Here is a 72,089-nt window from a genome sequence, read left to right as displayed (position 1 = left end):
TTCTGTGATCGGATAGCTCCGATCGTGAAAAGTCCAGGTGTAAACGAATGCCCTACGAGACAGGTTTAAATCCGATCGCTCAAACCGCCGCTTTCCAGACGAAACTGAACAAGTCTAAACGGATCTGGTTGTTGAAACCACATTTGTAAAATTCTCCTCCCAACAATGCTAAAATAACGGTGTGAGGGCGTGTTATGGGCCAAATGACATATCGCCAGATATGACAGCGCTACTGAAGCACGCATCGCCGAGTAGGCTATCTCTTCTGCAAGCCGACGCTCAAACTACCGCAAATAAACCCGTTTTCTGAAGTCGTGAATACGAGCTCAAGAATGTGAGGGCGCTCATGTGCAATGTTTACCGAGGAAACTCGTATTTACGAGAGCACGTGAAGGCACAGAAGGTCGCAGACGCTCAACACACAATCATCTTCATTAAAAGTAAAAAAAACCTAAGGCTGTGTTCACACTTGACGTCTTTTTTGACAAGAAAAAGTTAACAAGAGCGCTCTTTTAGTAAAAAATCTGGCTGCGACAAGCCGCAACAAGAGTGCTGTGAGGTGCAGAGATATCAAATGTCTCGATGAGAAACCCGCGTAATTTAAAAAAAAACTACTGTTAATGTGAGATGAAATGTAGTTTTAAGAGTTTTTCAGGCGATAATGTACTTGTTTAAAGCTCAAATGCCTATTTGAATATTTTATCTGCCGTTTTCGGAGTTGTGAGATCCAGTCGATCCGCGGGACCTCAGATTGTGCTACCAGCATCATATTCATCTGATTTGAGGCTTTATTAATATCCATACCTACCCCTACCCTGAACCTACCCTTAAAACTATGTAAATATTTTAAATAAATAAATATTAAATATGGATGTAAAATGCTACCTATCAGATTGTGCTACAAGAATCATATTAATGTGATTTGCTTTATTAATATCCATTAATATCCACACCTACCCCTATCCCTACCCTAAACCTACCCTTAAAATGTAAATAAAAAAAATAAAAAAAATAAAAAATAAAAAATCAGCGCGTGCACTTCAGATGATCAATGCAATCAGTCACAATTCTCATCACAAGAAAGTGTGTCAAAATGACCACTCAAACTGTAAATGTTTAGCTCATCCAAGAATTTTAACCCATAAGAACCCGGACCAATGTATCCTTATAGGAAAATTATGGGGCATATAAAACAGGCTTAATGGACCACTTGTAACATGTTTCTGCAGTTGTTTTTGAAATACAACCCCTCCTTGTGAAAGATCTGTAATGTTACACATATGTGACATTGGGCGTTTATGATACATTTTTTATGTTACATATATGTCACAATGGGCATTTATTTCTCAGTTTAAAAAAAAACATTTAATAATTTTTTTGCTAAATAGCAGTTTTTTTCTGTTTCTTTTCTTTTCCACAACATTTATCAAAACTATGCATATTATTAAAAAAATATTAACAAAACATATCAAGCCATAGACGGATCTTCCAACACTTATCCCCTGCTTGCTGATTTTAAGAATCATTGTTGTCAGTGAAATGTAGACATGCTAGTAGAGTCTGAAAACAGTTGCGTAACATTTTGTCAGCCACCATGGGATGTCATTTTGTCATTTTCCCAAGTATGCATGATTTCCTGACATTTGGTGCAGATCATGCGCAGATCAATACCAATCAATATTTCAATTATATTAAACAGTGCTATTAACATTTATCTGAGTCCCAGATTTTATATAAAACGTAGAGAAAATATATAACACTAAAAAAATTATTGAATCTGCTAAATTAATTGAGCAGCTCATTAATATTTTTCTTAATATGACAAATACATAACATAAAAATTCCACCAACTGTTGTAAGGTTAACAGCCCGATGTGACATATATGTCACCACAATATTTTCTTAACTTGTTTTATATCAATTTGTTTAAGAAATTTATTAAAATCAGGTTAAATGTAATCTATGATAAGTTATTAAAATGTTAGAATTGTTGCATGGGTTGAAACATACCTTTAGTAACAAAAACTAGCGTATCAAAAAATTGCTCACACTGCAACATGTGCTAACCAGACAGACCACCATTTTGGAAATGTTGCCATGGCAACAAAAAATGCACAAATTGTCACATGACTGAACCTGGGTGTTCCTTATATGTCACTTAGGGACTCCTGAGTTGAAATTTAGGGATATTGCTTTAAAAAGACCTTTCCAGATAATCCCCAGTGTTTGTGACACCCGTGTCACTGTGGGTTCTTATGGGTTAATTCCGCATTTACTCCCTCTCATGTTGTTTTCGCGCGTTACGCAATCATTTGAATGTCTGTGTTTTTTTTTACTACAGTCCGTGTTTACTAGATCCATCCATTCATAAAAAGGTTACCGGGCAACTGACGAGTAGTAGCCTATGTTTTAGCGCTGATTTTCTCGCACTTTGGACTTTGAACCCTGGCTAACAAGCGAATAGTGTCTGGCCGCTGGTGCCGCAAGCTCATGCAGTGCTGTCAGAATCAATCCGTGCATTAGAAAACTTCACATTTTGCAGTCTATTTAGGAATTGTTTAAGGCCATTTTGCGATTTCAAGAATCATAAAATAACATGCTGCAAAAGTCATTTCATGTGCTCTTGGGGGCCCCCTGGTGGGACTAAGCCGCTTAGTTCGCTTATGCCTTGGGCCAGCTCTGATTGCTACTCACTGGTCAGCTGTCAAAAAGGCACTTGATGTAGGGCGTTTTTATCAGAAAAGTTAAACTTTTTTCAACTTTAAAAGACGCGCTGAGCTAATGGTTTAAAAAAGCGCTCATGCCTTTTTTACTCCATAGGATTATAATGTAAAACAGATGCTGGTCTTCAAAAAACAAGTCAAGTGTGAACTCAGCCATAATGATCTTACCTGCTGTTGCCGCGCGCTCTCCTGTTGCTGTCTTTGATTTTGAAATTATAATTACAATTAATAAAAACTTCATTAAATCTGCATATAGTACGGGAATTGAAGATCGGATTATATAAATTTTAAGACAGATTAATGTGACCAAGTGTACATGGAATCGTTTTGATAAATCAGATAGATATCCGATCAGTAAAAACACATTGACAAGGTATAAAACTGGGACTGAGCAGCTTTGTGCCCATAGTTGTAGCAAATGACAAAATTATATATATATAGATAAAAAAGCTAAAATTCCAGAATGTAGTTACGTTTATAATGAAACGCAGTTAAATACATTTTCAAATGACAAAGCAAAACTACTGGCCATTTTTTTTAAATTGAAAACTCAAAACAATACATAAGTTATAACAAATTATAACAGAATACAAACAACACACACACACACACACACACACACACACACACACACACACACACACACACACACACACACACACACACACACACACACACACACACACACACACACACACACACACACACACACACACACACACACACGCACACAAAACTGGGGGAAATAATATAAATTAAACATATTGATAAATTATGAGAATTACATGACACTGAAAAAAAGGAAAAGAATTGCAAACAGCTTTTTTGTTCTCAGATAATTTACCCGAATATGCTCTAGCGAGGAGATGGACAACTCTTTAGAATGTCTCGCTTATCGCTTTCGAGACCGTCTCTCAACATTGCGAGAGCACGTTCACAAGTGCTCAAAACTTGCGTCGTGTGCACGTTTTTCCCCCCAATGTTATCACTGGCAATTTAGATTTCTAGGCCAAACGGATTTGCAGAACGAGGAATTCAGACAACAGGAAAGTACAAGCAGGTATGAGTCTACAACAGATGCCAGAAGACATCAACAAGTAAGATTTTACAAATAACTAGTTGTCAGATATGTTATAGTTAAAGGTACACAGAAAGCCTGTGTTACAGCTGGTCACTTCATGTGTTTTCTGTGATCGTGAAAAGTCCAGGTGTAAATGCCCCACACCCTAGGTTGCCAAAAAACGACGAACAATTAGAATAATTTTTTTTTTAACCAATGGACCAACAGCGCACTCTGCACACATTAGCAAGTTGTTAACTAGATCTTAAGACACTGTCTTAACATAATGGCTTAGTTTATGCAACTCAGATAATGTTTTTATGGCTTTTTTTGTTCTCTAGGCTGTTCAGGCAGCGCACTCATTTGTGACGTCACAGTGCACAATCAAAATTCTTTTTTAGAACATTGCTAATCCCTTTCGTCTTGGTCTCCATGCGATCACATTCACAAGTGCTCAAAACTTGCGTCGTGTGCACATATGCTTTTTTTCTCCAATTGTTATCACATCGTGCGATTTAGATTTTAGGCCACACAGATTTGCAGAACGAGGACTTCAGACGAGAGGAAAGTACAAGAACAAGACACTACAGGACAACAAATCTACAAACAGATGCCAGAAGACATCAACAAGTAACGTTAAGATTTTACAAATAACTAGTTGTCAGATATGTTAAAGGTACACAGAAAGCCTGTGTTACAGCTGGTCACTTCATGTGTTTTCTGTGATCGGATAGCTCCGATCGTGAAAAGTCCAGGTGTAAATGAATGCCCTACGAGACGGGTTTAAATCCGATCGCTCAAACCGCCGCTTTCCAGACGAAACTGAACAAGTCTAAACGGATCTGGTTGTTGAAACCACATATGTAAAATTCTCCTCCCAACAATGCTAAAATAACGGTGTGAGGGCGTGTTATGGGCCAAATGACATATCGCCAGATATGACAGCGCTACTGAAGCACGCATCGCCGAGTAGGCTATCTCTTCTGCAAGCCGACGCTCAAACTACCGCAAATAAACCCGTTTTCTGAAGTCGTGAATACGAGCTCAAGAATGTGAGGGCGCTCATGTGCAATGTTTACCAAGGAAACTCGTATTTACGAGAGCACGTGAAGGTCGCAGACGCTCAACACACAATCATCTTCATTAAAAGTAAAAAAAACCTAAGGCTGTGTTCACACTTGACGTCTTTTTTGACAAGAAAAAGTTAACAAGAGCGCTCTTTTAGTAAAAAATCTGGCTGCGACAAGCCGCAACAAGAGTGCTGTGAGGTGCAGAGATATCAAATGTCTCGATGAGAAACCCGCGTAATTTAAAAAAAAACTACTGTTAATGTGAGATGAAAAGTAGTTTTAAGAGTTTTTCAGGCGATAATGTACTTGTTTAAAGCTCAAATGCCTATTTGAATATTTTATCTGCCGTTTTCGGAGTTGTGAGATCCAGTCGATCCGCGGGACCTCAGATTGTGCTACCAGCATCATATTCATCTGATTTGAGGCTTTATTAATATCCATACCTACCCCTACCCTGAACCTACCCTTAAAACTATGTAAATATTTTAAATAAATAAATATTAAATATGGATGTAAAATGCTACCTATCAGATTGTGCTACAAGAATCATATTAATGTGATTTGCTTTATTAATATCCATTAATATCCACACCTACCCCTATCCCTACCCTAAACCTACCCTTAAAATGTAAATATAAAAAATAAAAAAAATAAAAAATAAAAAATCAGCGCGTGCACTTCAGATGATCAATGCAATCAGTCACAATTCTCATCACAAGAAAGTGTGTCAAAATGACCACTCAAACTGTAAATGTTTAGCTCATCCAAGAATTTTAACCCATAAGAACCCGGACCAATGTATCCTTATAGGAAAATTATGGGGCATATAAAACAGGCTTAATGGACCACTTGTAACATGTTTCTGCAGTTGTTTTTGAAATACAACCCCTCCTTGTGAAAGATCTGTAATGTTACACAGATGTGACATTGGGCGTTTATGATACATTTTTTATGTTACATATATGTCACAATGGGCATTTATTTCTCAGTTTAAAAAAAAACATTTAATAATTTTTTTGCTAAATAGCAGTTTTTTTCTGTTTCTTTTCTTTTCCACAACATTTATCAAAACTATGCATATACACACACACGCACACAAAACTGGGGGAAATAATATAAATTAAACATATTGATAAATTATGAGAATTACATGACACTGAAAAAAAGGAAAAGAATTGCAAACAGCTTTTTTGTTCTCAGATAATTTACCCGAATATGCTCTAGCGAGGAGATGGACAACTCTTTAGAATGTCTCGCTTATCGCTTTCGAGACCGTCTCTCAACATTGCGAGAGCACGTTCACAAGTGCTCAAAACTTGCGTCGTGTGCACGTTTTCCCCCCCAATGTTATCACTGGCAATTTAGATTTCTAGGCCAAACGGATTTGCAGAACGAGGAATTCAGACAACAGGAAAGTACAAGCAGGTATGAGTCTACAACAGATGCCAGAAGACATCAACAAGTAAGATTTTACAAATAACTAGTTGTCAGATATGTTATAGTTAAAGGTACACAGAAAGCCTGTGTTACAGCTGGTCACTTCATGTGTTTTCTGTGATCGTGAAAAGTCCAGGTGTAAATGCCCCACACCCTAGGTTGCCAAAAAACGACGAACAATTAGAATAATTTTTTTTTTAACCAATGGACCAACAGCGCACTCTGCACACATTAGCAAGTTGGATGTTTCGGCAAAGCTGGCAGTTCACCCCAAGTCAACACCTGGAGTTAGGACTAGGGTGTGTCCTGTAAGGTGGTGGGTGGGAAACAGGGCATACCCTAGGCTGCCAAAAAACGACAAACAATTGGCTTTTTAAATTTTTTTTCTTAAAGATAGAATAATGCTCAGTTATAATTACTTTAAAACACGAAATCTGTTTTGAATTGGCCTTTTTGTCATATTGGTTCCTAGCTCTGGTGCAGTACTCTGGGCGGGACTGACCGGCTTTGTGCCCCCATAGTGCCCTCAGTTGTAGGAATGGACCAACAGCGCACTCTAAACACATTAGCAAGTTGGATATTTCGGATATTTCGACACAGGCCACACCCAAGGTTGGCAAAAAACGATGAACAATGTGAATTTTTTTCTTTTTTTTAGACCAATGGACCAACAGCGCACTCTGCACACATTAGCAAGTTGGATGTTTCGGCAAAGCTGGCAGTTCACCCCAAGTCAACACCTGGAGTTAGGACTAGGGTGTGTCCTGTAAGGTGGTGGGTGGGAAACAGGGCATACCCTAGGTTGCCAAAAAACGACAAACAATTGGCTTTTTAAATTTTTTTTCTTAAAGATAGAATAATGCTCAGTTATAATTACTTTAAAACACGAAATCTGTTTTGAACTGGCCTTTTTGTCGTATTGGTTCCTAGCTCTGGTGCAGTACTCTGGGCGGGACTGACCGGCTTTGTGCCCCTATAGTGCCCTCAGTTGTAGGAATGGACCAACAGCGCACTCTAAACAAATTAGCAAGTTGGATATTTCCAACAGACCAGTACTCTGTACTCTGTACTCTGTACTCTGTACTCTGTACTCTGTACTCTGTACTCCAACAGACCAGTACTCTGTACTCTGGGCGGGACTGACCGGCTTTGTGCCCCCATAGTGCCCTCAGTTGTAGGAATGGACCAACAGCGCACTCTAAACACATTAGCAAGTTGGATATTTCGGATATTTCGACACAGGCCACACCCAAGGTTGGCAAAAAACGATGAACAATGTGAATTTTTTTCTTTTTTTTAGACCAATGGACAAACAGCGCACTCTGCACACATTAGCAAGTTGGATGTTTCAGCAAAGCTGGCAGTTCACCCCAAGTCAACACCTGGAGTTAGGACTAGGGTGTGTCCTGTAAGGTGGTGGGTGGGAAACAGGGCATACCCTAGGTTGCCAAAAAACGACAAACAATTGGCTTTTTAAATTTTTTTTCTTAAAGATAGAATAATGCTCAGTTATAATTACTTTAAAACACGAAATCTGTTTTGAATTGGCCTTTTTGTCGTATTGGTTCCTAGCTCTGGTGCAGTACTCTGGGCGGGACTGACCGGCTTTGTGCCCCCATAGTGCCCTCAGTTGTAGGAATGGACCAACAGCGCACTCTAAACACATTAGCAAGTTGGATATTTCGGACATTTCGACACAGGCCACACCCAAAGTTGGCAAAAAACGATGAACAATGTGAATTTTATTCTTTTTTTAGACCAATGGACCAACAGCGCACTCTGCACACATTAGCAAGTTGGATGTTGCGGCAAAGCTGGCAGTTCACCCCAAGTCAACACCTGGAGTTAGGACTAGGGTGTGTCCTGTAAGGTGGTGGGTGGGAAACAGGGCATACCCTAGTTTGCCAAAAAACGACAAACAATTGGCTTTTTAAATTTTTTTTCTTATAGATAGAATAATGCTCAGTTATAATTACTTTAAAACACGAAATCTGTTTTGAACTGGCCTTTTTGTCGTATTGGTTCCTAGCTCTGGTGCAGTACTCTGGGCGGGACTGACCGGCTTTGTGCCCCTATAGTGCCCTCAGTTGTAGGAATGGACCAACAGCGCACTCTAAACAAATTAGCAAGTTGGATATTTCCAACAGACCAGTACTCTGTACTCTGTACTCTGTACTCTGTACTCTGTACTCTGTACTCTGTACTCCAACAGACCAGTACTCAGTACTCTGGGCGGGACTGACCGGCTTTGTGCCCCCATAGTGCCCTCAGTTGTAGGAATGGACCAACAGCGCACTCTAAACACATTAGCAAGTTGGATATTTCGGATATTTCGACACAGGCCACACCCAAGGTTGGCAAAAAACGATGAACAATGTGAATTTTTTTCTTTTTTTAGACCAATGGACCAACAGTGCACTCTGCACACATTAGCAAGTTGGATGTTTCATCAAAGCTGGCAGTTCACCCCAAGTCAACACCTGGAGTTAGGACTAGGGTGTGTCCTGTAAGGTGGTGGGTGGGAAACAGGGCATACCCTAGGTTGCCAAAAAACGACAAACAATTGGCTTTTTAAATTTTTTTTCTTAAAGATAGAATAATGCTCAGTTATAATTACTTTAAAACACGAAATCTGTTTTGAATTGGCCTTTTTGTCGTATTGGTTCCTAGCTCTGGTGCAGTACTCTGGGCGGGACTGACCGGCTTTGTGCCCCCATAGTGCCCTCAGTTGTAGGAATGGACCAACAGCGCACTCTAAACACATTAGCAAGTTGGATATTTCGGATATTTCGACACAGGCCACACCCAAGGTTGGCAAAAAACGATGAACAATGTGAATTTTTTTCTTTTTTTTAGACCAATGGACCAACAGCGCACTCTGCACACATTAGCAAGTTGGATGTTTCGGCAAAGCTGGCAGTTCACCCCAAGTCAACACCTGGAGTTAGGACTAGGGTGTGTCCTGTAAGGTGGTGGGTGGGAAACAGGGCATACCCTAGGTTGCCAAAAAACGACAAACAATTGGCTTTTTAAATTTTTTTTCTTAAAGATAGAATAATGCTCAGTTATAATTACTTTAAAATACAAAATCTGTTTTGAACTGGCCTTTTTGTCGTATTGGTTCCTAGCTCTGGTGCAGTACTCTGGGCGGGACTGACCGGCTTTGTGCCCCTATAGTGCCCTCAGTTGTAGGAATGGACCAACAGCGCACTCTAAACAAATTAGCAAGTTGGATATTTCCAACAGACCAGTACTCTGTACTCTGTACTCTGTACTCTGTACTCTGTACTCTGTACTCTGTACTCTGTACTCTGTACTCCAACAGACCAGTACTCAGTACTCTGGGCGGGACTGACCGGCTTTGTGCCCCCATAGTGCCCTCAGTTGTAGGAATGGACCAACAGCGCACTCTAAACACATTAGCAAGTTGGATATTTCGGATATTTCGACACAGGCCACACCCAAGGTTGGCAAAAAACGATGAACAATGTGAATTTGTTTCTTTTTTTTAGACCAATGGACCAACAGCACACTCTGCACACATTAGCAAGTTGGATGTTTCGGCAAAGCTGGCAGTCCACCCCAAGTCAACACCTGGAGTTAGGACTAGGGTGTGTCCTGTAAGGTGGTGGGTGGGAAACAGGGCATACTCTAGGTTGCCAAAAAACGACAAACAATTGGCTTTTTAATTTTTTTTTCTTAAAGATAGAATAATGCTCAGTTATAATTACTTTAAAACACGAAATCTGTTTTGAACTGGCCTTTTTGTCGTATTGGTTCCTAGCTCTGGTGCAGTACTCTGGGCGGGACTGACCGGCTTTGTGCCATTATAGTGCCCTCAGTTGTAGGAATGGACCAACAGCGCACTCTAAACAAATTAGCAAGTTGGATATTTCGGATATTTCGACACAGGCCACACCCAAGGTTGGCAAAAAACGATGAACAATGTGAATTTTTTTCTTTTTTTAGACCAATGGACCAACAGTGCACTCTGCACACATTAGCAAGTTGGATGTTTCATCAAAGCTGGCAGTTCACCCCAAGTCAACACCTGGAGTTAGGACTAGGGTGTGTCCTGTAAGGTGGTGGGTGGGAAACAGGGCATACCCTAGGTTGCCAAAAAACGACAAACAATTGGCTTTTTAAATTTTTTTTCTTAAAGATAGAATAATGCTCAGTTATAATTACTTTAAAACACGAAATCTGTTTTGAATTGGCCTTTTTGTCGTATTGGTTCCTAGCTCTGGTGCAGTACTCTGGGCGGGACTGACCGGCTTTGTGCCATTATAGTGCCCTCAGTTGTAGGAATGGACCAACAGCGCCCTCTAAACAAATTAGCAAGTTGGATATTTCCAACAGACCAGTACTCTGTACTCTGTACTCTGTACTCTGTACTCCAACAGACCAGTACTCAGTACTCTGGGCGGGACTGACCGGCTTTGTGCCCCCATAGTGCCCTCAGTTGTAGGAATGGACCAACAGCGCACTCTAAACACATTAGCAAGTTGGATATTTCGGATATTTCGACACAGGCCACACCCAAGGTTGGCAAAAAACGATGAACAATGTGAATTTTTTCTTTTTTTTAGACCAATGGACAAACAGCGCACTCTGCACACATTAGCAAGTTGGATGTTTCAGCAAAGCTGGCAGTTCACCCCAAGTCAACACCTGGAGTTAGGACTAGGGTGTGTCCTGTAAGGTGGTGGGTGGGAAACAGGGCATACCCTAGGTTGCCAAAAAACGACAAACAATTGGCTTTTTAAATTTTTTTTCTTAAAGATAGAATAATGCTCAGTTATAATTACTTTAAAACACGAAATCTGTTTTGAATTGGCCTTTTTGTCATATTGGTTCCTAGCTCTGGTGCAGTACTCTGGGCGGGACTGACCGGCTTTGTGCCCCATAGTGCCCTCAGTTGTAGGAATGGACCAACAGCGCACTCTAAACAAATTAGCAAGTTGGATATTTCCAACAGACCAGTACTCTGTACTCTGTACTCTGTACTCTGTACTCTGTACTCTGTACTCCAACAGACCAGTACTCAGTACTCTGGGCGGGACTGACCGGCTTTGTGCCCCCATAGTGCCCTCAGTTGTAGGAATGGACCAACAGCGCACTCTAAACACATTAGCAAGTTAGATATTTCGGATATTTCGACACAGGCCACACCCAAGGTTGGCAAAAAACGATGAACAATGTGAATTTGTTTCTTTTTTTTAGACCAATGGACCAACAGCACACTCTGCACACATTAGCAAGTTGGATGTTTCGGCAAAGCTGGCAGTTCACCCCAAGTCAACACCTGGAGTTAGGACTAGGTTGTGTCCTGTAAGGTGGTGGGTGGGAAACAGGGCATACCCTAGGTTGCCAAAAAACGACAAACAATTGGCTTTTTAAATTTTTTTTCTTAAAGATAGAATAATGCTCAGTTATAATTACTTTAAAACACGAAATCTGTTTTGAACTGGCCTTTTTGTCGTATTGGTTCCTAGCTCTGGTGCAGTACTCTGGGCGGGACTGACCGGCTTTGTGCCATTATAGTGCCCTCAGTTGTAGGAATGGACCAACAGCGCACTCTAAACAAATTAGCAAGTTGGATATTTCCAACAGACCAGTACTCTGTACTCTGTACTCTGTACTCTGTACTCTGTACTCCAACAGACCAGTACTCAGTACTCTGGGCGGGACTGACCGGCTTTGTGCCCCCATAGTGCCCTCAGTTGTAGGAATGGACCAACAGCGCACTCTAAACACATTAGCAAGTTGGATATTTCGGATATTTCGACACAGGCCACACCCAAGGTTGGCAAAAAACGATGAACAATGTGAATTTTTTTCTTTTTTTTAGACCAATGGACAAACAGCGCACTCTGCACACATTAGCAAGTTGGATGTTTCAGCAAAGCTGGCAGTTCACCCCAAGTCAACACCTGGAGTTAGGACTAGGGTGTGTCCTGTAAGGTGGTGGGTGGGAAACAGGGCATACCCTAGGTTGCCAAAAAACGACAAACAATTGGCTTTTTAAATTTTTTTTCTTAAAGATAGAATAATGCTCAGTTATAATTACTTTAAAACACGAAATCTGTTTTGAATTGGCCTTTTTGTCGTATTGGTTCCTAGCTCTGGTGCAGTACTCTGGGCGGGACTGACCGGCTTTGTGCCCCCATAGTGCCCTCAGTTGTAGGAATGGACCAACAGCGCACTCTAAACACATTAGCAAGTTGGATATTTCGGATATTTCGACACAGGCCACACCCAAGGTTGGCAAAAAACGATGAACAATGTGAATTTTTTTCTTTTTTTTAGACCAATGGACCAACAGCGCACTCTGCACACATTAGCAAGTTGGATGTTTCGGCAAAGCTGGCAGTTCACCCCAAGTCAACACCTGGAGTTAGGACTAGGGTGTGTCCTGTAAGGTGGTGGGTGGGAAACAGGGCATACCCTAGGTTGCCAAAAAACGACAAACAATTGGCTTTTTAAATTTTTTTTCTTAAAAGATAGAATAATGCTCAGTTATAATTACTTTAAAACACGAAATCTGTTTTGAACTGGCCTTTTTGTCGTATTGGTTCCTAGCTCTGGTGCAGTACTCTGGGCGGGACTGACCGGCTTTGTGCCATTATAGTGCCCTCAGTTGTAGGAATGGACCAACAGCGCACTCTAAACAAATTAGCAAGTTGGATATTTCCAACAGACCAGTACTCTGTACTCTGTACTCTGTACTCTGTACTCCAACAGACCAGTACTCAGTACTCTGGGCGGGACTGACCGGCTTTGTGCCCCCATAGTGCCCTCAGTTGTAGGAATGGACCAACAGCGCACTCTAAACACATTAGCAAGTTGGATATTTCGGATATTTCGACACAGGCCACACCCAAGGTTGGCAAAAAACGATGAACAATGTGAATTTTTTTCTTTTTTTTAGACCAATGGACCAACAGCGCACTCTGCACACATTAGCAAGTTGGATGTTTCGGCAAAGCTGGCAGTTCACCCCAAGTCAACACCTGGAGTTAGGACTAGGGTGTGTCCTGTAAGGTGGTGGGTGGGAAACAGGGCATACCCTAGGTTGCCAAAAAACGACAAACAATTGGCTTTTTAAATTTTTTTTCTTAAAGATAGAATAATGCTCAGTTATAATTACTTTAAAACACGAAATCTGTTTTGAATTGGCCTTTTTGTCGTATTGGTTCCTAGCTCTGGTGCAGTACTCTGGGCGGGACTGACCGGCTTTGTGCCCCCATAGTGCCCTCAGTTGTAGGAATGGACCAACAGCGCACTCTAAACACATTAACAAGTTGGATATTTCGGATATTTCGACACAGGCCACACCCAAGGTTGGCAAAAAACGATGAACAATGTGAATTTTTTTCTTTTTTTTAGACCAATGGACAAACAGCGCACACTGCACACATTAGCAAGTTGGATGTTTCGGCAAAGCTGGCAGTTCACCCCAAGTCAACACCTGGAGTTAGGACTAGGGTGTGTCCTGTAAGGTGGTGGGTGGGAAACAGGGCATACCCTAGGTTGCCAAAAAACGACAAACAATTGGCTTTTTAAATTTTTTTTCTTAAAGATAGAATAATGCTCAGTTATAATTACTTTAAAACACGAAATCTGTTTTGAATTGGCCTTTTTGTCGTATTGGTTCCTAGCTCTGGTGCAGTACTCTGGGCGGGACTGACCGGCTTTGTGCCCCCATAGTGCCCTCAGTTGTAGGAATGGACCAACAGCGCACTCTAAACACATTAGCAAGTTGGATATTTCGGATATTTCGACACAGGCCACACCCAAGGTTGGCAAAAAACGAAGAACAATGTGAATTTTTTTCTTTTTTTTAGACCAATGGACAAACAGCGCACTCTGCACACATTAGCAAGTTGGATGTTTCAGCAAAGCTGGCAGTTCACCCCAAGTCAACACCTGGAGTTAGGACTAGGGTGTGTCCTGTAAGGTGGTGGGTGGGAAACAGGGCATACCCTAGGTTGCCAAAAAACGACAAACAATTGGCTTTTTAAATTTTTTTTCTTAAAGATAGAATAATGCTCAGTTATAATTACTTTAAAACACGAAATCTGTTTTGAATTGGCCTTTTTGTCGTATTGGTTCCTAGCTCTGGTGCAGTACTCTGGGCGGGACTGACCGGCTTTGTGCCATTATAGTGCCCTCAGTTGTAGGAATGGACCAACAGCGCCCTCTAAACAAATTAGCAAGTTGGATATTTCCAACAGACCAGTACTCTGTACTCTGTACTCTGTACTCTGTACTCCAACAGACCAGTACTCAGTACTCTGGGCGGGACTGACCGGCTTTGTGCCCCCATAGTGCCCTCAGTTGTAGGAATGGACCAACAGCGCACTCTAAACACATTAGCAAGTTGGATATTTCGGATATTTCGACACAGGCCACACCCAAGGTTGGCAAAAAACGATGAACAATGTGAATTTTTTCTTTTTTTTAGACCAATGGACAAACAGCGCACTCTGCACACATTAGCAAGTTGGATGTTTCAGCAAAGCTGGCAGTTCACCCCAAGTCAACACCTGGAGTTAGGACTAGGGTGTGTCCTGTAAGGTGGTGGGTGGGAAACAGGGCATACCCTAGGTTGCCAAAAAACGACAAACAATTGGCTTTTTAAAATTTTTTTCTTAAAGATAGAATAATGCTCAGTTATAATTACTTTAAAACACGAAATCTGTTTTGAATTGGCCTTTTTGTCATATTGGTTCCTAGCTCTGGTGCAGTACTCTGGGCGGGACTGACCGGCTTTGTGCCCCATAGTGCCCTCAGTTGTAGGAATGGACCAACAGCGCACTCTAAACAAATTAGCAAGTTGGATATTTCCAACAGACCAGTACTCTGTACTCTGTACTCTGTACTCTGTACTCTGTACTCTGTACTCTGTACTCTGTACTCCAACAGACCAGTACTCAGTACTCTGGGCGGGACTGACCGGCTTTGTGCCCCCATAGTGCCCTCAGTTGTAGGAATGGACCAACAGCGCACTCTAAACACATTAGCAAGTTAGATATTTCGGATATTTCGACACAGGCCACACCCAAGGTTGGCAAAAAACGATGAACAATGTGAATTTGTTTCTTTTTTTTAGACCAATGGACCAACAGCACACTCTGCACACATTAGCAAGTTGGATGTTTCGGCAAAGCTGGCAGTTCACCCCAAGTCAACACCTGGAGTTAGGACTAGGTTGTGTCCTGTAAGGTGGTGGGTGGGAAACAGGGCATACCCTAGGTTGCCAAAAAACGACAAACAATTGGCTTTTTAAATTTTTTTTCTTAAAGATAGAATAATGCTCAGTTATAATTACTTTAAAACACGAAATCTGTTTTGAACTGGCCTTTTTGTCGTATTGGTTCCTAGCTCTGGTGCAGTACTCTGGGCGGGACTGACCGGCTTTGTGCCATTATAGTGCCCTCAGTTGTAGGAATGGACCAACAGCGCACTCTAAACAAATTAGCAAGTTGGATATTTCCAACAGACCAGTACTCTGTACTCTGTACTCTGTACTCTGTACTCTGTACTCCAACAGACCAGTACTCAGTACTCTGGGCGGGACTGACCGGCTTTGTGCCCCCATAGTGCCCTCAGTTGTAGGAATGGACCAACAGCGCACTCTAAACACATTAGCAAGTTGGATATTTCGGATATTTCGACACAGGCCACACCCAAGGTTGGCAAAAAACGATGAACAATGTGAATTTTTTTCTTTTTTTTAGACCAATGGACAAACAGCGCACTCTGCACACATTAGCAAGTTGGATGTTTCAGCAAAGCTGGCAGTTCACCCCAAGTCAACACCTGGAGTTAGGACTAGGGTGTGTCCTGTAAGGTGGTGGGTGGGAAACAGGGCATACCCTAGGTTGCCAAAAAACGACAAACAATTGGCTTTTTAAAATTTTTTTCTTAAAGATAGAATAATGCTCAGTTATAATTACTTTAAAACACGAAATCTGTTTTGAATTGGCCTTTTTGTCATATTGGTTCCTAGCTCTGGTGCAGTACTCTGGGCGGGACTGACCGGCTTTGTGCCCCATAGTGCCCTCAGTTGTAGGAATGGACCAACAGCGCACTCTAAACAAATTAGCAAGTTGGATATTTCCAACAGACCAGTACTCTGTACTCTGTACTCTGTACTCTGTACTCTGTACTCTGTACTCTGTACTCTGTACTCTGTACTCCAACAGACCAGTACTCAGTACTCTGGGCGGGACTGACCGGCTTTGTGCCCCCATAGTGCCCTCAGTTGTAGGAATGGACCAACAGCGCACTCTAAACACATTAGCAAGTTAGATATTTCGGATATTTCGACACAGGCCACACCCAAGGTTGGCAAAAAACGATGAACAATGTGAATTTGTTTCTTTTTTTTAGACCAATGGACCAACAGCACACTCTGCACACATTAGCAAGTTGGATGTTTCGGCAAAGCTGGCAGTTCACCCCAAGTCAACACCTGGAGTTAGGACTAGGTTGTGTCCTGTAAGGTGGTGGGTGGGAAACAGGGCATACCCTAGGTTGCCAAAAAACGACAAACAATTGGCTTTTTAAATTTTTTTTCTTAAAGATAGAATAATGCTCAGTTATAATTACTTTAAAACACGAAATCTGTTTTGAACTGGCCTTTTTGTCGTATTGGTTCCTAGCTCTGGTGCAGTACTCTGGGCGGGACTGACCGGCTTTGTGCCATTATAGTGCCCTCAGTTGTAGGAATGGACCAACAGCGCACTCTAAACAAATTAGCAAGTTGGATATTTCCAACAGACCAGTACTCTGTACTCTGTACTCTGTACTCTGTACTCTGTACTCCAACAGACCAGTACTCAGTACTCTGGGCGGGACTGACCGGCTTTGTGCCCCCATAGTGCCCTCAGTTGTAGGAATGGACCAACAGCGCACTCTAAACACATTAGCAAGTTGGATATTTCGGATATTTCGACACAGGCCACACCCAAGGTTGGCAAAAAACGATGAACAATGTGAATTTTTTTCTTTTTTTTAGACCAATGGACAAACAGCGCACTCTGCACACATTAGCAAGTTGGATGTTTCAGCAAAGCTGGCAGTTCACCCCAAGTCAACACCTGGAGTTAGGACTAGGGTGTGTCCTGTAAGGTGGTGGGTGGGAAACAGGGCATACCCTAGGTTGCCAAAAAACGACAAACAATTGGCTTTTTAAATTTTTTTTCTTAAAGATAGAATAATGCTCAGTTATAATTACTTTAAAACACGAAATCTGTTTTGAATTGGCCTTTTTGTCGTATTGGTTCCTAGCTCTGGTGCAGTACTCTGGGCGGGACTGACCGGCTTTGTGCCCCCATAGTGCCCTCAGTTGTAGGAATGGACCAACAGCGCACTCTAAACACATTAGCAAGTTGGATATTTCGGATATTTCGACACAGGCCACACCCAAGGTTGGCAAAAAACGATGAACAATGTGAATTTTTTTCTTTTTTTTAGACCAATGGACCAACAGCGCACTCTGCACACATTAGCAAGTTGGATGTTTCGGCAAAGCTGGCAGTTCACCCCAAGTCAACACCTGGAGTTAGGACTAGGGTGTGTCCTGTAAGGTGGTGGGTGGGAAACAGGGCATACCCTAGGTTGCCAAAAAACGACAAACAATTGGCTTTTTAAATTTTTTTTCTTAAAGATAGAATAATGCTCAGTTATAATTACTTTAAAACACGAAATCTGTTTTGAACTGGCCTTTTTGTCGTATTGGTTCCTAGCTCTGGTGCAGTACTCTGGGCGGGACTGACCGGCTTTGTGCCATTATAGTGCCCTCAGTTGTAGGAATGGACCAACAGCGCCCTCTAAACAAATTAGCAAGTTGGATATTTCCAACAGACCAGTACTCTGTACTCTGTACTCTGTACTCTGTACTCTGTACTCCAACAGACCAGTACTCAGTACTCTGGGCGGGACTGACCGGCTTTGTGCCCCCATAGTGCCCTCAGTTGTAGGAATGGACCAACAGCGCACTCTAAACACATTAGCAAGTTGGATATTTCGGATATTTCGACACAGGCCACACCCAAGGTTGGCAAAAAACGATGAACAATGTGAATTTTTTCTTTTTTTTAGACCAATGGACAAACAGCGCACTCTGCACACATTAGCAAGTTGGATGTTTCAGCAAAGCTGGCAGTTCACCCCAAGTCAACACCTGGAGTTAGGACTAGGGTGTGTCCTGTAAGGTGGTGGGTGGGAAACAGGGCATACCCTAGGTTGCCAAAAAACGACAAACAATTGGCTTTTTAAATTTTTTTTCTTAAAGATAGAATAATGCTCAGTTATAATTACTTTAAAACACGAAATCTGTTTTGAATTGGCCTTTTTGTCATATTGGTTCCTAGCTCTGGTGCAGTACTCTGGGCGGGACTGACCGGCTTTGTGCCCCCATAGTGCCCTCAGTTGTAGGAATGGACCAACAGCGCACTCTAAACACATTAGCAAGTTGGATATTTCGGATATTTCGACACAGGCCACACCCAAGGTTGGCAAAAAACGATGAACAATGTGAATTTTTTTCTTTTTTTTTAGACCAATGGACCAACAGCACACTCTGCACACATTAGCAAGTTGGATGTTTCGGCAAAGCTGGCAGTTCACCCCAAGTCAACACCTGGAGTTAGGACTAGGGTGTGTCCTGTAAGGTGGTGGGTGGGAAACAGGGCATACTCTAGGTTGCCAAAAAACGACAAACAATTGGCTTTTTAAATTTTTTTTCTTAAAGATAGAATAATGCTCAGTTATAATTACTTTAAAACACGAAATCTGTTTTGAACTGGCCTTTTTGTCGTATTGGTTCCTAGCTCTGGTGCAGTACTCTGGGCGGGACTGACCGGCTTTGTGCCATTATAGTGCCCTCAGTTGTAGGAATGGACCAACAGCGCACTCTAAACAAATTAGCAAGTTGGATATTTCCAACAGACCAGTACTCTGTACTCTGTACTCTGTACTCTGTACTCTGTACTCCAACAGACCAGTACTCAGTACTCTGGGCGGGACTGACCGGCTTTGTGCCCCCATAGTGCCCTCAGTTGTAGGAATGGACCAACAGCGCACTCTAAACACATTAGCAAGTTGGATATTTCGGATATTTCGACACAGGCCACACCCAAAGTTGGCAAAAAACGATGAACAATGTGAATTTTTTTCTTTTTTTAGACTAATGGACCAACAGCGCACTCTGCACACATTAGCAAGTTGGATGTTTCGGCAAAGCTGGCAGTTCACCCCAAGTCAACACCTGGAGTTAGGACTAGGTTGTGTCCTGTAAGGTGGTGGGTGGGAAACAGGGCATACCCTAGTTTGCCAAAAAACGACAAACAATTGGCTTTTAAAATTTTTTTTTTTAAAGATAGAATAATGCTCAGTTATAATTACTTTAAAACACGAAATCTGTTTTGAATTGGCCTTTTTGTCGTATTGGTTCCTAGCTCTGGTGCAGTACTCTGGGCGGGACTGACCGGCTTTGTGCCCCCATAGTGCCCTCAGTTGTAGGAATGGACCAACAGCGCACTCTAAACACATTAGCAAGTTGGATATTTCGGATATTTCGACACAGGCCACACCCAAGGTTGGCAAAAAACGATGAACAATGTGAATTTTTTTCTTTTTTTTAGACCAATGGACCAACAGCGCACTCTGCACACATTAGCAAGTTGGATGTTTCGGCAAAGCTGGCAGTTCACCCCAAGTCAACACCTGGAGTTAGGACTAGGGTGTGTCCTGTAAGGTGGTGGGTGGGAAACAGGGCATACCCTAGGTTGCCAAAAAACGACAAACAATTGGCTTTTTACATTTTTTTTCTTAAAGATAGAATAATGCTCAGTTATAATTACTTTAAAACACGAAATCTGTTTTGAACTGGCCTTTTTGTCGTATTGGTTCCTAGCTCTGGTGCAGTACTCTGGGCGGGACTGACCGGCTTTGTGCCCCTATAGTGCCCTCAGTTGTAGGAATGGACCAACAGCGCACTCTAAACAAATTAGCAAGTTGGATATTTCCAACAGACCAGTACTCTGTACTCTGTACTCTGTACTCTGTACTCTGTACTCCAACAGACCAGTACTCAGTACTCTGGGCGGGACTGACCGGCTTTGTGCCCCCATAGTGCCCTCAGTTGTAGGAATGGACCAACAGCGCACTCTAAACACATTAGCAAGTTAGATATTTCGGATATTTCGACACAGGCCACACCCAAGGTTGGCAAAAAACGATGAACAATGTGAATTTGTTTCTTTTTTTTAGACCAATGGACCAACAGCACACTCTGCACACATTAGCAAGTTGGATTTTTCGGCAAAGCTGGCAGTTCACCCCAAGTCAACACCTGGAGTTAGGACTAGGTTGTGTCCTGTAAGGTGGTGGGTGGGAAACAGGGCATACCCTAGGTTGCCAAAAAACGACAAACAATTGGCTTTTTAAATTTTTTTTCTTAAAGATAGAATAATGCTCAGTTATAATTACTTTAAAACACGAAATCTGTTTTGAACTGGCCTTTTTGTCGTATTGGTTCCTAGCTCTGGTGCAGTACTCTGGGCGGGACTGACCGGCTTTGTGCCATTATAGTGCCCTCAGTTGTAGGAATGGACCAACAGCGCACTCTAAACAAATTAGCAAGTTGGATATTTCCAACAGACCAGTACTCTGTACTCTGTACTCTGTACTCTGTACTCCAACAGACCAGTACTCAGTACTCTGGGCGGGACTGACCGGCTTTGTGCCCCCATAGTGCCCTCAGTTGTAGGAATGGACCAACAGCGCACTCTAAACACATTAGCAAGTTGGATATTTCGGATATTTCGACACAGGCCACACCCAAGGTTGGCAAAAAACGATGAACAATGTGAATTTTTTTCTTTTTTTTAGACCAATGGACCAACAGCGCACTCTGCACACATTAGCAAGTTGGATGTTTCGGCAAAGCTGGCAGTTCACCCCAAGTCAACACCTGGAGTTAGGACTAGGGTGTGTCCTGTAAGGTGGTGGGTGGGAAACAGGGCATACCCTAGGTTGCCAAAAAACGACAAACAATTGGCTTTTTAAATTTTTTTTCTTAAAGATAGAATAATGCTCAGTTATAATTACTTTAAAACACGAAATCTGTTTTGAATTGGCCTTTTTGTCGTATTGGTTCCTAGCTCTGGTGCAGTACTCTGGGCGGGACTGACCGGCTTTGTGCCCCCATAGTGCCCTCAGTTGTAGGAATGGACCAACAGCGCACTCTAAACACATTAGCAAGTTGGATATTTCGGATATTTCGACACAGGCCACACCCAAGGTTGGCAAAAAACGATGAACAATGTGAATTTTTTCTTTTTTTTAGACCAATGGACAAACAGCGCACTCTGCACACATTAGCAAGTTGGATGTTTCAGCAAAGCTGGCAGTTCACCCCAAGTCAACACCTGGAGTCAGGACTAGGGTGTGTCCTGTAAGGTGGTGGGTGGGAAACAGGGCATACCCTAGGTTGCCAAAAAACGACAAACAATTGGCTTTTTTAAATTTTTTTCTTAAAGATAGAATAATGCTCAGTTATAATTACTTTAAAACACGAAATCTGTTTTGAATTGGCCTTTTTGTCATATTGGTTCCTAGCTCTGGTGCAGTACTCTGGGCGGGACTGACCGGCTTTGTGCCCCCATAGTGCCCTCAGTTGTAGGAATGGACCAACAGCGCACTCTAAACAAATTAGCAAGTTGGATATTTCCAACAGACCAGTACTCTGTACTCTGTACTCTGTACTCTGTACTCTGTACTCTGTACTCTGTACTCTGTACTCTGTACTCTGTACTCCAACAGACCAGTACTCAGTACTCTGGGCGGGACTGACCGGCTTTGTGCCCCCATAGTGCCCTCAGTTGTAGGAATGGACCAACAGCGCACTCTAAACACATTAGCAAGTTGGATATTTCGGATATTTCGACACAGGCCACACCCAAGGTTGGCAAAAAACGATGAACAATGTGAATTTTTTTCTTTTTTTTAGACCAATGGACCAACAGCGCACTCTGCACACATTAGCAAGTTGGATGTTTCGGCAAAGCTGGCAGTTCACCCCAAGTCAACACCTGGAGTTAGGACTAGGGTGTGTCCTGTAAGGTGGTGGGTGGGAAACAGGGCATACCCTAGGTTGCCAAAAAACGACAAACAATTGGCTTTTTAAATTTTTTTTCTTAAAGATAGAATAATGCTCAGTTATAATTACTTTAAAACACGAAATCTGTTTTGAACTGGCCTTTTTGTCGTATTGGTTCCTAGCTCTGGTGCAGTACTCTGGGCGGGACTGACCGGCTTTGTGCCATTATAGTGCCCTCAGTTGTAGGAATGGACCAACAGCGCACTCTAAACAAATTAGCAAGTTGGATATTTCCAACAGACCAGTACTCTGTACTCTGTACTCTGTACTCTGTACTCTGTACTCCAACAGACCAGTACTCAGTACTCTGGGCGGGACTGACCGGCTTTGTGCCCCCATAGTGCCCTCAGTTGTAGGAATGGACCAACAGCGCACTCTAAACACATTAGCAAGTTGGATATTTCGGATATTTCGACACAGGCCACACCCAAGGTTGGCAAAAAACGATGAACAATGTGAATTTTTTTCTTTTTTTTAGACCAATGGACCAACAGCGCACTCTGCACACATTAGCAAGTTGGATGTTTCGGCAAAGCTGGCAGTTCACCCCAAGTCAACACCTGGAGTTAGGACTAGGGTGTGTCCTGTAAGGTGGTGGGTGGGAAACAGGGCATACCCTAGGTTGCCAAAAAACGACAAACAATTGGCTTTTTAAATTTTTTTTCTTAAAGATAGAATAATGCTCAGTTATAATTACTTTAAAACACGAAATCTGTTTTGAATTGGCCTTTTTGTCGTATTGGTTCCTAGCTCTGGTGCAGTACTCTGGGCGGGACTGACCGGCTTTGTGCCCCCATAGTGCCCTCAGTTGTAGGAATGGACCAACAGCGCACTCTAAACACATTAGCAAGTTGGATATTTCGGATATTTCGACACAGGCCACACCCAAGGTTGGCAAAAAACGATGAACAATGTGAATTTTTTTCTTTTTTTTAGACCAATGGACAAACAGCGCACTCTGCACACATTAGCAAGTTGGATGTTTCAGCAAAGCTGGCAGTTCACCCCAAGTCAACACCTGGAGTTAGGACTAGGGTGTGTCCTGTAAGGTGGTGGGTGGGAAACAGGGCATACCCTAGGTTGCCAAAAAACGACAAACAATTGGCTTTTTAAATTTTTTTTCTTAAAGATAGAATAATGCTCAGTTATAATTACTTTAAAACACGAAATCTGTTTTGAATTGGCCTTTTTGTCGTATTGGTTCCTAGCTCTGGTGCAGTACTCTGGGCGGGACTGACCGGCTTTGTGCCCCCATAGTGCCCTCAGTTGTAGGAATGGACCAACAGCGCACTCTAAACACATTAGCAAGTTGGATATTTCGGATATTTCGACACAGGCCACACCCAAGGTTGGCAAAAAACGATGAACAATGTGAATTTTTTTCTTTTTTTTAGACCAATGGACCAACAGCGCACTCTGCACACATTAGCAAGTTGGATGTTTCGGCAAAGCTGGCAGTTCACCCCAAGTCAACACCTGGAGTTAGGACTAGGGTGTGTCCTGTAAGGTGGTGGGTGGGAAACAGGGCATACCCTAGGTTGCCAAAAAACGACAAACAATTGGCTTTTTACATTTTTTTTCTTAAAGATAGAATAATGCTCAGTTATAATTACTTTAAAACACGAAATCTGTTTTGAACTGGCCTTTTTGTCGTATTGGTTCCTAGCTCTGGTGCAGTACTCTGGGCGGGACTGACCGGCTTTGTGCCCCTATAGTGCCCTCAGTTGTAGGAATGGACCAACAGCGCACTCTAAACAAATTAGCAAGTTGGATATTTCCAACAGACCAGTACTCTGTACTCTGTACTCTGTACTCTGTACTCTGTACTCTGTACTCTGTACTCTGTACTCCAACAGACCAGTACTCAGTACTCTGGGCGGGACTGACCGGCTTTGTGCCCCCATAGTGCCCTCAGTTGTAGGAATGGACCAACAGCGCACTCTAAACACATTAGCAAGTTGGATATTTCGGATATTTCGACACAGGCCACACCCAAGGTTGGCAAAAAACGATGAACAATGTGAATTTTTTTCTTTTTTTTAGACCAATGGACCAACAGCGCACTCTGCACACATTAGCAAGTTGGATGTTTCGGCAAAGCTGGCAGTTCACCCCAAGTCAACACCTGGAGTTAGGACTAGGGTGTGTCCTGTAAGGTGGTGGGTGGGAAACAGGGCATACCCTAGGTTGCCAAAAAACGACAAACAATTGGCTTTTTAAATTTTTTTTCTTAAAGATAGAATAATGCTCAGTTATAATTACTTTAAAACACGAAATCTGTTTTGAATTGGCCTTTTTGTCGTATTGGTTCCTAGCTCTGGTGCAGTACTCTGGGCGGGACTGACCGGCTTTGTGCCCCCATAGTGCCCTCAGTTGTAGGAATGGACCAACAGCGCACTCTAAACACATTAACAAGTTGGATATTTCGGATATTTCGACACAGGCCACACCCAAGGTTGGCAAAAAACGATGAACAATGTGAATTTTTTTCTTTTTTTTAGACCAATGGACAAACAGCGCACACTGCACACATTAGCAAGTTGGATGTTTCGGCAAAGCTGGCAGTTCACCCCAAGTCAACACCTGGAGTTAGGACTAGGGTGTGTCCTGTAAGGTGGTGGGTGGGAAACAGGGCATACCCTAGGTTGCCAAAAAACGACAAACAATTGGCTTTTTAAATTTTTTTTCTTAAAGATAGAATAATGCTCAGTTATAATTACTTTAAAACACGAAATCTGTTTTGAATTGGCCTTTTTGTCGTATTGGTTCCTAGCTCTGGTGCAGTACTCTGGGCGGGACTGACCGGCTTTGTGCCCCCATAGTGCCCTCAGTTGTAGGAATGGACCAACAGCGCACTCTAAACACATTAGCAAGTTGGATATTTCGGATATTTCGACACAGGCCACACCCAAGGTTGGCAAAAAACGAAGAACAATGTGAATTTTTTTCTTTTTTTTAGACCAATGGACAAACAGCGCACTCTGCACACATTAGCAAGTTGGATGTTTCAGCAAAGCTGGCAGTTCACCCCAAGTCAACACCTGGAGTTAGGACTAGGGTGTGTCCTGTAAGGTGGTGGGTGGGAAACAGGGCATACCCTAGGTTGCCAAAAAACGACAAACAATTGGCTTTTTAAATTTTTTTTCTTAAAGATAGAATAATGCTCAGTTATAATTACTTTAAAACACGAAATCTGTTTTGAATTGGCCTTTTTGTCGTATTGGTTCCTAGCTCTGGTGCAGTACTCTGGGCGGGACTGACCGGCTTTGTGCCATTATAGTGCCCTCAGTTGTAGGAATGGACCAACAGCGCCCTCTAAACAAATTAGCAAGTTGGATATTTCCAACAGACCAGTACTCTGTACTCTGTACTCTGTACTCTGTACTCCAACAGACCAGTACTCAGTACTCTGGGCGGGACTGACCGGCTTTGTGCCCCCATAGTGCCCTCAGTTGTAGGAATGGACCAACAGCGCACTCTAAACACATTAGCAAGTTAGATATTTCGGATATTTCGACACAGGCCACACCCAAGGTTGGCAAAAAACGATGAACAATGTGAATTTGTTTCTTTTTTTTAGACCAATGGACCAACAGCACACTCTGCACACATTAGCAAGTTGGATGTTTCGGCAAAGCTGGCAGTTCACCCCAAGTCAACACCTGGAGTTAGGACTAGGTTGTGTCCTGTAAGGTGGTGGGTGGGAAACAGGGCATACCCTAGGTTGCCAAAAAACGACAAACAATTGGCTTTTTAAATTTTTTTTCTTAAAGATAGAATAATGCTCAGTTATAATTACTTTAAAACACGAAATCTGTTTTGAACTGGCCTTTTTGTCGTATTGGTTCCTAGCTCTGGTGCAGTACTCTGGGCGGGACTGACCGGCTTTGTGCCATTATAGTGCCCTCAGTTGTAGGAATGGACCAACAGCGCACTCTAAACAAATTAGCAAGTTGGATATTTCCAACAGACCAGTACTCTGTACTCTGTACTCTGTACTCTGTACTCCAACAGACCAGTACTCAGTACTCTGGGCGGGACTGACCGGCTTTGTGCCCCCATAGTGCCCTCAGTTGTAGGAATGGACCAACAGCGCACTCTAAACACATTAGCAAGTTGGATATTTCGGATATTTCGACACAGGCCACACCCAAGGTTGGCAAAAAACGATGAACAATGTGAATTTTTTTCTTTTTTTTAGACCAATGGACAAACAGCGCACTCTGCACACATTAGCAAGTTGGATGTTTCAGCAAAGCTGGCAGTTCACCCCAAGTCAACACCTGGAGTTAGGACTAGGGTGTGTCCTGTAAGGTGGTGGGTGGGAAACAGGGCATACCCTAGGTTGCCAAAAAACGACAAACAATTGGCTTTTTAAATTTTTTTTCTTAAAGATAGAATAATGCTCAGTTATAATTACTTTAAAACACGAAATCTGTTTTGAATTGGCCTTTTTGTCGTATTGGTTCCTAGCTCTGGTGCAGTACTCTGGGCGGGACTGACCGGCTTTGTGCCCCCATAGTGCCCTCAGTTGTAGGAATGGACCAACAGCGCACTCTAAACACATTAGCAAGTTGGATATTTCGGATATTTCGACACAGGCCACACCCAAGGTTGGCAAAAAACGATGAACAATGTGAATTTTTTTCTTTTTTTTTAGACCAATGGACCAACAGCGCACTCTGCACACATTAGCAAGTTGGATGTTTCGGCAAAGCTGGCAGTTCACCCCAAGTCAACACCTGGAGTTAGGACTAGGGTGTGTCCTGTAAGGTGGTGGGTGGGAAACAGGGCATACCCTAGGTTGCCAAAAAACGACAAACAATTGGCTTTTTAAATTTTTTTTCTTAAAGATAGAATAATGCTCAGTTATAATTACTTTAAAACACGAAATCTGTTTTGAATTGGCCTTTTTGTCGTATTGGTTCCTAGCTCTGGTGCAGTACTCTGGGCGGGACTGACCGGCTTTGTGCCCCCATAGTGCCCTCAGTTGTAGGAATGGACCAACAGCGCACTCTAAACACATTAGCAAGTTGGATATTTCGGATATTTCGACACAGGCCACACCCAAGGTTGGCAAAAAACGATGAACAATGTGAATTTTTTTCTTTTATTAGACCAATGGACCAACAGCGCACTCTGCACACATTAGCAAGTTGGATGTTTCGGCAAAGCTGGCAGTTCACCCCAAGTCAACACCTGGAGTTAGGACTAGGTTGTGTCCTGTAAGGTGGTGGGTGGGAAACAGGGCATACCCTAGGTTGCCAAAAAACGACAAACAATTGGCTTTTTAATTTTTTTTTCTTAAAGATAGAATAATGCTCAGTTATAATTACTTTAAAACACGAAATCTGTTTTGAATTGGCCTTTTTGTCATATTGGTTCCTAGCTCTGGTGCAGTACTCTGGGCGGGACTGACCGGCTTTGTGCCCCCATAGTGCCCTCAGTTGTAGGAATGGACCAACAGCGCACTCTAAACACATTAGCAAGTTGGATATTTCGGATATTTCGACACAGGCCACACCCAAGGTTGGCAAAAAACGATGAACAATGTGAATTTTTTCTTTTTTTTAGATCAATGGACAAACAGCGCACTCTGCACACATTAGCAAGTTGGATGTTTCAGCAAAGCTGGCAGTTCACCCCAAGTCAACACCTGGAGTTAGGACTAGGGTGTGTCCTGTAAGGTGGTGGGTGGGAAACAGGGCATACCCTAGGTTGCCAAAAAACGACAAACAATTGGCTTTTTAAAATTTTTTTCTTAAAGATAGAATAATGCTCAGTTATAATTACTTTAAAACACGAAATCTGTTTTGAATTGGCCTTTTTGTCATATTGGTTCCTAGCTCTGGTGCAGTACTCTGGGCGGGACTGACCGGCTTTGTGCCCCATAGTGCCCTCAGTTGTAGGAATGGACCAACAGCGCACTCTAAACAAATTAGCAAGTTGGATATTTCCAACAGACCAGTACTCTGTACTCTGTACTCTGTACTCTGTACTCTGTACTCTGTACTCTGTACTCCAACAGACCAGTACTCAGTACTCTGGGCGGGACTGACCGGCTTTGTGCCCCCATAGTGCCCTCAGTTGTAGGAATGGACCAACAGCGCACTCTAAACACATTAGCAAGTTAGATATTTCGGATATTTCGACACAGGCCACACCCAAGGTTGGCAAAAAACGATGAAAAATGTGAATTTGTTTCTTTTTTTTAGACCAATGGACCAACAGGACACTCTGCACACATTAGCAAGTTGGATGTTTCGGCAAAGCTGGCAGTTCACCCCAAGTCAACACCTGGAGTTAGGACTAGGTTGTGTCCTGTAAGGTGGTGGGTGGGAAACAGGGCATACCCTAGGTTGCCAAAAAACGACAAACAATTGGCTTTTTAAATTTTTTTTCTTAAAGATAGAATAATGCTCAGTTATAATTACTTTAAAACACGAAATCTGTTTTGAACTGGCCTTTTTGTCGTATTGGTTCCTAGCTCTGGTGCAGTACTCTGGGCGGGACTGACCGGCTTTGTGCCATTATAGTGCCCTCAGTTGTAGGAATGGACCAACAGCGCACTCTAAACAAATTAGCAAGTTGGATATTTCCAACAGACCAGTACTCTGTACTCTGTACTCTGTACTCTGTACTCTGTACTCTGTACTCCAACAGACCAGTACTCAGTACTCTGGGCGGGACTGACCGGCTTTGTGCCCCCATAGTGCCCTCAGTTGTAGGAATGGACCAACAGCGCACTCTAAACACATTAGCAAGTTGGATATTTCGGATATTTCGACACAGGCCACACCCAAGGTTGGCAAAAAACGATGAACAATGTGAATTTTTTTCTTTTTTTTAGACCAATGGACAAACAGCGCACTCTGCACACATTAGCAAGTTGGATGTTTCAGCAAAGCTGGCAGTTCACCCCAAGTCAACACCTGGAGTTAGGACTAGGGTGTGTCCTGTAAGGTGGTGGGTGGGAAACAGGGCATACCCTAGGTTGCCAAAAAACGACAAACAATTGGCTTTTTAAATTTTTTTTCTTAAAGATAGAATAATGCTCAGTTATAATTACTTTAAAACACGAAATCTGTTTTGAATTGGCCTTTTTGTCGTATTGGTTCCTAGCTCTGGTGCAGTACTCTGGGCGGGACTGACCGGCTTTGTGCCCCCATAGTGCCCTCAGTTGTAGGAATGGACCAACAGCGCACTCTAAACACATTAGCAAGTTGGATATTTCGGATATTTCGACACAGGCCACACCCAAGGTTGGCAAAAAACGATGAACAATGTGAATTTTTTTCTTTTTTTTTAGACCAATGGACCAACAGCGCACTCTGCACACATTAGCAAGTTGGATGTTTCGGCAAAGCTGGCAGTTCACCCCAAGTCAACACCTGGAGTTAGGACTAGGGTGTGTCCTGTAAGGTGGTGGGTGGGAAACAGGGCATACCCTAGGTTGCCAAAAAACGACAAACAATTGGCTTTTTAAATTTTTTTTCTTAAAAGATAGAATAATGCTCAGTTATAATTACTTTAAAACACGAAATCTGTTTTGAACTGGCCTTTTTGTCGTATTGGTTCCTAGCTCTGGTGCAGTACTCTGGGCGGGACTGACCGGCTTTGTGCCATTATAGTGCCCTCAGTTGTAGGAATGGACCAACAGCGCACTCTAAACAAATTAGCAAGTTGGATATTTCCAACAGACCAGTACTCTGTACTCTGTACTCTGTACTCTGTACTCCAACAGACCAGTACTCAGTACTCTGGGCGGGACTGACCGGCTTTGTGCCCCCATAGTGCCCTCAGTTGTAGGAATGGACCAACAGCGCACTCTAAACACATTAGCAAGTTGGATATTTCGGATATTTCGACACAGGCCACACCCAAGGTTGGCAAAAAACGATGAACAATGTGAATTTTTTTCTTTTTTTTAGACCAATGGACCAACAGCGCACTCTGCACACATTAGCAAGTTGGATGTTTCGGCAAAGCTGGCAGTTCACCCCAAGTCAACACCTGGAGTTAGGACTAGGGTGTGTCCTGTAAGGTGGTGGGTGGGAAACAGGGCATACCCTAGGTTGCCAAAAAACGACAAACAATTGGCTTTTTAAATTTTTTTTCTTAAAGATAGAATAATGCTCAGTTATAATTACTTTAAAACACGAAATCTGTTTTGAACTGGCCTTTTTGTCGTATTGGTTCCTAGCTCTGGTGCAGTACTCTGGGCGGGACTGACCGGCTTTGTGCCATTATAGTGCCCTCAGTTGTAGGAATGGACCAACAGCGCCCTCTAAACAAATTAGCAAGTTGGATATTTCCAACAGACCAGTACTCTGTACTCTGTACTCTGTACTCTGTACTCTGTACTCTGTACTCCAACAGACCAGTACTCAGTACTCTGGGCGGGACTGACCGGCTTTGTGCCCCCATAGTGCCCTCAGTTGTAGGAATGGACCAACAGCGCACTCTAAACACATTAGCAAGTTGGATATTTCGGATATTTCGACACAGGCCACACCCAAGGTTGGCAAAAAACGATGAACAATGTGAATTTTTTCTTTTTTTTAGACCAATGGACAAACAGCGCACTCTGCACACATTAGCAAGTTGGATGTTTCAGCAAAGCTGGCAGTTCACCCCAAGTCAACACCTGGAGTTAGGACTAGGGTGTGTCCTGTAAGGTGGTGGGTGGGAAACAGGGCATACCCTAGGTTGCCAAAAAACGACAAACAATTGGCTTTTTAAATTTTTTTTCTTAAAGATAGAATAATGCTCAGTTATAATTACTTTAAAACACGAAATCTGTTTTGAATTGGCCTTTTTGTCGTATTGGTTCCTAGCTCTGGTGCAGTACTCTGGGCGGGACTGACCGGCTTTGTGCCCCCATAGTGCCCTCAGTTGTAGGAATGGACCAACAGCGCACTCTAAACACATTAGCAAGTTGGATATTTCGGATATTTCGACACAGGCCACACCCAAGGTTGGCAAAAAACGATGAACAATGTGAATTTTTTCTTTTTTTTAGACCAATGGACAAACAGCGCACTCTGCACACATTAGCAAGTTGGATGTTTCAGCAAAGCTGGCAGTTCACCCCAAGTCAACACCTGGAGTTAGGACTAGGGTGTGTCCTGTAAGGTGGTGGGTGGGAAACAGGGCATACCCTAGGTTGCCAAAAAACGACAAACAATTGGCTTTTTAAAATTTTTTTCTTAAAGATAGAATAATGCTCAGTTATAATTACTTTAAAACACGAAATCTGTTTTGAATTGGCCTTTTTGTCATATTGGTTCCTAGCTCTGGTGCAGTACTCTGGGCGGGACTGACCGGCTTTGTGCCCCCATAGTGCCCTCAGTTGTAGGAATGGACCAACAGCGCACTCTAAACAAATTAGCAAGTTGGATATTTCCAACAGACCAGTACTCTGTACTCTGTACTCTGTACTCTGTACTCTGTACTCTGTACTCTGTACTCTGTACTCTGTACTCCAACAGACCAGTACTCAGTACTCTGGGCGGGACTGACCGGCTTTGTGCCCCCATAGTGCCCTCAGTTGTAGGAATGGACCAACAGCGCACTCTAAACACATTAGCAAGTTGGATATTTCGGATATTTCGACACAGGCCACACCCAAGGTTGGCAAAAAACGATGAACAATGTGAATTTTTTTCTTTTTTTTAGACCAATGGACCAACAGCGCACTCTGCACACATTAGCAAGTTGGATGTTTCGGCAAAGCTGGCAGTTCACCCCAAGTCAACACCTGGAGTTAGGACTAGGGTGTGTCCTGTAAGGTGGTGGGTGGGAAACAGGGCATACCCTAGGTTGCCAAAAAACGACAAACAATTGGCTTTTTAAATTTTTTTTCTTAAAGATAGAATAATGCTCAGTTATAATTACTTTAAAACACGAAATCTGTTTTGAACTGGCCTTTTTGTCGTATTGGTTCCTAGCTCTGGTGCAGTACTCTGGGCGGGACTGACCGGCTTTGTGCCATTATAGTGCCCTCAGTTGTAGGAATGGACCAACAGCGCACTCTAAACAAATTAGCAAGTTGGATATTTCCAACAGACCAGTACTCTGTACTCTGTACTCTGTACTCTGTACTCTGTACTCCAACAGACCAGTACTCAGTACTCTGGGCGGGACTGACCGGCTTTGTGCCCCCATAGTGCCCTCAGTTGTAGGAATGGACCAACAGCGCACTCTAAACACATTAGCAAGTTGGATATTTCGGATATTTCGACACAGGCCACACCCAAGGTTGGCAAAAAACGATGAACAATGTGAATTTTTTTCTTTTTTTTAGACCAATGGACCAACAGCGCACTCTGCACACATTAGCAAGTTGGATGTTTCGGCAAAGCTGGCAGTTCACCCCAAGTCAACACCTGGAGTTAGGACTAGGGTGTGTCCTGTAAGGTGGTGGGTGGGAAACAGGGCATACCCTAGGTTGCCAAAAAACGACAAACAATTGGCTTTTTAAATTTTTTTTCTTAAAGATAGAATAATGCTCAGTTATAATTACTTTAAAACACGAAATCTGTTTTGAATTGGCCTTTTTGTCGTATTGGTTCCTAGCTCTGGTGCAGTACTCTGGGCGGGACTGACCGGCTTTGTGCCCCCATAGTGCCCTCAGTTGTAGGAATGGACCAACAGCGCACTCTAAACACATTAGCAAGTTGGATATTTCGGATATTTCGACACAGGCCACACCCAAGGTTGGCAAAAAACGATGAACAATGTGAATTTTTTTCTTTTTTTTAGACCAATGGACAAACAGCGCACTCTGCACACATTAGCAAGTTGGATGTTTCAGCAAAGCTGGCAGTTCACCCCAAGTCAACACCTGGAGTTAGGACTAGGGTGTGTCCTGTAAGGTGGTGGGTGGGAAACAGGGCATACCCTAGGTTGCCAAAAAACGACAAACAATTGGCTTTTTAAATTTTTTTTCTTAAAGATAGAATAATGCTCAGTTATAATTACTTTAAAACACGAAATCTGTTTTGAATTGGCCTTTTTGTCGTATTGGTTCCTAGCTCTGGTGCAGTACTCTGGGCGGGACTGACCGGCTTTGTGCCCCCATAGTGCCCTCAGTTGTAGGAATGGACCAACAGCGCACTCTAAACACATTAGCAAGTTGGATATTTCGGATATTTCGACACAGGCCACACCCAAGGTTGGCAAAAAACGATGAACAATGTGAATTTTTTTCTTTTTTTTAGACCAATGGACCAACAGCGCACTCTGCACACATTAGCAAGTTGGATGTTTCGGCAAAGCTGGCAGTTCACCCCAAGTCAACACCTGGAGTTAGGACTAGGGTGTGTCCTGTAAGGTGGTGGGTGGGAAACAGGGCATACCCTAGGTTGCCAAAAAACGACAAACAATTGGCTTTTTACATTTTTTTTCTTAAAGATAGAATAATGCTCAGTTATAATTACTTTAAAACACGAAATCTGTTTTGAACTGGCCTTTTTGTCGTATTGGTTCCTAGCTCTGGTGCAGTACTCTGGGCGGGACTGACCGGCTTTGTGCCCCTATAGTGCCCTCAGTTGTAGGAATGGACCAACAGCGCACTCTAAACAAATTAGCAAGTTGGATATTTCCAACAGACCAGTACTCTGTACTCTGTACTCTGTACTCTGTACTCTGTACTCTGTACTCTGTACTCTGTACTCTGTACTCTGTACTCCAACAGACCAGTACTCAGTACTCTGGGCGGGACTGACCGGCTTTGTGCCCCCATAGTGCCCTCAGTTGTAGGAATGGACCAACAGCGCACTCTAAACACATTAGCAAGTTGGATATTTCGGATATTTCGACACAGGCCACACCCAAGGTTGGCAAAAAACGATGAACAATGTGAATTTTTTTCTTTTTTTTAGACCAATGGACCAACAGCGCACTCTGCACACATTAGCAAGTTGGATGTTTCGGCAAAGCTGGCAGTTCACCCCAAGTCAACACCTGGAGTTAGGACTAGGGTGTGTCCTGTAAGGTGGTGGGTGGGAAACAGGGCATACCCTAGGTTGCCAAAAAACGACAAACAATTGGCTTTTTAATTTTTTTTTCTTAAAGATAGAATAATGCTCAGTTATAATTACTTTAAAACACGAAATCTGTTTTGAATTGGCCTTTTTGTCGTATTGGTTCCTAGCTCTGGTGCAGTACTCTGGGCGGGACTGACCGGCTTTGTGCCCCCATAGTGCCCTCAGTTGTAGGAATGGACCAACAGCGCACTCTAAACACATTAACAAGTTGGATATTTCGGATATTTCGACACAGGCCACACCCAAGGTTGGCAAAAAACGATGAACAATGTGAATTTTTTTCTTTTTTTTAGACCAATGGACAAACAGCGCACACTGCACACATTAGCAAGTTGGATGTTTCGGCAAAGCTGGCAGTTCACCCCAAGTCAACACCTGGAGTTAGGACTAGGGTGTGTCCTGTAAGGTGGTGGGTGGGAAACAGGGCATACCCTAGGTTGCCAAAAAACGACAAACAATTGGCTTTTTAAATTTTTTTTCTTAAAGATAGAATAATGCTCAGTTATAATTACTTTAAAACACGAAATCTGTTTTGAATTGGCCTTTTTGTCGTATTGGTTCCTAGCTCTGGTGCAGTACTCTGGGCGGGACTGACCGGCTTTGTGCCCCCATAGTGCCCTCAGTTGTAGGAATGGACCAACAGCGCACTCTAAACACATTAGCAAGTTGGATATTTCGGATATTTCGACACAGGCCACACCCAAGGTTGGCAAAAAACGAAGAACAATGTGAATTTTTTTCTTTTTTTTAGACCAATGGACAAACAGCGCACTCTGCACACATTAGCAAGTTGGATGTTTCAGCAAAGCTGGCAGTTCACCCCAAGTCAACACCTGGAGTTAGGACTAGGGTGTGTCCTGTAAGGTGGTGGGTGGGAAACAGGGCATACCCTAGGTTGCCAAAAAACGACAAACAATTGGCTTTTTAAATTTTTTTTCTTAAAGATAGAATAATGCTCAGTTATAATTACTTTAAAACACGAAATCTGTTTTGAATTGGCCTTTTTGTCGTATTGGTTCCTAGCTCTGGTGCAGTACTCTGGGCGGGACTGACCGGCTTTGTGCCATTATAGTGCCCTCAGTTGTAGGAATGGACCAACAGCGCCCTCTAAACAAATTAGCAAGTTGGATATTTCCAACAGACCAGTACTCTGTACTCTGTACTCTGTACTCTGTACTCCAACAGACCAGTACTCAGTACTCTGGGCGGGACTGACCGGCTTTGTGCCCCCATAGTGCCCTCAGTTGTAGGAATGGACCAACAGCGCACTCTAAACACATTAGCAAGTTAGATATTTCGGATATTTCGACACAGGCCACACCCAAGGTTGGCAAAAAACGATGAACAATGTGAATTTGTTTCTTTTTTTTAGACCAATGGACCAACAGCACACTCTGCACACATTAGCAAGTTGGATGTTTCGGCAAAGCTGGCAGTTCACCCCAAGTCAACACCTGGAGTTAGGACTAGGTTGTGTCCTGTAAGGTGGTGGGTGGGAAACAGGGCATACCCTAGGTTGCCAAAAAACGACAAACAATTGGCTTTTTAAATTTTTTTTCTTAAAGATAGAATAATGCTCAGTTATAATTACTTTAAAACACGAAATCTGTTTTGAACTGGCCTTTTTGTCGTATTGGTTCCTAGCTCTGGTGCAGTACTCTGGGCGGGACTGACCGGCTTTGTGCCATTATAGTGCCCTCAGTTGTAGGAATGGACCAACAGCGCACTCTAAACAAATTAGCAAGTTGGATATTTCCAACAGACCAGTACTCTGTACTCTGTACTCTGTACTCTGTACTCTGTACTCTGTACTCCAACAGACCAGTACTCAGTACTCTGGGCGGGACTGACCGGCTTTGTGCCCCCATAGTGCCCTCAGTTGTAGGAATGGACCAACAGCGCACTCTAAACACATTAGCAAGTTGGATATTTCGGATATTTCGACACAGGCCACACCCAAGGTTGGCAAAAAACGATGAACAATGTGAATTTTTTTCTTTTTTTTAGACCAATGGACAAACAGCGCACTCTGCACACATTAGCAAGTTGGATGTTTCAGCAAAGCTGGCAGTTCACCCCAAGTCAACACCTGGAGTTAGGACTAGGGTGTGTCCTGTAAGGTGGTGGGTGGGAAACAGGGCATACCCTAGGTTGCCAAAAAACGACAAACAATTGGCTTTTTAAATTTTTTTTCTTAAAGATAGAATAATGCTCAGTTATAATTACTTTAAAACACGAAATCTGTTTTGAATTGGCCTTTTTGTCGTATTGGTTCCTAGCTCTGGTGCAGTACTCTGGGCGGGACTGACCGGCTTTGTGCCCCCATAGTGCCCTCAGTTGTAGGAATGGACCAACAGCGCACTCTAAACACATTAGCAAGTTGGATATTTCGGATATTTCGACACAGGCCACACCCAAGGTTGGCAAAAAACGATGAACAATGTGAATTTTTTTCTTTTTTTTTAGACCAATGGACCAACAGCGCACTCTGCACACATTAGCAAGTTGGATGTTTCGGCAAAGCTGGCAGTTCACCCCAAGTCAACACCTGGAGTTAGGACTAGGGTGTGTCCTGTAAGGTGGTGGGTGGGAAACAGGGCATACCCTAGGTTGCCAAAAAACGACAAACAATTGGCTTTTTAAATTTTTTTTCTTAAAGATAGAATAATGCTCAGTTATAATTACTTTAAAACACGAAATCTGTTTTGAATTGGCCTTTTTGTCGTATTGGTTCCTAGCTCTGGTGCAGTACTCTGGGCGGGACTGACCGGCTTTGTGCCCCCATAGTGCCCTCAGTTGTAGGAATGGACCAACAGCGCACTCTAAACACATTAGCAAGTTGGATATTTCGGATATTTCGACACAGGCCACACCCAAGGTTGGCAAAAAACGATGAACAATGTGAATTTTTTTCTTTTATTAGACCAATGGACCAACAGCGCACTCTGCACACATTAGCAAGTTGGATGTTTCGGCAAAGCTGGCAGTTCACCCCAAGTCAACACCTGGAGTTAGGACTAGGTTGTGTCCTGTAAGGTGGTGGGTGGGAAACAGGGCATACCCTAGGTTGCCAAAAAACGACAAACAATTGGCTTTTTAATTTTTTTTTCTTAAAGATAGAATAATGCTCAGTTATAATTACTTTAAAACACGAAATCTGTTTTGAATTGGCCTTTTTGTCATATTGGTTCCTAGCTCTGGTGCAGTACTCTGGGCGGGACTGACCGGCTTTGTGCCCCCATAGTGCCCTCAGTTGTAGGAATGGACCAACAGCGCACTCTAAACACATTAGCAAGTTGGATATTTCGGATATTTCGACACAGGCCACACCCAAGGTTGGCAAAAAACGATGAACAATGTGAATTTTTTCTTTTTTTTAGATCAATGGACAAACAGCGCACTCTGCACACATTAGCAAGTTGGATGTTTCAGCAAAGCTGGCAGTTCACCCCAAGTCAACACCTGGAGTTAGGACTAGGGTGTGTCCTGTAAGGTGGTGGGTGGGAAACAGGGCATACCCTAGGTTGCCAAAAAACGACAAACAATTGGCTTTTTAAAATTTTTTTCTTAAAGATAGAATAATGCTCAGTTATAATTACTTTAAAACACGAAATCTGTTTTGAATTGGCCTTTTTGTCATATTGGTTCCTAGCTCTGGTGCAGTACTCTGGGCGGGACTGACCGGCTTTGTGCCCCATAGTGCCCTCAGTTGTAGGAATGGACCAACAGCGCACTCTAAACAAATTAGCAAGTTGGATATTTCCAACAGACCAGTACTCTGTACTCTGTACTCTGTACTCTGTACTCTGTACTCTGTACTCTGTACTCTGTACTCTGTACTCTGTACTCCAACAGACCAGTACTCAGTACTCTGGGCGGGACTGACCGGCTTTGTGCCCCCATAGTGCCCTCAGTTGTAGGAATGGACCAACAGCGCACTCTAAACACATTAGCAAGTTAGATATTTCGGATATTTCGACACAGGCCACACCCAAGGTTGGCAAAAAACGATGAAAAATGTGAATTTGTTTCTTTTTTTTAGACCAATGGACCAACAGGACACTCTGCACACATTAGCAAGTTGGATGTTTCGGCAAAGCTGGCAGTTCACCCCAAGTCAACACCTGGAGTTAGGACTAGGTTGTGTCCTGTAAGGTGGTGGGTGGGAAACAGGGCATACCCTAGGTTGCCAAAAAACGACAAACAATTGGCTTTTTAAATTTTTTTTCTTAAAGATAGAATAATGCTCAGTTATAATTACTTTAAAACACGAAATCTGTTTTGAACTGGCCTTTTTGTCGTATTGGTTCCTAGCTCTGGTGCAGTACTCTGGGCGGGACTGACCGGCTTTGTGCCATTATAGTGCCCTCAGTTGTAGGAATGGACCAACAGCGCACTCTAAACAAATTAGCAAGTTGGATATTTCCAACAGACCAGTACTCTGTACTCTGTACTCTGTACTCTGTACTCTGTACTCCAACAGACCAGTACTCAGTACTCTGGGCGGGACTGACCGGCTTTGTGCCCCCATAGTGCCCTCAGTTGTAGGAATGGACCAACAGCGCACTCTAAACACATTAGCAAGTTGGATATTTCGGATATTTCGACACAGGCCACACCCAAGGTTGGCAAAAAACGATGAACAATGTGAATTTTTTTCTTTTTTTTAGACCAATGGACAAACAGCGCACTCTGCACACATTAGCAAGTTGGATGTTTCAGCAAAGCTGGCAGTTCACCCCAAGTCAACACCTGGAGTTAGGACTAGGGTGTGTCCTGTAAGGTGGTGGGTGGGAAACAGGGCATACCCTAGGTTGCCAAAAAACGACAAACAATTGGCTTTTTAAATTTTTTTTCTTAAAGATAGAATAATGCTCAGTTATAATTACTTTAAAACACGAAATCTGTTTTGAATTGGCCTTTTTGTCGTATTGGTTCCTAGCTCTGGTGCAGTACTCTGGGCGGGACTGACCGGCTTTGTGCCCCCATAGTGCCCTCAGTTGTAGGAATGGACCAACAGCGCACTCTAAACACATTAGCAAGTTGGATATTTCGGATATTTCGACACAGGCCACACCCAAGGTTGGCAAAAAACGATGAACAATGTGAATTTTTTTCTTTTTTTTTAGACCAATGGACCAACAGCGCACTCTGCACACATTAGCAAGTTGGATGTTTCGGCAAAGCTGGCAGTTCACCCCAAGTCAACACCTGGAGTTAGGACTAGGGTGTGTCCTGTAAGGTGGTGGGTGGGAAACAGGGCATACCCTAGGTTGCCAAAAAACGACAAACAATTGGCTTTTTAAATTTTTTTTCTTAAAAGATAGAATAATGCTCAGTTATAATTACTTTAAAACACGAAATCTGTTTTGAACTGGCCTTTTTGTCGTATTGGTTCCTAGCTCTGGTGCAGTACTCTGGGCGGGACTGACCGGCTTTGTGCCATTATAGTGCCCTCAGTTGTAGGAATGGACCAACAGCGCACTCTAAACAAATTAGCAAGTTGGATATTTCCAACAGACCAGTACTCTGTACTCTGTACTCTGTACTCTGTACTCCAACAGACCAGTACTCAGTACTCTGGGCGGGACTGACCGGCTTTGTGCCCCCATAGTGCCCTCAGTTGTAGGAATGGACCAACAGCGCACTCTAAACACATTAGCAAGTTGGATATTTCGGATATTTCGACACAGGCCACACCCAAGGTTGGCAAAAAACGATGAACAATGTGAATTTTTTTCTTTTTTTTAGACCAATGGACCAACAGCGCACTCTGCACACATTAGCAAGTTGGATGTTTCGGCAAAGCTGGCAGTTCACCCCAAGTCAACACCTGGAGTTAGGACTAGGGTGTGTCCTGTAAGGTGGTGGGTGGGAAACAGGGCATACCCTAGGTTGCCAAAAAACGACAAACAATTGGCTTTTTACATTTTTTTTCTTAAAGATAGAATAATGCTCAGTTATAATTACTTTAAAACACGAAATCTGTTTTGAACTGGCCTTTTTGTCGTATTGGTTCCTAGCTCTGGTGCAGTACTCTGGGCGGGACTGACCGGCTTTGTGCCCCTATAGTGCCCTCAGTTGTAGGAATGGACCAACAGCGCACTCTAAACAAATTAGCAAGTTGGATATTTCCAACAGACCAGTACTCTGTACTCTGTACTCTGTACTCTGTACTCTGTACTCCAACAGACCAGTACTCAGTACTCTGGGCGGGACTGACCGGCTTTGTGCCCCCATAGTGCCCTCAGTTGTAGGAATGGACCAACAGCGCACTCTAAACACATTAGCAAGTTAGATATTTCGGATATTTCGACACAGGCCACACCCAAGGTTGGCAAAAAACGATGAACAATGTGAATTTGTTTCTTTTTTTTAGACCAATGGACCAACAGCACACTCTGCACACATTAGCAAGTTGGATGTTTCGGCAAAGCTGGCAGTTCACCCCAAGTCAACACCTGGAGTTAGGACTAGGTTGTGTCCTGTAAGGTGGTGGGTGGGAAACAGGGCATACCCTAGGTTGCCAAAAAACGACAAACAATTGGCTTTTTAAATTTTTTTTCTTAAAGATAGAATAATGCTCAGTTATAATTACTTTAAAACACGAAATCTGTTTTGAACTGGCCTTTTTGTCGTATTGGTTCCTAGCTCTGGTGCAGTACTCTGGGCGGGACTGACCGGCTTTGTGCCATTATAGTGCCCTCAGTTGTAGGAATGGACCAACAGCGCACTCTAAACACATTAGCAAGTTGGATATTTCGGATATTTCGACACAGGCCACACCCAAGGTTGGCAAAAAACGATGAACAATGTGAATTTTTTTCTTTTTTTTTAGACCAATGGACCAACAGCACACTCTGCACACATTAGCAAGTTGGATGTTTCGGCAAAGCTGGCAGTTCACCCCAAGTCAACACCTGGAGTTAGGACTAGGGTGTGTCCTGTAAGGTGGTGGGTGGGAAACAGGGCATACTCTAGGTTGCCAAAAAACGACAAACAATTGGCTTTTTAAATTTTTTTTCTTAAAGATAGAATAATGCTCAGTTATAATTACTTTAAAACACGAAATCTGTTTTGAACTGGCCTTTTTGTCATATTGGTTCCTAGCTCTGGTGCAGTACTCTGGGCGGGACTGACCGGCTTTGTGCCATTATAGTGCCCTCAGTTGTAGGAATGGACCAACAGCGCACTCTAAACACATTAGCAAGTTGGATATTTCGGATATTTCGACACAGGCCACACCCAAGGTTGGCAAAAAACGATGAACAATGTGAATTTTTTTCTTTTTTTTTAGACCAATGGACCAACAGCACACTCTGCACACATTAGCAAGTTGGATGTTTCGGCAAAGCTGGCAGTTCACCCCAAGTCAACACCTGGAGTTAGGACTAGGGTGTGTCCTGTAAGGTGGTGGGTGGGAAACAGGGCATACTCTAGGTTGCCAAAAAACGACAAACAATTGGCTTTTTAAATTTTTTTTCTTAAAGATAGAATAATGCTCAGTTATAATTACTTTAAAACACGAAATCTGTTTTGAACTGGCCTTTTTGTCGTATTGGTTCCTAGCTCTGGTGCAGTACTCTGGGCGGGACTGACCGGCTTTGTGCCATTATAGTGCCCTCAGTTGTAGGAATGGACCAACAGCGCACTCTAAACAAATTAGCAAGTTGGATATTTCCAACAGACCAGTACTCTGTACTCTGTACTCTGTACTCTGTACTCTGTACTCCAACAGACCAGTACTCAGTACTCTGGGCGGGACTGACCGGCTTTGTGCCCCCATAGTGCCCTCAGTTGTAGGAATGGACCAACAGCGCACTCTAAACACATTAGCAAGTTGGATATTTCGGATATTTCGACACAGGCCACACCCAAAGTTGGCAAAAAACGATGAACAATGTGAATTTTTTTCTTTTTTTAGACTAATGGACCAACAGCGCACTCTGCACACATTAGCAAGTTGGATGTTTCGGCAAAGCTGGCAGTTCACCCCAAGTCAACACCTGGAGTTAGGACTAGGTTGTGTCCTGTAAGGTGGTGGGTGGGAAACAGGGCATACCCTAGTTTGCCAAAAAACGACAAACAATTGGCTTTTAAAATTTTTTTTTTTAAAGATAGAATAATGCTCAGTTATAATTACTTTAAAACACGAAATCTGTTTTGAATTGGCCTTTTTGTCGTATTGGTTCCTAGCTCTGGTGCAGTACTCTGGGCGGGACTGACCGGCTTTGTGCCCCCATAGTGCCCTCAGTTGTAGGAATGGACCAACAGCGCACTCTAAACACATTAGCAAGTTGGATATTTCGGATATTTCGACACAGGCCACACCCAAGGTTGGCAAAAAACGATGAACAATGTGAATTTTTTTCTTTTTTTTAGACCAATGGACCAACAGCGCACTCTGCACACATTAGCAAGTTGGATGTTTCGGCAAAGCTGGCAGTTCACCCCAAGTCAACACCTGGAGTTAGGACTAGGGTGTGTCCTGTAAGGTGGTGGGTGGGAAACAGGGCATACCCTAGGTTGCCAAAAAACGACAAACAATTGGCTTTTTACATTTTTTTTCTTAAAGATAGAATAATGCTCAGTTATAATTACTTTAAAACACGAAATCTGTTTTGAACTGGCCTTTTTGTCGTATTGGTTCCTAGCTCTGGTGCAGTACTCTGGGCGGGACTGACCGGCTTTGTGCCCCTATAGTGCCCTCAGTTGTAGGAATGGACCAACAGCGCACTCTAAACAAATTAGCAAGTTGGATATTTCCAACAGACCAGTACTCTGTACTCTGTACTCTGTACTCTGTACTCTGTACTCCAACAGACCAGTACTCAGTACTCTGGGCGGGACTGACCGGCTTTGTGCCCCCATAGTGCCCTCAGTTGTAGGAATGGACCAACAGCGCACTCTAAACACATTAGCAAGTTAGATATTTCGGATATTTCGACACAGGCCACACCCAAGGTTGGCAAAAAACGATGAACAATGTGAATTTGTTTCTTTTTTTTAGACCAATGGACCAACAGCACACTCTGCACACATTAGCAAGTTGGATGTTTCGGCAAAGCTGGCAGTTCACCCCAAGTCAACACCTGGAGTTAGGACTAGGTTGTGTCCTGTAAGGTGGTGGGTGGGAAACAGGGCATACCCTAGGTTGCCAAAAAACGACAAACAATTGGCTTTTTAAATTTTTTTTCTTAAAGATAGAATAATGCTCAGTTATAATTACTTTAAAACACGAAATCTGTTTTGAACTGGCCTTTTTGTCGTATTGGTTCCTAGCTCTGGTGCAGTACTCTGGGCGGGACTGACCGGCTTTGTGCCATTATAGTGCCCTCAGTTGTAGGAATGGACCAACAGCGCACTCTAAACAAATTAGCAAGTTGGATATTTCCAACAGACCAGTACTCTGTACTCTGTACTCTGTACTCTGTACTCCAACAGACCAGTACTCAGTACTCTGGGCGGGACTGACCGGCTTTGTGCCCCCATAGTGCCCTCAGTTGTAGGAATGGACCAACAGCGCACTCTAAACACATTAGCAAGTTGGATATTTCGGATATTTCGACACAGGCCACACCCAAGGTTGGCAAAAAACGATGAACAATGTGAATTTTTTTCTTTTTTTTAGACCAATGGACCAACAGCGCACTCTGCACACATTAGCAAGTTGGATGTTTCGGCAAAGCTGGCAGTTCACCCCAAGTCAACACCTGGAGTTAGGACTAGGGTGTGTCCTGTAAGGTGGTGGGTGGGAAACAGGGCATACCCTAGGTTGCCAAAAAACGACAAACAATTGGCTTTTTAAATTTTTTTTCTTAAAGATAGAATAATGCTCAGTTATAATTACTTTAAAACACGAAATCTGTTTTGAACTGGCCTTTTTGTCGTATTGGTTCCTAGCTCTGGTGCAGTACTCTGGGCGGGACTGACCGGCTTTGTGCCATTATAGTGCCCTCAGTTGTAGGAATGGACCAACAGCGCCCTCTAAACAAATTAGCAAGTTGGATATTTCCAACAGACCAGTACTCTGTACTCTGTACTCTGTACTCTGTACTCTGTACTCCAACAGACCAGTACTCAGTACTCTGGGCGGGACTGACCGGCTTTGTGCCCCCATAGTGCCCTCAGTTGTAGGAATGGACCAACAGCGCACTCTAAACACATTAGCAAGTTGGATATTTCGGATATTTCGACACAGGCCACACCCAAGGTTGGCAAAAAACGATGAACAATGTGAATTTTTTCTTTTTTTTAGACCAATGGACAAACAGCGCACTCTGCACACATTAGCAAGTTGGATGTTTCAGCAAAGCTGGCAGTTCACCCCAAGTCAACACCTGGAGTTAGGACTAGGGTGTGTCCTGTAAGGTGGTGGGTGGGAAACAGGGCATACCCTAGGTTGCCAAAAAACGACAAACAATTGGCTTTTTAAATTTTTTTTCTTAAAGATAGAATAATGCTCAGTTATAATTACTTTAAAACACGAAATCTGTTTTGAATTGGCCTTTTTGTCATATTGGTTCCTAGCTCTGGTGCAGTACTCTGGGCGGGACTGACCGGCTTTGTGCCCCCATAGTGCCCTCAGTTGTAGGAATGGACCAACAGCGCACTCTAAACACATTAGCAAGTTGGATATTTCGGATATTTCGACACAGGCCACACCCAAGGTTGGCAAAAAACGATGAACAATGTGAATTTTTTTCTTTTTTTTTAGACCAATGGACCAACAGCACACTCTGCACACATTAGCAAGTTGGATGTTTCGGCAAAGCTGGCAGTTCACCCCAAGTCAACACCTGGAGTTAGGACTAGGGTGTGTCCTGTAAGGTGGTGGGTGGGAAACAGGGCATACCCTAGGTTGCCAAAAAACGACAAACAATTGGCTTTTTAAATTTTTTTTCTTAAAGATAGAATAATGCTCAGTTATAATTACTTTAAAACACGAAATCTGTTTTGAACTGGCCTTTTTGTCGTATTGGTTCCTAGCTCTGGTGCAGTACTCTGGGCGGGACTGACCGGCTTTGTGCCATTATAGTGCCCTCAGTTGTAGGAATGGACCAACAGCGCACTCTAAACAAATTAGCAAGTTGGATATTTCCAACAGACCAGTACTCTGTACTCTGTACTCTGTACTCTGTACTCTGTACTCCAACAGACCAGTACTCAGTACTCTGGGCGGGACTGACCGGCTTTGTGCCCCCATAGTGCCCTCAGTTGTAGGAATGGACCAACAGCGCACTCTAAACACATTAGCAAGTTGGATATTTCGGATATTTCGACACAGGCCACACCCAAAGTTGGCAAAAAACGATGAACAATGTGAATTTTTTTCTTTTTTTAGACTAATGGACCAACAGCGCACTCTGCACACATTAGCAAGTTGGATGTTTCGGCAAAGCTGGCAGTTCACCCCAAGTCAACACCTGGAGTTAGGACTAGGTTGTGTCCTGTAAGGTGGTGGGTGGGAAACAGGGCATACCCTAGTTTGCCAAAAAACGACAAACAATTGGCTTTTAAAATTTTTTTCTTTAAAGATAGAATAATGCTCAGTTATAATTACTTTAAAACACGAAATCTGTTTTGAATTGGCCTTTTTGTCGTATTGGTTCCTAGCTCTGGTGCAGTACTCTGGGCGGGACTGACCGGCTTTGTGCCCCCATAGTGCCCTCAGTTGTAGGAATGGACCAACAGCGCACTCTAAACACATTAGCAAGTTGGATATTTCGGATATTTCGACACAGGCCACACCCAAGGTTGGCAAAAAACGATGAACAATGTGAATTTTTTTCTTTTTTTTAGACCAATGGACCAACAGCGCACTCTGCACACATTAGCAAGTTGGATGTTTCGGCAAAGCTGGCAGTTCACCCCAAGTCAACACCTGGAGTTAGGACTAGGGTGTGTCCTGTAAGGTGGTGGGTGGGAAACAGGGCATACCCTAGGTTGCCAAAAAACGACAAACAATTGGCTTTTTACATTTTTTTTCTTAAAGATAGAATAATGCTCAGTTATAATTACTTTAAAACACGAAATCTGTTTTGAACTGGCCTTTTTGTCGTATTGGTTCCTAGCTCTGGTGCAGTACTCTGGGCGGGACTGACCGGCTTTGTGCCCCTATAGTGCCCTCAGTTGTAGGAATGGACCAACAGCGCACTCTAAACAAATTAGCAAGTTGGATATTTCCAACAGACCAGTACTCTGTACTCTGTACTCTGTACTCTGTACTCTGTACTCCAACAGACCAGTACTCAGTACTCTGGGCGGGACTGACCGGCTTTGTGCCCCCATAGTGCCCTCAGTTGTAGGAATGGACCAACAGCGCACTCTAAACACATTAGCAAGTTAGATATTTCGGATATTTCGACACAGGCCACACCCAAGGTTGGCAAAAAACGATGAACAATGTGAATTTGTTTCTTTTTTTTAGACCAATGGACCAACAGCACACTCTGCACACATTAGCAAGTTGGATGTTTCGGCAAAGCTGGCAGTTCACCCCAAGTCAACACCTGGAGTTAGGACTAGGTTGTGTCCTGTAAGGTGGTGGGTGGGAAACAGGGCATACCCTAGGTTGCCAAAAAACGACAAACAATTGGCTTTTTAAATTTTTTTTCTTAAAGATAGAATAATGCTCAGTTATAATTACTTTAAAACACGAAATCTGTTTTGAACTGGCCTTTTTGTCGTATTGGTTCCTAGCTCTGGTGCAGTACTCTGGGCGGGACTGACCGGCTTTGTGCCATTATAGTGCCCTCAGTTGTAGGAATGGACCAACAGCGCACTCTAAACAAATTAGCAAGTTGGATATTTCCAACAGACCAGTACTCTGTACTCTGTACTCTGTACTCTGTACTCCAACAGACCAGTACTCAGTACTCTGGGCGGGACTGACCGGCTTTGTGCCCCCATAGTGCCCTCAGTTGTAGGAATGGACCAACAGCGCACTCTAAACACATTAGCAAGTTGGATATTTCGGATATTTCGACACAGGCCACACCCAAGGTTGGCAAAAAACGATGAACAATGTGAATTTTTTTCTTTTTTTTAGACCAATGGACCAACAGCGCACTCTGCACACATTAGCAAGTTGGATGTTTCGGCAAAGCTGGCAGTTCACCCCAAGTCAACACCTGGAGTTAGGACTAGGGTGTGTCCTGTAAGGTGGTGGGTGGGAAACAGGGCATACCCTAGGTTGCCAAAAAACGACAAACAATTGGCTTTTTAAATTTTTTTTCTTAAAGATAGAATAATGCTCAGTTATAATTACTTTAAAACACGAAATCTGTTTTGAATTGGCCTTTTTGTCGTATTGGTTCCTAGCTCTGGTGCAGTACTCTGGGCGGGACTGACCGGCTTTGTGCCCCCATAGTGCCCTCAGTTGTAGGAATGGACCAACAGCGCACTCTAAACACATTAGCAAGTTGGATATTTCGGATATTTCGACACAGGCCACACCCAAGGTTGGCAAAAAACGATGAACAATGTGAATTTTTTCTTTTTTTTAGACCAATGGACAAACAGCGCACTCTGCACACATTAGCAAGTTGGATGTTTCAGCAAAGCTGGCAGTTCACCCCAAGTCAACACCTGGAGTTAGGACTAGGGTGTGTCCTGTAAGGTGGTGGGTGGGAAACAGGGCATACCCTAGGTTGCCAAAAAACGACAAACAATTGGCTTTTTAAATTTTTTTTCTTAAAGATAGAATAATGCTCAGTTATAATTACTTTAAAACACGAAATCTGTTTTGAATTGGCCTTTTTGTCATATTGGTTCCTAGCTCTGGTGCAGTACTCTGGGCGGGACTGACCGGCTTTGTGCCCCCATAGTGCCCTCAGTTGTAGGAATGGACCAACAGCGCACTCTAAACAAATTAGCAAGTTGGATATTTCCAACAGACCAGTACTCTGTACTCTGTACTCTGTACTCTGTACTCTGTACTCTGTACTCCAACAGACCAGTACTCAGTACTCTGGGCAGGACTGACCGGCTTTGTGCCCCCATAGTGCCCTCAGTTGTAGGAATGGACCAACAGCGCACTCTAAACACATTAGCAAGTTGGATATTTCGGATATTTCGACACAGGCCACACCCAAGGTTGGCAAAAAACGATGAACAATGTGAATTTTTTTCTTTTTTTTAGACCAATGGACCAACAGCGCACTCTGCACACATTAGCAAGTTGGATGTTTCGGCAAAGCTGGCAGTTCACCCCAAGTCAACACCTGGAGTTAGGACTAGGGTGTGTCCTGTAAGGTGGTGGGTGGGAAACAGGGCATACCCTAGGTTGCCAAAAAACGACAAACAATTGGCTTTTTAAATTTTTTTTCTTAAAGATAGAATAATGCTCAGTTATAATTACTTTAAAACACGAAATCTGTTTTGAATTGGCCTTTTTGTCATATTGGTTCCTAGCTCTGGTGCAGTACTCTGGGCGGGACTGACCGGCTTTGTGCCCCCATAGTGCCCTCAGTTGTAGGAATGGACCAACAGCGCACTCTAAACACATTAGCAAGTTGGATATTTCGGATATTTCGACACAGGCCACACCCAAGGTTGGCAAAAAACGATGAACAATGTGAATTTTTTTCTTTTTTTTAGACCAATGGACAAACAGCGCACTCTGCACACATTAGCAAGTTGGATGTTTCAGCAAAGCTGGCAGTTCACCCCAAGTCAACACCTGGAGTTAGGACTAGGGTGTGTCCTGTAAGGTGGTGGGTGGGAAACAGGGCATACCCTAGGTTGCCAAAAAACGACAAACAATTGGCTTTTTAAATTTTTTTTCTTAAAGATAGAATAATGCTCAGTTATAATTACTTTAAAACACGAAATCTGTTTTGAATTGGCCTTTTTGTCGTATTGGTTCCTAGCTCTGGTGCAGTACTCTGGGCGGGACTGACCGGCTTTGTGCCCCCATAGTGCCCTCAGTTGTAGGAATGGACCAACAGCGCACTCTAAACACATTAGCAAGTTGGATATTTCGGATATTTCGACACAGGCCACACCCAAGGTTGGCAAAAAACGATGAACAATGTGAATTTTTTTCTTTTTTTTAGACCAATGGACCAACAGCGCACTCTGCACACATTAGCAAGTTGGATGTTTCGGCAAAGCTGGCAGTTCACCCCAAGTCAACACCTGGAGTTAGGACTAGGGTGTGTCCTGTAAGGTGGTGGGTGGGAAACAGGGCATACCCTAGGTTGCCAAAAAACGACAAACAATTGGCTTTTTACATTTTTTTTCTTAAAGATAGAATAATGCTCAGTTATAATTACTTTAAAACACGAAATCTGTTTTGAACTGGCCTTTTTGTCGTATTGGTTCCTAGCTCTGGTGCAGTACTCTGGGCGGGACTGACCGGCTTTGTGCCCCTATAGTGCCCTCAGTTGTAGGAATGGACCAACAGCGCACTCTAAACAAATTAGCAAGTTGGATATTTCCAACAGACCAGTACTCTGTACTCTGTACTCTGTACTCTGTACTCTGTACTCTGTACTCCAACAGACCAGTACTCAGTACTCTGGGCGGGACTGACCGGCTTTGTGCCCCCATAGTGCCCTCAGTTGTAGGAATGGACCAACAGCGCACTCTAAACACATTAGCAAGTTAGATATTTCGGATATTTCGACACAGGCCACACCCAAGGTTGGCAAAAAACGATGAACAATGTGAATTTGTTTCTTTTTTTTAGACCAATGGACCAACAGCACACTCTGCACACATTAGCAAGTTGGATGTTTCGGCAAAGCTGGCAGTTCACCCCAAGTCAACACCTGGAGTTAGGACTAGGTTGTGTCCTGTAAGGTGGTGGGTGGGAAACAGGGCATACCCTAGGTTGCCAAAAAACGACAAACAATTGGCTTTTTAAATTTTTTTTCTTAAAGATAGAATAATGCTCAGTTATAATTACTTTAAAACACGAAATCTGTTTTGAACTGGCCTTTTTGTCGTATTGGTTCCTAGCTCTGGTGCAGTACTCTGGGCGGGACTGACCGGCTTTGTGCCATTATAGTGCCCTCAGTTGTAGGAATGGACCAACAGCGCACTCTAAACAAATTAGCAAGTTGGATATTTCCAACAGACCAGTACTCTGTACTCTGTACTCTGTACTCTGTACTCCAACAGACCAGTACTCAGTACTCTGGGCGGGACTGACCGGCTTTGTGCCCCCATAGTGCCCTCAGTTGTAGGAATGGACCAACAGCGCACTCTAAACACATTAGCAAGTTGGATATTTCGGATATTTCGACACAGGCCACACCCAAGGTTGGCAAAAAACGATGAACAATGTGAATTTTTTTCTTTTTTTTAGACCAATGGACAAACAGCGCACTCTGCACACATTAGCAAGTTGGATGTTTCAGCAAAGCTGGCAGTTCACCCCAAGTCAACACCTGGAGTTAGGACTAGGGTGTGTCCTGTAAGGTGGTGGGTGGGAAACAGGGCATACCCTAGGTTGCCAAAAAACGACAAACAATTGGCTTTTTACATTTTTTTTCTTAAAGATAGAATAATGCTCAGTTATAATTACTTTAAAACACGAAATCTGTTTTGAACTGGCCTTTTTGTCGTATTGGTTCCTAGCTCTGGTGCAGTACTCTGGGCGGGACTGACCGGCTTTGTGCCCCTATAGTGCCCTCAGTTGTAGGAATGGACCAACAGCGCACTCTAAACAAATTAGCAAGTTGGATATTTCCAACAGACCAGTACTCTGTACTCTGTACTCTGTACTCTGTACTCTGTACTCCAACAGACCAGTACTCAGTACTCTGGGCGGGACTGACCGGCTTTGTGCCCCCATAGTGCCCTCAGTTGTAGGAATGGACCAACAGCGCACTCTAAACACATTAGCAAGTTAGATATTTCGGATATTTCGACACAGGCCACACCCAAGGTTGGCAAAAAACGATGAACAATGTGAATTTGTTTCTTTTTTTTAGACCAATGGACCAACAGCACACTCTGCACACATTAGCAAGTTGGATGTTTCGGCAAAGCTGGCAGTTCACCCCAAGTCAACACCTGGAGTTAGGACTAGGTTGTGTCCTGTAAGGTGGTGGGTGGGAAACAGGGCATACCCTAGGTTGCCAAAAAACGACAAACAATTGGCTTTTTAAATTTTTTTTCTTAAAGATAGAATAATGCTCAGTTATAATTACTTTAAAACACGAAATCTGTTTTGAACTGGCCTTTTTGTCGTATTGGTTCCTAGCTCTGGTGCAGTACTCTGGGCGGGACTGACCGGCTTTGTGCCATTATAGTGCCCTCAGTTGTAGGAATGGACCAACAGCGCACTCTAAACAAATTAGCAAGTTGGATATTTCCAACAGACCAGTACTCTGTACTCTGTACTCTGTACTCTGTACTCCAACAGACCAGTACTCAGTACTCTGGGCGGGACTGACCGGCTTTGTGCCCCCATAGTGCCCTCAGTTGTAGGAATGGACCAACAGCGCACTCTAAACACATTAGCAAGTTGGATATTTCGGATATTTCGACACAGGCCACACCCAAGGTTGGCAAAAAACGATGAACAATGTGAATTTTTTTCTTTTTTTTAGACCAATGGACAAACAGCGCACTCTGCACACATTAGCAAGTTGGATGTTTCAGCAAAGCTGGCAGTTCACCCCAAGTCAACACCTGGAGTTAGGACTAGGGTGTGTCCTGTAAGGTGGTGGGTGGGAAACAGGGCATACCCTAGGTTGCCAAAAAACGACAAACAATTGGCTTTTTAAATTTTTTTTCTTAAAGATAGAATAATGCTCAGTTATAATTACTTTAAAACACGAAATCTGTTTTGAATTGGCCTTTTTGTCGTATTGGTTCCTAGCTCTGGTGCAGTACTCTGGGCGGGACTGACCGGCTTTGTGCCCCCATAGTGCCCTCAGTTGTAGGAATGGACCAACAGCGCACTCTAAACACATTAGCAAGTTGGATATTTCGGATATTTCGACACAGGCCACACCCAAGGTTGGCAAAAAACGATGAACAATGTGAATTTTTTTCTTTTTTTTAGACCAATGGACCAACAGCGCACTCTGCACACATTAGCAAGTTGGATGTTTCGGCAAAGCTGGCAGTTCACCCCAAGTCAACACCTGGAGTTAGGACTAGGGTGTGTCCTGTAAGGTGGTGGGTGGGAAACAGGGCATACCCTAGGTTGCCAAAAAACGACAAACAATTGGCTTTTTACATTTTTTTTCTTAAAGATAGAATAATGCTCAGTTATAATTACTTTAAAACACGAAATCTGTTTTGAACTGGCCTTTTTGTCGTATTGGTTCCTAGCTCTGGTGCAGTACTCTGGGCGGGACTGACCGGCTTTGTGCCCCTATAGTGCCCTCAGTTGTAGGAATGGACCAACAGCGCACTCTAAACAAATTAGCAAGTTGGATATTTCCAACAGACCAGTACTCTGTACTCTGTACTCTGTACTCTGTACTCTGTACTCTGTACTCCAACAGACCAGTACTCAGTACTCTGGGCGGGACTGACCGGCTTTGTGCCCCCATAGTGCCCTCAGTTGTAGGAATGGACCAACAGCGCACTCTAAACACATTAGCAAGTTAGATATTTCGGATATTTCGACACAGGCCACACCCAAGGTTGGCAAAAAACGATGAACAATGTGAATTTGTTTCTTTTTTTTAGACCAATGGACCAACAGCACACTCTGCACACATTAGCAAGTTGGATGTTTCGGCAAAGCTGGCAGTTCACCCCAAGTCAACACCTGGAGTTAGGACTAGGTTGTGTCCTGTAAGGTGGTGGGTGGGAAACAGGGCATACCCTAGGTTGCCAAAAAACGACAAACAATTGGCTTTTTAAATTTTTTTTCTTAAAGATAGAATAATGCTCAGTTATAATTACTTTAAAACACGAAATCTGTTTTGAACTGGCCTTTTTGTCGTATTGGTTCCTAGCTCTGGTGCAGTACTCTGGGCGGGACTGACCGGCTTTGTGCCATTATAGTGCCCTCAGTTGTAGGAATGGACCAACAGCGCACTCTAAACAAATTAGCAAGTTGGATATTTCCAACAGACCAGTACTCTGTACTCTGTACTCTGTACTCTGTACTCCAACAGACCAGTACTCAGTACTCTGGGCGGGACTGACCGGCTTTGTGCCCCCATAGTGCCCTCAGTTGTAGGAATGGACCAACAGCGCACTCTAAACACATTAGCAAGTTGGATATTTCGGATATTTCGACACAGGCCACACCCAAGGTTGGCAAAAAACGATGAACAATGTGAATTTTTTTCTTTTTTTTAGACCAATGGACCAACAGCGCACTCTGCACACATTAGCAAGTTGGATGTTTCGGCAAAGCTGGCAGTTCACCCCAAGTCAACACCTGGAGTTAGGACTAGGGTGTGTCCTGTAAGGTGGTGGGTGGGAAACAGGGCATACCCTAGGTTGCCAAAAAACGACAAACAATTGGCTTTTTAATTTTTTTTTCTTAAAGATAGAATAATGCTCAGTTATAATTACTTTAAAACACGAAATCTGTTTTGAATTGGCCTTTTTGTCGTATTGGTTCCTAGCTCTGGTGCAGTACTCTGGGCGGGACTGACCGGCTTTGTGCCCCCATAGTGCCCTCAGTTGTAGGAATGGACCAACAGCGCACTCTAAACACATTAGCAAGTTGGATATTTCGGATATTTCGACACAGGCCACACCCAAGGTTGGCAAAAAACGATGAACAATGTGAATTTTTTTCTTTTTTTTAGACCAATGGACCAACAGCGCACTCTGCACACATTAGCAAGTTGGATGTTTCGGCAAAGCTGGCAGTTCACCCCAAGTCAACACCTGGAGTTAGGACTAGGGTGTGTCCTGTAAGGTGGTGGGTGGGAAACAGGGCATACCCTAGGTTGCCAAAAAATGACAAACAATTGGCTTTTTAAATTTTTTTTCTTAAAGATAGAATAATGCTCAGTTATAATTACTTTAAAACACGAAATCTGTTTTGAACTGGCCTTTTTGTCGTATTGGTTCCTAGCTCTGGTGCAGTACTCTGGGCGGGACTGACCGGCTTTGTGCCATTATAGTGCCCTCAGTTGTAGGAATGGACCAACAGCGCACTCTAAACAAATTAGCAAGTTGGATATTTCCAACAGACCAGTACTCTGTACTCTGTACTCTGTACTCTGTACTCTGTACTCTGTACTCCAACAGACCAGTACTCAGTACTCTGGGCGGGACTGACCGGCTTTGTGCCCCCATAGTGCCCTCAGTTGTAGGAATGGACCAACAGCGCACTCTAAACACATTAGCAAGTTGGATATTTCGGATATTTCGACACAGGCCACACCCAAGGTTGGCAAAAAACGATGAACAATGTGAATTTTTTTCTTTTTTTTAGACCAATGGACCAACAGCGCACTCTGCACACATTAGCAAGTTGGATGTTTCGGCAAAGCTGGCAGTTCACCCCAAGTCAACACCTGGAGTTAGGACTAGGGTGTGTCCTGTAAGGTGGTGGGTGGGAAACAGGGCATACCCTAGGTTGCCAAAAAACGACAAACAATTGGCTTTTTAATTTTTTTTTCTTAAAGATAGAATAATGCTCAGTTATAATTACTTTAAAACACGAAATCTGTTTTGAACTGGCCTTTTTGTCGTATTGGTTCCTAGCTCTGGTGCAGTACTCTGGGCGGGACTGACCGGCTTTGTGCCATTATAGTGCCCTCAGTTGTAGGAATGGACCAACAGCGCACTCTAAACAAATTAGCAAGTTGGATATTTCCAACAGACCAGTACTCTGTACTCTGTACTCTGTACTCTGTACTCTGTACTCCAACAGACCAGTACTCAGTACTCTGGGCGGGACTGACCGGCTTTGTGCCCCCATAGTGCCCTCAGTTGTAGGAATGGACCAACAGCGCACTCTAAACACATTAGCAAGTTGGATATTTCGGATATTTCGACACAGGCCACACCCAAGGTTGGCAAAAAACGATGAACAATGTGAATTTTTTTCTTTTTTTTAGACCAATGGACAAACAGCGCACTCTGCACACATTAGCAAGTTGGATGTTTCAGCAAAGCTGGCAGTTCACCCCAAGTCAACACCTGGAGTTAGGACTAGGGTGTGTCCTGTAAGGTGGTGGGTGGGAAACAGGGCATACCCTAGGTTGCCAAAAAACGACAAACAATTGGCTTTTTAAATTTTTTTTCTTAAAGATAGAATAATGCTCAGTTATAATTACTTTAAAACACGAAATCTGTTTTGAATTGGCCTTTTTGTCGTATTGGTTCCTAGCTCTGGTGCAGTACTCTGGGCGGGACTGACCGGCTTTGTGCCCCCATAGTGCCCTCAGTTGTAGGAATGGACCAACAGCGCACTCTAAACACATTAGCAAGTTGGATATTTCGGATATTTCGACACAGGCCACACCCAAGGTTGGCAAAAAACGATGAACAATGTGAATTTTTTTCTTTTTTTTAGACCAATGGACCAACAGCGCACTCTGCACACATTAGCAAGTTGGATGTTTCGGCAAAGCTGGCAGTTCACCCCAAGTCAACACCTGGAGTTAGGACTAGGGTGTGTCCTGTAAGGTGGTGGGTGGGAAACAGGGCATACCCTAGGTTGCCAAAAAACGACAAACAATTGGCTTTTTACATTTTTTTTCTTAAAGATAGAATAATGCTCAGTTATAATTACTTTAAAACACGAAATCTGTTTTGAACTGGCCTTTTTGTCGTATTGGTTCCTAGCTCTGGTGCAGTACTCTGGGCGGGACTGACCGGCTTTGTGCCCCTATAGTGCCCTCAGTTGTAGGAATGGACCAACAGCGCACTCTAAACAAATTAGCAAGTTGGATATTTCCAACAGACCAGTACTCTGTACTCTGTACTCTGTACTCTGTACTCTGTACTCTGTACTCCAACAGACCAGTACTCAGTACTCTGGGCGGGACTGACCGGCTTTGTGCCCCCATAGTGCCCTCAGTTGTAGGAATGGACCAACAGCGCACTCTAAACACATTAGCAAGTTAGATATTTCAGATATTTCGACACAGGCCACACCCAAGGTTGGCAAAAAACGATGAACAATGTGAATTTGTTTCTTTTTTTTAGACCAATGGACCAACAGCACACTCTGCACACATTAGCAAGTTGGATGTTTCGGCAAAGCTGGCAGTTCACCCCAAGTCAACACCTGGAGTTAGGACTAGGTTGTGTCCTGTAAGGTGGTGGGTGGGAAACAGGGCATACCCTAGGTTGCCAAAAAACGACAAACAATTGGCTTTTTAAATTTTTTTTCTTAAAGATAGAATAATGCTCAGTTATAATTACTTTAAAACACGAAATCTGTTTTGAACTGGCCTTTTTGTCGTATTGGTTCCTAGCTCTGGTGCAGTACTCTGGGCGGGACTGACCGGCTTTGTGCCATTATAGTGCCCTCAGTTGTAGGAATGGACCAACAGCGCACTCTAAACAAATTAGCAAGTTGGATATTTCCAACAGACCAGTACTCTGTACTCTGTACTCTGTACTCTGTACTCTGTACTCCAACAGACCAGTACTCAGTACTCTGGGCGGGACTGACCGGCTTTGTGCCCCCATAGTGCCCTCAGTTGTAGGAATGGACCAACAGCGCACTCTAAACACATTAGCAAGTTGGATATTTCGGATATTTCGACACAGGCCACACCCAAGGTTGGCAAAAAACGATGAACAATGTGAATTTTTTTCTTTTTTTTAGACCAATGGACAAACAGCGCACTCTGCACACATTAGCAAGTTGGATGTTTCAGCAAAGCTGGCAGTTCACCCCAAGTCAACACCTGGAGTTAGGACTAGGGTGTGTCCTGTAAGGTGGTGGGTGGGAAACAGGGCATACCCTAGGTTGCCAAAAAACGACAAACAATTGGCTTTTTAAATTTTTTTTCTTAAAGATAGAATAATGCTCAGTTATAATTACTTTAAAACACGAAATCTGTTTTGAATTGGCCTTTTTGTCGTATTGGTTCCTAGCTCTGGTGCAGTACTCTGGGCGGGACTGACCGGCTTTGTGCCCCCATAGTGCCCTCAGTTGTAGGAATGGACCAACAGCGCACTCTAAACACATTAGCAAGTTGGATATTTCGGATATTTCGACACAGGCCACACCCAAGGTTGGCAAAAAACGATGAACAATGTGAATTTTTTTCTTTTTTTTAGACCAATGGACCAACAGCGCACTCTGCACACATTAGCAAGTTGGATGTTTCGGCAAAGCTGGCAGTTCACCCCAAGTCAACACCTGGAGTTAGGACTAGGGTGTGTCCTGTAAGGTGGTGGGTGGGAAACAGGGCATACCCTAGGTTGCCAAAAAACGACAAACAATTGGCTTTTTAAATTTTTTTTCTTAAAGATAGAATAATGCTCAGTTATAATTACTTTAAAACACGAAATCTGTTTTGAATTGGCCTTTTTGTCGTATTGGTTCCTAGCTCTGGTGCAGTACTCTGGGCGGGACTGACCGGCTTTGTGCCCCCATAGTGCCCTCAGTTGTAGGAATGGACCAACAGCGCACTCTAAACACATTAGCAAGTTGGATATTTCGGATATTTCGACACAGGCCACACCCAAGGTTGGCAAAAAACGATGAACAATGTGAATTTTTTCTTTTTTTTAGACCAATGGACAAACAGCGCACTCTGCACACATTAGCAAGTTGGATGTTTCAGCAAAGCTGGCAGTTCACCCCAAGTCAACACCTGGAGTTAGGACTAGGGTGTGTCCTGTAAGGTGGTGGGTGGGAAACAGGGCATACCCTAGGTTGCCAAAAAACGACAAACAATTGGCTTTTTAAATTTTTTTTCTTAAAGATAGAATAATGCTCAGTTATAATTACTTTAAAACACGAAATCTGTTTTGAATTGGCCTTTTTGTCATATTGGTTCCTAGCTCTGGTGCAGTACTCTGGGCGGGACTGACCGGCTTTGTGCCCCCATAGTGCCCTCAGTTGTAGGAATGGACCAACAGCGCACTCTAAAAAAATTAGCAAGTTGGATATTTCCAACAGACCAGTACTCTGTACTCTGTACTCTGTACTCTGTACTCTGTACTCTGTACTCTGTACTCCAACAGACCAGTACTCAGTACTCTGGGCGGGACTGACCGGCTTTGTGCCCCCATAGTGCCCTCAGTTGTAGGAATGGACCAACAGCGCACTCTAAACACATTAGCAAGTTGGATATTTCGGATATTTCGACACAGGCCACACCCAAGGTTGGCAAAAAACGATGAACAATGTGAATTTTTTTCTTTTTTTTAGACCAATGGACCAACAGCGCACTCTGCACACATTAGCAAGTTGGATGTTTCGGCAAAGCTGGCAGTTCACCCCAAGTCAACACCTGGAGTTAGGACTAGGGTGTGTCCTGTAAGGTGGTGGGTGGGAAACAGGGCATACCCTAGGTTGCCAAAAAACGACAAACAATTGGCTTTTTAAATTTTTTTTCTTAAAGATAGAATAATGCTCAGTTATAATTACTTTAAAACACGAAATCTGTTTTGAACTGGCCTTTTTGTCGTATTGGTTCCTAGCTCTGGTGCAGTACTCTGGGCGGGACTGACCGGCTTTGTGCCCCCATAGTGCCCTCAGTTGTAGGAATGGACCAACAGCGCACTCTAAACACATTAGCAAGTTGGATATTTCGGATATTTCGACACAGGCCACACCCAAGGTTGGCAAAAAACGATGAACAATGTGAATTTTTTTCTTTTTTTTAGACCAATGGACCAACAGCGCACTCTGCACACATTAGCAAGTTGGATGTTTCGGCAAAGCTGGCAGTTCACCCCAAGTCAACACCTGGAGTTAGGACTAGGGTGTGTCCTGTAAGGTGGTGGGTGGGAAACAGGGCATACCCTAGGTTGCCAAAAAACGACAAACAATTGGCTTTTTAAATTTTTTTTCTTAAAGATAGAATAATGCTCAGTTATAATTACTTTAAAACACGAAATCTGTTTTGAATTGGCCTTTTTGTCGTATTGGTTCCTAGCTCTGGTGCAGTACTCTGGGCGGGACTGACCGGCTTTGTGCCCCCATAGTGCCCTCAGTTGTAGGAATGGACCAACAGCGCACTCTAAACACATTAGCAAGTTGGATATTTCGGATATTTCGACACAGGCCACACCCAAGGTTGGCAAAAAACGATGAACAATGTGAATTTTTTCTTTTTTTTAGACCAATGGACAAACAGCGCACTCTGCACACATTAGCAAGTTGGATGTTTCAGCAAAGCTGGCAGTTCACCCCAAGTCAACACCTGGAGTTAGGACTAGGGTGTGTCCTGTAAGGTGGTGGGTGGGAAACAGGGCATACCCTAGGTTGCCAAAAAACGACAAACAATTGGCTTTTTAAAAATTTTTTCTTAAAGATAGAATAATGCTCAGTTATAATTACTTTAAAACACGAAATCTGTTTTGAATTGGCCTTTTTGTCATATTGGTTCCTAGCTCTGGTGCAGTACTCTGGGCGGGACTGACCGGCTTTGTGCCCCCATAGTGCCCTCAGTTGTAGGAATGGACCAACAGCGCACTCTAAACAAATTAGCAAGTTGGATATTTCCAACAGACCAGTACTCTGTACTCTGTACTCTGTACTCTGTACTCTGTACTCTGTACTCTGTACTCTGTACTCCAACAGACCAGTACTCAGTACTCTGGGCGGGACTGACCGGCTTTGTGCCCCCATAGTGCCCTCAGTTGTAGGAATGGACCAACAGCGCACTCTAAACACATTAGCAAGTTGGATATTTCGGATATTTCGACACAGGCCACACCCAAGGTTGGCAAAAAACGATGAACAATGTGAATTTTTTTCTTTTTTTTAGACCAATGGACCAACAGCGCACTCTGCACACATTAGCAAGTTGGATGTTTCGGCAAAGCTGGCAGTTCACCCCAAGTCAACACCTGGAGTTAGGACTAGGGTGTGTCCTGTAAGGTGGTGGGTGGGAAACAGGGCATACCCTAGGTTGCCAAAAAACGACAAACAATTGGCTTTTTAATTTTTTTTTCTTAAAGATAGAATAATGCTCAGTTATAATTACTTTAAAACACGAAATCTGTTTTGAACTGGCCTTTTTGTCGTATTGGTTCCTAGCTCTGGTGCAGTACTCTGGGCGGGACTGACCGGCTTTGTGCCATTATAGTGCCCTCAGTTGTTGGAATGGACCAACAGCGCACTCTAAACAAATTAGCAAGTTGGATATTTCCAACAGACCAGTACTCTGTACTCTGTACTCTGTACTCTGTACTCTGTACTCCAACAGACCAGTACTCAGTACTCTGGGCGGGACTGACCGGCTTTGTGCCCCCATAGTGCCCTCAGTTGTAGGAATGGACCAACAGCGCACTCTAAACACATTAGCAAGTTGGATATTTCGGATATTTCGACACAGGCCACACCCAAGGTTGGCAAAAAACGATGAACAATGTGAATTTTTTTCTTTTTTTTAGACCAATGGACCAACAGCGCACTCTGCACACATTAGCAAGTTGGATGTTTCGGCAAAGCTGGCAGTTCACCCCAAGTCAACACCTGGAGTTAGGACTAGGGTGTGTCCTGTAAGGTGGTGGGTGGGAAACAGGGCATACCCTAGGTTGCCAAAAAACGACAAACAATTGGCTTTTTAAATTTTTTTTCTTAAAGATAGAATAATGCTCAGTTATAATTACTTTAAAACACGAAATCTGTTTTGAATTGGCCTTTTTGTCGTATTGGTTCCTAGCTCTGGTGCAGTACTCTGGGCGGGACTGACCGGCTTTGTGCCCCCATAGTGCCCTCAGTTGTAGGAATGGACCAACAGCGCACTCTAAACACATTAGCAAGTTGGATATTTCGGATATTTCGACACAGGCCACACCCAAGGTTGGCAAAAAACGATGAACAATGTGAATTTTTTTCTTTTTTTTAGACCAATGGACAAACAGCGCACTCTGCACACATTAGCAAGTTGGATGTTTCAGCAAAGCTGGCAGTTCACCCCAAGTCAACACCTGGAGTTAGGACTAGGGTGTGTCCTGTAAGGTGGTGGGTGGGAAACAGGGCATACCCTAGGTTGCCAAAAAACGACAAACAATTGGCTTTTTAAATTTTTTTTCTTAAAGATAGAATAATGCTCAGTTATAATTACTTTAAAACACGAAATCTGTTTTGAATTGGCCTTTTTGTCGTATTGGTTCCTAGCTCTGGTGCAGTACTCTGGGCGGGACTGACCGGCTTTGTGCCCCCATAGTGCCCTCAGTTGTAGGAATGGACCAACAGCGCACTCTAAACACATTAGCAAGTTGGATATTTCGGATATTTCGACACAGGCCACACCCAAGGTTGGCAAAAAACGATGAACAATGTGAATTTTTTTCTTTTTTTTAGACCAATGGACAAACAGCGCACTCTGCACACATTAGCAAGTTGGATGTTTCGGCAAAGCTGGCAGTTCACCCCAAGTCAACACCTGGAGTTAGGACTAGGGTGTGTCCTGTAAGGTGGTGGGTGGGAAACAGGGCATACCCTAGGTTGCCAAAAAACGACAAACAATTGGCTTTTTACATTTTTTTTCTTAAAGATAGAATAATGCTCAGTTATAATTACTTTAAAACACGAAATCTGTTTTGAACTGGCCTTTTTGTCGTATTGGTTCCTAGCTCTGGTGCAGTACTCTGGGCGGGACTGACCGGCTTTGTGCCCCTATAGTGCCCTCAGTTGTAGGAATGGACCAACAGCGCACTCTAAACAAATTAGCAAGTTGGATATTTCCAACAGACCAGTACTCTGTACTCTGTACTCTGTACTCTGTACTCTGTACTCCAACAGACCAGTACTCAGTACTCTGGGCGGGACTGACCGGCTTTGTGCCCCCATAGTGCCCTCAGTTGTAGGAATGGACCAACAGCGCACTCTAAACACATTAGCAAGTTAGATATTTCGGATATTTCGACACAGGCCACACCCAAGGTTGGCAAAAAACGATGAACAATGTGAATTTGTTTCTTTTTTTTAGACCAATGGACCAACAGCACACTCTGCACACATTAGCAAGTTGGATGTTTCGGCAAAGCTGGCAGTTCACCCCAAGTCAACACCTGGAGTTAGGACTAGGTTGTGTCCTGTAAGGTGGTGGGTGGGAAACAGGGCATACCCTAGGTTGCCAAAAAACGACAAACAATTGGCTTTTTAAATTTTTTTTCTTAAAGATAGAATAATGCTCAGTTATAATTACTTTAAAACACGAAATCTGTTTTGAACTGGCCTTTTTGTCGTATTGGTTCCTAGCTCTGGTGCAGTACTCTGGGCGGGACTGACCGGCTTTGTGCCATTATAGTGCCCTCAGTTGTAGGAATGGACCAACAGCGCACTCTAAACAAATTAGCAAGTTGGATATTTCCAACAGACCAGTACTCTGTACTCTGTACTCTGTACTCTGTACTCCAACAGACCAGTACTCAGTACTCTGGGCGGGACTGACCGGCTTTGTGCCCCCATAGTGCCCTCAGTTGTAGGAATGGACCAACAGCGCACTCTAAACACATTAGCAAGTTGGATATTTCGGATATTTCGACACAGGCCACACCCAAGGTTGGCAAAAAACGATGAACAATGTGAATTTTTTTCTTTTTTTTAGACCAATGGACAAACAGCGCACTCTGCACACATTAGCAAGTTGGATGTTTCAGCAAAGCTGGCAGTTCACCCCAAGTCAACACCTGGAGTTAGGACTAGGGTGTGTCCTGTAAGGTGGTGGGTGGGAAACAGGGCATACCCTAGGTTGCCAAAAAACGACAAACAATTGGCTTTTTAAATTTTTTTTCTTAAAGATAGAATAATGCTCAGTTATAATTACTTTAAAACACGAAATCTGTTTTGAATTGGCCTTTTTGTCGTATTGGTTCCTAGCTCTGGTGCAGTACTCTGGGCGGGACTGACCGGCTTTGTGCCCCCATAGTGCCCTCAGTTGTAGGAATGGACCAACAGCGCACTCTAAACACATTAGCAAGTTGGATATTTCGGATATTTCGACACAGGCCACACCCAAGGTTGGCAAAAAACGATGAACAATGTGAATTTTTTTCTTTTTTTTAGACCAATGGACCAACAGCGCACTCTGCACACATTAGCAAGTTGGATGTTTCGGCAAAGCTGGCAGTTCACCCCAAGTCAACACCTGGAGTTAGGACTAGGGTGTGTCCTGTAAGGTGGTGGGTGGGAAACAGGGCATACCCTAGGTTGCCAAAAAACGACAAACAATTGGCTTTTTAAATTTTTTTTCTTAAAGATAGAATAATGCTCAGTTATAATTACTTTAAAACACGAAATCTGTTTTGAATTGGCCTTTTTGTCGTATTGGTTCCTAGCTCTTGTGCAGTACTCTGGGCGGGACTGACCGGCTTTGTGCCCCCATAGTGCCCTCAGTTGTAGGAATGGACCAACAGCGCACTCTAAACACATTAGCAAGTTGGATATTTCGGATATTTCGACACAGGCCACACCCAAGGTTGGCAAAAAACGATGAACAATGTGAATTTTTTCTTTTTTTTAGACCAATGGACAAACAGCGCACTCTGCACACATTAGCAAGTTGGATGTTTCAGCAAAGCTGGCAGTTCACCCCAAGTCAACACCTGGAGTTAGGACTAGGGTGTGTCCTGTAAGGTGGTGGGTGGGAAACAGGGCATACCCTAGGTTGCCAAAAAACGACAAACAATTGGCTTTTTAAATTTTTTTTCTTAAAGACAGAATAATGCTCAGTTATAATTACTTTAAAACACGAAATCTGTTTTGAATTGGCCTTTTTGTCATATTGGTTCCTAGCTCTGGTGCAGTACTCTGGGCGGGACTGACCGGCTTTGTGCCCCCATAGTGCCCTCAGTTGTAGGAATGGACCAACAGCGCACTCTAAAAAAATTAGCAAGTTGGATATTTCCAACAGACCAGTACTCTGTACTCTGTACTCTGTACTCTGTACTCTGTACTCTGTACTCTGTACTCTGTACTCCAACAGACCAGTACTCAGTACTCTGGGCGGGACTGACCGGCTTTGTGCCCCCATAGTGCCCTCAGTTGTAGGAATGGACCAACAGCGCACTCTAAACACATTAGCAAGTTGGATATTTCGGATATTTCGACACAGGCCACACCCAAGGTTGGCAAAAAACGATGAACAATGTGAATTTTTTTCTTTTTTTTAGACCAATGGACCAACAGCGCACTCTGCACACATTAGCAAGTTGGATGTTTCGGCAAAGCTGGCAGTTCACCCCAAGTCAACACCTGGAGTTAGGACTAGGGTGTGTCCTGTAAGGTGGTGGGTGGGAAACAGGGCATACCCTAGGTTGCCAAAAAACGACAAACAATTGGCTTTTTAAATTTTTTTTCTTAAAGATAGAATAATGCTCAGTTATAATTACTTTAAAACACGAAATCTGTTTTGAACTGGCCTTTTTGTCGTATTGGTTCCTAGCTCTGGTGCAGTACTCTGGGCGGGACTGACCGGCTTTGTGCCATTATAGTGCCCTCAGTTGTAGGAATGGACCAACAGCGCACTCTAAACAAATTAGCAAGTTGGATATTTCCAACAGACCAGTACTCTGTACTCTGTACTCTGTACTCTGTACTCTGTACTCTGTACTCCAACAGACCAGTACTCAGTACTCTGGGCGGGACTGACCGGCTTTGTGCCCCCATAGTGCCCTCAGTTGTAGGAATGGACCAACAGCGCACTCTAAACACATTAGCAAGTTGGATATTTCGGATATTTCGACACAGGCCACACCCAAGGTTGGCAAAAAACGATGAACAATGTGAATTTTTTTCTTTTTTTTAGACCAATGGACCAACAGCGCACTCTGCACACATTAGCAAGTTGGATGTTTCGGCAAAGCTGGCAGTTCACCCCAAGTCAACACCTGGAGTTAGGACTAGGGTGTGTCCTGTAAGGTGGTGGGTGGGAAACAGGGCATACCCTAGGTTGCCAAAAAACGACAAACAATTGGCTTTTTAAATTTTTTTTCTTAAAGATAGAATAATGCTCAGTTATAATTACTTTAAAACACGAAATCTGTTTTGAATTGGCCTTTTTGTCGTATTGGTTCCTAGCTCTGGTGCAGTACTCTGGGCGGGACTGACCGGCTTTGTGCCCCCATAGTGCCCTCAGTTGTAGGAATGGACCAACAGCGCACTCTAAACACATTAGCAAGTTGGATATTTCGGATATTTCGACACAGGCCACACCCAAGGTTGGCAAAAAACGATGAACAATGTGAATTTTTTTCTTTTTTTTAGACCAATGGACAAACAGCGCACTCTGCACACATTAGCAAGTTGGATGTTTCAGCAAAGCTGGCAGTTCACCCCAAGTCAACACCTGGAGTTAGGACTAGGGTGTGTCCTGTAAGGTGGTGGGTGGGAAACAGGGCATACCCTAGGTTGCCAAAAAACGACAAACAATTGGCTTTTTAAATTTTTTTTCTTAAAGATAGAATAATGCTCAGTTATAATTACTTTAAAACACGAAATCTGTTTTGAATTGGCCTTTTTGTCGTATTGGTTCCTAGCTCTGGTGCAGTACTCTGGGCGGGACTGACCGGCTTTGTGCCCCCATAGTGCCCTCAGTTGTAGGAATGGACCAACAGCGCACTCTAAACACATTAGCAAGTTGGATATTTCGGATATTTCGACACAGGCCACACCCAAGGTTGGCAAAAAACGATGAACAATGTGAATTTTTTTCTTTTTTTTAGACCAATGGACCAACAGCGCACTCTGCACACATTAGCAAGTTGGATGTTTCGGCAAAGCTGGCAGTTCACCCCAAGTCAACACCTGGAGTTAGGACTAGGTTGTGTCCTGTAAGGTGGTGGGTGGGAAACAGGGCATACCCTAGGTTGCCAAAAAACGACAAACAATTGGCTTTTTAATTTTTTTTTCTTACAGATAGAATAATGCTCAGTTATAATTACTTTAAAACACGAAATCTGTTTTGAACTGGCCTTTTTGTCGTATTGGTTCCTAGCTCTGGTGCAGTACTCTGGGCGGGACTGACCGGCTTTGTGCCATTATAGTGCCCTCAGTTGTAGGAATGGACCAACAGCGCCCTCTAAACAAATTAGCAAGTTGGATATTTCCAACAGACCAGTACTCTGTACTCTGTACTCTGTACTCTGTACTCCAACAGACCAGTACTCAGTACTCTGGGCGGGACTGACCGGCTTTGTGCCCCCATAGTGCCCTCAGTTGTAGGAATGGACCAACAGCGCACTCTAAACACATTAGCAAGTTGGATATTTCGGATATTTCGACACAGGCCACACCCAAGGTTGGCAAAAAACGATGAACAATGTGAATTTTTTCTTTTTTTTAGACCAATGGACAAACAGCGCACTCTGCACACATTAGCAAGTTGGATGTTTCAGCAAAGCTGGCAGTTCACCCCAAGTCAACACCTGGAGTTAGGACTAGGGTGTGTCCTGTAAGGTGGTGGGTGGGAAACAGGGCATACCCTAGGTTGCCAAAAAACGACAAACAATTGGCTTTTTAAATTTTTTTTCTTAAAGATAGAATAATGCTCAGTTATAATTACTTTAAAACACGAAATCTGTTTTGAATTGGCCTTTTTGTCGTATTGGTTCCTAGCTCTGGTGCAGTACTCTGGGCGGGACTGACCGGCTTTGTGCCCCCATAGTGCCCTCAGTTGTAGGAATGGACCAACAGCGCACTCTAAACACATTAGCAAGTTGGATATTTCGGATATTTCGACACAGGCCACACCCAAGGTTGGCAAAAAACGATGAACAATGTGAATTTTGTTCTTTTTTTTTAGACCAATGGACCAACAGCGCACTCTGCACACATTAGCAAGTTGGATGTTTCGGCAAAGCTGGCAGTTCACCCCAAGTCAACACCTGGAGTTAGGACTAGGGTGTGTCCTGTAAGGTGGTGGGTGGGAAACAGGGCATACCCTAGGTTGCCAAAAAACGACAAACAATTGGCTTTTTAAATTTTTTTTCTTAAAGATAGAATAATGCTCAGTTATAATTACTTTAAAACACGAAATCTGTTTTGAATTGGCCTTTTTGTCGTATTGGTTCCTAGCTCTGGTGCAGTACTCTGGGCGGGACTGACCGGCTTTGTGCCCCCATAGTGCCCTCAGTTGTAGGAATGGACCAACAGCGCACTCTAAACACATTAGCAAGTTGGATATTTCGGATATTTCGACACAGGCCACACCCAAGGTTGGCAAAAAACGATGAACAATGTGAATTTTTTTCTTTTTTTTTAGACCAATGGACCAACAGCGCACTCTGCACACATTAGCAAGTTGGATGTTTCGGCAAAGCTGGCAGTTCACCCCAAGTCAACACCTGGAGTTAGGACTAGGGTGTGTCCTGTAAGGTGGTGGGTGGGAAACAGGGCATACCCTAGGTTGCCAAAAAACGACAAACAATTGGCTTTTTAAATTTTTTTCTTAAAAGATAGAATAATGCTCAGTTATAATTACTTTAAAACACGAAATCTGTTTTGAACTGGCCTTTTTGTCGTATTGGTTCCTAGCTCTGGTGCAGTACTCTGGGCGGGACTGACCGGCTTTGTGCCATTATAGTGCCCTCAGTTGTAGGAATGGACCAACAGCGCACTCTAAACAAATTAGCAAGTTGGATATTTCCAACAGACCAGTACTCTGTACTCTGTACTCTGTACTCTGTACTCTGTACTCCAACAGACCAGTACTCAGTACTCTGGGCGGGACTGACCGGCTTTGTGCCCCCATAGTGCCCTCAGTTGTAGGAATGGACCAACAGCGCACTCTAAACACATTAGCAAGTTGGATATTTCGGATATTTCGACACAGGCCACACCCAAGGTTGGCAAAAAACGATGAACAATGTGAATTTTTTTCTTTTTTTTAGACCAATGGACCAACAGCGCACACTGCACACATTAGCAAGTTGGATGTTTCGGCAAAGCTGGCAGTTCACCCCAAGTCAACACCTGGAGTTAGGACTAGGGTGTGTCCTGCAAGGTGGTGGGTGGGAAACAGGGCATACCCTAGGTTGCCAAAAAACGACAAACAATTGGCTTTTTAAATTTTTTTTCTTAAAGATAGAATAATGCTCAGTTATAATTACTTTAAAACACGAAATCTGTTTTGAATTGGCCTTTTTGTCGTATTGGTTCCTAGCTCTGGTGCAGTACTCTGGGCGGGACTGACCGGCTTTGTGCCCCCATAGTGCCCTCAGTTGTAGGAATGGACCAACAGCGCACTCTAAACACATTAGCAAGTTGGATATTTTGGATATTTCGACACAGGCCACACCCAAGGTTGGCAAAAAACGATGAACAATGTGAATTTTTTTCTTTTTTTTAGACCAATGGACCAACAGCGCACTCTGCACACATTAGCAAGTTGGATGTTTCGGCAAAGCTGGCAGTTCACCCCAAGTCAACACCTGGAGTTAGGACTAGGTTGTGTCCTGTAAGGTGGTGGGTGGGAAACAGGGCATACCCTAGGTTGCCAAAAAACGACAAACAATTGGCTTTTTAAAATTTTTTTCTTAAAGATAGAATAATGCTCAGTTATAATTACTTTAAAACACGAAATCTGTTTTGAATTGGCCTTTTTGTCGTATTGGTTCCTAGCTCTGGTGCAGTACTCTGGGCGGGACTGACCGGCTTTGTGCCCCCATAGTGCCCTCAGTTGTAGGAATGGACCAACAGCGCACTCTAAACACATTAGCAAGTTGGATATTTCGGATATTTCGACACAGGCCACACCCAAGGTTGGCAAAAAACGATGAACAATGTGAATTTTTTTCTTTTTTTTAGACCAATGGACCAACAGCGCACTCTGCACACATTAGCAAGTTGGATGTTTCGGCAAAGCTGGCAGTTCACCCCAAGTCAACACCTGGAGTTAGGACTAGGGTGTGTCCTGTAAGGTGGTGGGTGGGAAACAGGGCATACCCTAGGTTGCCAAAAAACGACAAACAATTGGCTTTTTAAATTTTTTTTCTTAAAGATAGAATAATGCTCAGTTATAATTACTTTAAAACACGAAATCTGTTTTGAATTGGCCTTTTTGTCGTATTGGTTCCTAGCTCTGGTGCAGTACTCTGGGCGGGACTGACCGGCTTTGTGCCCCCATAGTGCCCTCAGTTGTAGGAATGGACCAACAGCGCACTCTAAACACATTAGCAAGTTGGATATTTCGGATATTTCGACACAGGCCACACCCAAGGTTGGCAAAAAACGATGAACAATGTGAATTTTTTCTTTTTTTTAGACCAATGGACAAACAGCGCACTCTGCACACATTAGCAAGTTGGATGTTTCAGCAAAGCTGGCAGTTCACCCCAAGTCAACACCTGGAGTTAGGACTAGGGTGTGTCCTGTAAGGTGGTGGGTGGGAAACAGGGCATACCCTAGGTTGCCAAAAAACGACAAACAATTGGCTTTTTAAAAAATTTTTCTTAAAGATAGAATAATGCTCAGTTATAATTACTTTAAAACACGAAATCTGTTTTGAATTGGCCTTTTTGTCATATTGGTTCCTAGCTCTGGTGCAGTACTCTGGGCGGGACTGACCGGCTTTGTGCCCCCATAGTGCCCTCAGTTGTAGGAATGGACCAACAGCGCACTCTAAACAAATTAGCAAGTTGGATATTTCCAACAGACCAGTACTCTGTACTCTGTACTCTGTACTCTGTACTCTGTACTCTGTACTCTGTACTCCAACAGACCAGTACTCAGTACTCTGGGCGGGACTGACCGGCTTTGTGCCCCCATAGTGCCCTCAGTTGTAGGAATGGACCAACAGCGCACTCTAAACACATTAGCAAGTTGGATATTTCGGATATTTCGACACAGGCCACACCCAAGGTTGGCAAAAAACGATGAACAATGTGAATTTTTTTCTTTTTTTTAGACCAATGGACCAACAGCGCACTCTGCACACATTAGCAAGTTGGATGTTTCGGCAAAGCTGGCAGTTCACCCCAAGTCAACACCTGGAGTTAGGACTAGGGTGTGTCCTGTAAGGTGGTGGGTGGGAAACAGGGCATACCCTAGGTTGCCAAAAAACGACAAACAATTGGCTTTTTAATTTTTTTTTCTTAAAGATAGAATAATGCTCAGTTATAATTACTTTAAAACACGAAATCTGTTTTGAACTGGCCTTTTTGTCGTATTGGTTCCTAGCTCTGGTGCAGTACTCTGGGCGGGACTGACCGGCTTTGTGCCATTATAGTGCCCTCAGTTGTTGGAATGGACCAACAGCGCACTCTAAACAAATTAGCAAGTTGGATATTTCCAACAGACCAGTACTCTGTACTCTGTACTCTGTACTCTGTACTCTGTACTCCAACAGACCAGTACTCAGTACTCTGGGCGGGACTGACCGGCTTTGTGCCCCCATAGTGCCCTCAGTTGTAGGAATGGACCAACAGCGCACTCTAAACACATTAGCAAGTTGGATATTTCGGATATTTCGACACAGGCCACACCCAAGGTTGGCAAAAAACGATGAACAATGTGAATTTTTTTCTTTTTTTTAGACCAATGGACCAACAGCGCACTCTGCACACATTAGCAAGTTGGATGTTTCGGCAAAGCTGGCAGTTCACCCCAAGTCAACACCTGGAGTTAGGACTAGGGTGTGTCCTGTAAGGTGGTGGGTGGGAAACAGGGCATACCCTAGGTTGCCAAAAAACGACAAACAATTGGCTTTTTAAATTTTTTTTCTTAAAGATAGAATAATGCTCAGTTATAATTACTTTAAAACACGAAATCTGTTTTGAATTGGCCTTTTTGTCGTATTGGTTCCTAGCTCTGGTGCAGTACTCTGGGCGGGACTGACCGGCTTTGTGCCCCCATAGTGCCCTCAGTTGTAGGAATGGACCAACAGCGCACTCTAAACACATTAGCAAGTTGGATATTTCGGATATTTCGACACAGGCCACACCCAAGGTTGGCAAAAAACGATGAACAATGTGAATTTTTTTCTTTTTTTTAGACCAATGGACAAACAGCGCACTCTGCACACATTAGCAAGTTGGATGTTTCAGCAAAGCTGGCAGTTCACCCCAAGTCAACACCTGGAGTTAGGACTAGGGTGTGTCCTGTAAGGTGGTGGGTGGGAAACAGGGCATACCCTAGGTTGCCAAAAAACGACAAACAATTGGCTTTTTAAATTTTTTTTCTTAAAGATAGAATAATGCTCAGTTATAATTACTTTAAAACACGAAATCTGTTTTGAATTGGCCTTTTTGTCGTATTGGTTCCTAGCTCTGGTGCAGTACTCTGGGCGGGACTGACCGGCTTTGTGCCCCCATAGTGCCCTCAGTTGTAGGAATGGACCAACAGCGCACTCTAAACACATTAGCAAGTTGGATATTTCGGATATTTCGACACAGGCCACACCCAAGGTTGGCAAAAAACGATGAACAATGTGAATTTTTTTCTTTTTTTTAGACCAATGGACAAACAGCGCACTCTGCACACATTAGCAAGTTGGATGTTTCGGCAAAGCTGGCAGTTCACCCCAAGTCAACACCTGGAGTTAGGACTAGGGT

The sequence above is a fragment of the Gobio gobio genome (assembly GCF_949357685.1).
Source record: "Gobio gobio genome assembly, chromosome: 15".
Lineage (NCBI taxonomy): Eukaryota > Metazoa > Chordata > Actinopteri > Cypriniformes > Gobionidae > Gobio > Gobio gobio.
Note: the sequence above shows the minus strand (reverse complement) of the source record.